General features: G+C 48.0%; 2 protein-coding genes across 3 annotated transcripts; one reads left to right on the forward strand and one right to left on the reverse strand.

Annotated features, from left to right (window-relative positions):
• Window positions 1-3,877: 3,877 nt before the first annotated feature.
• On the reverse strand, window positions 3,878-29,097 carry Adamts15 (ADAM metallopeptidase with thrombospondin type 1 motif 15). 2 transcript variants are annotated; one of them, XM_004862644.4, is made up of 8 exons: window positions 27,806-29,097; window positions 17,208-17,340; window positions 16,561-16,728; window positions 16,051-16,334; window positions 10,609-10,786; window positions 9,457-9,638; window positions 9,177-9,352; window positions 3,878-7,389 (listed from the first exon to the last, which is right to left on the reverse strand). In XM_004862644.4, exons 1-8 carry the CDS (start codon window positions 28,760-28,762, stop codon window positions 6,615-6,617), a joined length of 2,853 nt encoding a protein of 950 aa, XP_004862701.1. In that variant the 5' UTR covers window positions 28,763-29,097; the 3' UTR covers window positions 3,878-6,614. The 2 variants fall into 2 exon arrangements, with proteins under 2 accessions (XP_004862701.1, XP_021098466.1); XM_021242807.2 differs by lacking the exon at window positions 27,806-29,097 and adding an exon at window positions 27,278-27,453.
• Window positions 29,098-47,892: 18,795 nt separating this feature from the next.
• On the forward strand, window positions 47,893-68,697 carry Adamts8 (ADAM metallopeptidase with thrombospondin type 1 motif 8). The gene is made up of 9 exons (XM_004862643.3): window positions 47,893-48,982; window positions 56,672-56,911; window positions 58,000-58,135; window positions 58,701-58,868; window positions 59,838-60,139; window positions 62,195-62,378; window positions 64,814-64,986; window positions 65,098-65,273; window positions 67,208-68,697. Exons 1-9 carry the CDS (start codon window positions 47,984-47,986, stop codon window positions 67,614-67,616), a joined length of 2,787 nt encoding a protein of 928 aa, XP_004862700.2. The 5' UTR covers window positions 47,893-47,983; the 3' UTR covers window positions 67,617-68,697.
• The last annotated feature ends 1,922 nt before the right edge of the window (window positions 68,698-70,619 follow it).

Raw genomic sequence — 70,619 nt, forward strand, 5'->3', positions numbered from 1 at the left:
TGCATAGGGGGAACCTCAGTAGGGCCAGTGCATGTAGTATGGACTGCCAGTCTCCAAAAATGTGAGCTTAAATAAACCTCTTTTCTTCTTAAGTTACTCAGCCTCCAGTGTTTTCATACAGCAATGGAAAATATACTAAAACAGCTCCTGTCTGGGGCCCCTATCCACCTACACCTCTCTAACTTTGATCTCATCACCATTTCTTCTCTCACCTATCAGGTCTCCTCACCACCCCAAGGTTCTGCTCTGGTTCATGTCCCCTGTCTACATCTCTGTGAATTGTTCTTTATTCAACTCCCTCCTCGAGCTATCCTAAGTTGAGCCTGCCTATGTATTTTCTGCTGGAATCTTAGCTAGATAGTAGGAAAGGAGAGATTGGAGAAAGTGAATCCTCACCAATAAAGATGGGTCAGAAGATGGAAAAAGTAATGCCTAAAAAAAAGAAAGGCAACTGGCAAAACTCTGGGCATGATAAAACCACTTTGGAGAACAATTTGGAAAGAGCTGGTAATAAAATACACACCCTACAGCCCAGAAATACCACTCCTACCAACTGACATCAAATTCGTGCCCTGGAACAGCTGGACAAGAATTTTCACAACAGAATTGTATTGCAAAAAATACTGGAAACAACCTAAATGTCCGCCATTCATATCCACATAGTGAAATAAAATACCAGACCACAAAACAAATGAGCTAGAACCACCTATATCCATACAAATGACTCCTATAGCTACAATTCAAACTGAGAAAGTAGTTTTCAGAAGAGTGCATATAAGTGCTACCCTGTATAGACGGTTGAAAAACATGCAGTGCATGGGAAAAGACAGAAGAAATGGCTGGTCAGGACAAACACCAAATCAGAGATAACAATTGCACCCAGCAGAAGAGGGGCAGGCAGAGTGGGAGAGGTGTTCATGGGTGGCGGGGAGGAAGGGTTATTGGTGATGTCTTCTTTCTTATACTAAATGATTAGCACCCAGGTTTTATTTTATTATTCTTTGTCTCTTCTGTGAATCTTCATATTATTATATTATTTTTGGAATTATTTTAAGGAAAGGAAAAGGAAAAGGCATGTGTGGCAGTTTTCAGAAAAAACAGCCAGGGATTTAGCTCAGTGGTTTTGCTGTCTTCTGCGCAAGCTCAAGGACCTGAGTTCAATCCCTGGTACCAAAAAAAAAAAAAAGAAAAGAAAAGGAAAAAGGAAAAACAAAGAGCTGCAGGGTTGCAACTCCATTGCCAGGTTTGGCTCCCTACTCATTCTTTTCTGCCCTTTTGACACTCAAAGACGATCAAAGAATTCAAGGCTTCTGTGCTTCTCTGAACTTGAGGTTTATTTGGTGGCAGGGTGGATCCAGGTGCCAAATTCCAATTCTAAAAATGTCAGAAGCTCCACTGGGAAACTTGCCAAGAAATGAATTAAGAGACCGTTTTCCCATCAGGAGAGACTGCAGGAATCTCAGGCGCATTCAGGTGGTGCTAATGGATCCTTTAGGAAACCCAGAACATTGCCTCAAGAGCATGCTCCCAAGTCATTACAAGAAATCTTTCAGGGGAGAAAGAAAAGAACAGGTAATTCTCTCCTAGCCTCACCAAGAGACTGATGAGGACTCCCAACTTACAGCAGACGAGAGCTGAAAGGAAGCAAGCAGACCCGGCCCAAACAGGGCACCGGCAGAGGTCATGCCATGCCCCCAACCCCTTTCCCTGGCACACCTAAGTACTCTTTCTCAAAATCCTCCGCAACAGCAAACCCACATCAGAAGCATCAGCTTGCTCAGCCACAGCAGATGTGCCGAGACTGGAATCCCAGTCCCACGAGGTCATCTGAACAGCTCTTCAGAAGTTCAGGGCAGCAGCAACCCAAGCCCCTGGATACTGTCAGAGACTATGACCAAGTGGGGAAGGCAGGTGGGGAGGCGGGAAGAGAGGGGTTGTTTATAACAACTTAGGGTTGCAGACAAAATACCATCAGCTTCCAACCCTTCACCGTGAACGTATCTTCACCATTTTCCCAAACCCAACTTTTCATGAGAATATCCCCTTTTCTCTTTATCTCCCTCAATCTTGCCCTTTCTGCCATCCTTTGGAAACAAACAGTTTTGTCTCTCCTTTGGAATGCCTTCTGTCTCCTCCTTAATAATATTCTGGTCAGTTCTCAGAATGTGATTTACATTACTGACCAGAGGGCACAAGAAAAAAACAATGGCAGGGCTTCCCAGTTGAGCACCAGGACAGGGCTGGGCAGAGTCTCGGAGTGCTTGGGGTGGGAGGGGAAGGGTGAGAGCTGAGTGTCTGGCACGCTGCCTTCTCCTTCTACAGTCTTCTGCTTGGGAGCAGCGAACATTTCATTGCAATGCTCTCTCACAGCTGCTGTGGGCTAGGGGTGACACAGTGGTATCTGAGGAGCCTGAAGGGAGACTTTTTGGTCTTCTGGGATTTGTTGCTAGAATTGCAGGCTTCAGAGCTGACTCACCCAACAACAAGGCCTGGGTGCAAGCCAAGGAACAGAAAGACTTTTGGGTCACACACGCTGCCCTTGGCAGTGCCAGCTCAGCCTAGGCAGGCGGGGTCCAAGGGAGTCAAGAGCTTTCTACAATTATCAAGGCTTTTTCTCTACTGGGGCAAGAATGCATTCCCCTCACAAGGATGGATTACAAAGCAGACTGTTCCTTTCTCTCTTCAGTGGCCATGAAGGTTAGGAAACTGTTCCTGCCTTCTCCAGAAAGCTTAAAAACAATTGGCAATTCACAGAGATCTTACTTACTAACTGTAAGCTTAGGCATCAACCCAAGCCCCTCCATGTCCCTTCCAAGCCTCCAGGTAACTTGGAGGGCCACACAGGCTCTTCTGTTTCTTCCAGAACCTTCTACCAAGTGTTGAAGCTTTGTCCAAGTTCCCCGCTCTGGCCTCCTCACCTACATGCCTCAAGGGGTGGCTCTTCCAGCTCATGAGGAATCATTCTCCCCATGGCTTTGCTCTGCCAGAAAGTCAGAAAGAGAAACACATCTATCTCTGAACCTCAAACCAAAGCCAGAGAGTCAGCCAGAAAAGTTGAAACCAAACTGTGCTTAGAAACCAGGCTGCTAAATCTGGACCAGCCTTAAAGGAACATTATATCGAGCCAGGGATTCAGCTCAGTGGTGCCGCAGCCTGCCTCACAAGCACAAAGTCCTGAGTTCAATCCCTGGTACAAAAAAAAAAAAAGAAAAAGAAAAAGAAAGAAGGAACACTATATCTACCTTTCTCATTTTGTAAATAGGAAGTGAGGTTCCAAGACAGGACCTCAGATCTGAGTCAACATAAGTTTCCAGATGTTCTTTGAAAAGTGTCGTACCCCTCTTTGTGCCTTTATATTTGTTAAAATTCCCAAACCAACTAGGAAGAGGCAGAATGAAACTCTAGAAAATTGGGGTCTCCTCTTATGTTAGGCAGCTGGGACCCATGCATGATGGGCCCCTCCAGCCTCTTATATCTCATCCCCCTCACAAGTACAGCCCCAAAGACCCTCCTGAAGCTCTGCAGTCTGGGCTCACTGCCCTTGTGCTAAATGGCCTATCCCTTTTTAGCAGGGCTGCTTTTTCATCCTTTAGTCTCATGTTGTCTTATTTTACCCACAAACACTCAGATATGGACTCTCTTCTTACCACCAGTTGATTTCTTCTTTGTATTCAACAGTCCTCCTGACTCCACCTCTTTGCTTCTGACCTGAGATCTTCCCCCAGCTCACCTGGGAACTACATGGGACTAGGGCTGTGCATGTCATAGTCACTGCTGTCTTCATAGCTCCTAGCACCATGGCAGGCACAAGGCAGACATTCTGTAAACACAGGCCACGTATGCACAGGCGAGATGCAGTCACAGAGGTGGACACAAGTTTTAAATACTTCCAACTTTATTAAGAGCAAACTGCCCTCACCCCGCAGCCGGCTCCCATGTATACACAGTATACATGCCCAGCCAAGACCCAGGTCCTCCCATCCTTCTGCAGTGTATGGAATGCAAAAGAACCAAGTACAGCTTGGGCTCTATTAATGAGTGTCTAGTGTCCTCAGGAGCTGACTCCCAGGCTGGGGGCAATCCAGTCCCTCAAACTGTTCTTGGCTCCTCCAGCTTTCTCACCAGTATTGAGGGTGTTTGGGTGAGGATCCTTCGATCAGTGCACACAACAGGTAAAGGAGGTTAGGGAATCATGAGCCCAAGGCCTTACAGGGCCACACCCCTCTGAAGAAACTGCTGGAGCCCACAGAAGGCTCCTCTTCTCCATAAGCATGAGACGCCACCTTCACTTTTTATGTCATCACCAGAACCCTATGCCTTGAGTCTCATTTCCTCTCAGCTCTGGAGAGCTTTGCTGGACTGAGGAAATGTTCAAAGAGAAGACAAGTTTCCCAAATTGTCTTGCTCATACTTTTGCTTTTGGGGGGTTTTTGTTTGTTTGTTTTTTAAGAAAAGCAAAAAGGAGGAGGGACCACAATAGAAAAGACCATGGAGACCTAACTTGTGTCAAGAACAAAAGTTATCCCTCCTTGAAACGGTTTGTAAAGCAATGTCAGCAAATAACCCCTGCTAGGAAGCCAGCCACCCCAGGGATGGTGCCTCCCTCTCCGCCTTCCCCTGCCCACTCTGCACAGCCCCCACCCCACCCTCTCCAGGCCTGGGAGAAAATGCACCAATCAGAGCACAGGCTGTAGTCCCCTGGCAAGTCTCCCCTTCTGCCTGTGCATGGGGTCCTTTTGTCTTTGCAGCTTCACAGTATAAGGAGGGAGATTCCTCCTTGTTCTGTCCTGCAAGAGTGTCTGCAGCCCTATTCCAGGGAGCTGAAGGCCCTCCACCCCCTGCAGGAGCTCAGTCCATATTCTCCAGCCTAAGATTAGACCAGTGTCAAGAATACCATAGACCAGCAGTCTGGCTGGCTGGCTGCTTGTTTTGCGGATCTTGACTGTGAGGGAAACCACAGAAAAGAACTGAACCTCTCTCCCCCGGGAAGATTCGGGCTTTGATCTGATCTCAGTTAAGTTCTTCACTGAAGTCTGGGACTCTGCCTATACTGAAAAGCAGAATATCCTCTTTTCACACTGGGGCATCTGCACCTTCAAGAAATACCCTGCTTCACCAAAGGATCACTATCCCCGAATTATCTCCCCACTTGTAACTATAGGAAGGGCCTGGGTTTTTCCCCCAGCAGTTCTTGTTGGTAGCTGTGAAGGCCTCTGGGTCAGGTTATGACTCTTGTTGACTCCTGAACAGCTCCCAGGGAACCTGAAGAGAGAAACTCCCTCTTTGTCTTCATGTTTGGAGCCCTGGTGGATGGCCCTGCATCACACACTCGTCTCTGGGGCTCGGCAGATTAGTCTATGAAGATGACAGCTGGATGTGGTGGGAGCGCCAAGTCACCTCTGTCCCTAGGGACAGGCTGGGTTCCCAGAGAGCATAATCTGAGGTAGCAAACAGACAACCCAATTCTCAGCTGGAGATGTGCTGTGACATGCCCACAGCAGACAGCAGGAGCCGTCCAGAAGGAGGAAGCTTAACTTGCAAGGAGGGAGATGCTCAGCTCCCAGCCCTTCTGGGCACACCCTGCTCCCCTCTCTGTGGGTACAAGACTGTGGTCACTCAGGAGATTCTCTGAGGCAATGTAGAGCCTGTGGGTGGCGTCTGCCTTACTTATGTGTCCCTCTCAGGAGGAAAAAGCCATCAAAACTGGAGCTTCCTCCTCCCTGTCCCAGGATGACAGTCCCCAGTGCCTAGACCAGAGCTCAGGATCCACCCCCAGGCTCACAGCCAGCAAAACCCCCGAGGTCTCCCCTCACACTCCCTGCTTCAGCCACCCAATAAGCACCAGCATCTTTTAGCAACTGCTGGCTCCCTCTGGACAAAGAAGGCAAACTCCAGGGGACATTCTCCTCTTTCTGCAAAGGACACGGTGGTGGCAGCCCTCCTGTAGTCTAATGCCCTGGATGGCAGGGAGGAAATGAGGCCTGCTTTTCCAGGGTGGGCCCAGGGGGAAGATGAGAAACGCTGGGACTCCCTGTCCCCATCCACATCTTCCCCAGCAGAGGGACCCAGACTCCAGTTGTAGGCAAACTCACTGTGCTCAGCATCCTCACCACCACCACTAGTCTTCACTGATCAGCCCATGTCAGTCAGGAAAGAACCAAAGGGGTCTGAAAGCACCGTGAAAACCCTGCCTCATTTCAGAGATGGCTCAGAGTCCCTTGAGCCACCTGAGGGTGCCAAGCTGCTGGGCCATGGCTCTTCCAGCAGCATGCAGACCCTGATGGGGGCTTGGGTCCCTGAAGTTCTCCCTGGGAGAAGCCCATCCTCCAGGCCCCTTGGAAACTGGGCCTCAGCACCCCTGGCCAGCACCACACCTTTCAGCCTCTCCCCGAAACTGGGCCCAGAGGAGTAGGGCATGAGGTAGACTGTGCGTTAGTTAGCAGCCCCTGCCCAGTCCAGGGAGGGAGGAACCACTCATCCCAGTCCATGGTCCTTGTCCTGGATGTGAGTGGCATGGTGGCACAGGCCACTTGTCACCATCCTCTGCTATAGCTGGCCAGAGCACTGGTACAACAGTGGGGTGGGGAATAAAGGAGAAAAAAGGGCAGTCCCGCTCAACAGGGCCTCAAGATGCAGAAGTCCAGCTCCTGGGGCTTTCGGCGCAGGTTGCACTGGTCCCGGGCCAGCAGCCGGCTTCCATGTCCCACACACTTGAGTGAACGCCTCTTAAATCCCCGGCCACAGGTCTTGGAGCAGGGTGACCAGGTCCCAAGCTCCCAGGCTGGGCAGGGTTCCCCACAGGCTCGCATCTCCACTGGTCGATGGGCTACATCGCAGGCAGAGGCCCTGTGCTGCTCCAAGGAGCCCCGGCAGTCCACTGCCCGCTTCTGCAGGCCACTGCCACAGCTGGCAGAGCAAGGTCCCCAGCTGCCCACCACCCAGTGTGCAGGGAGCCTGTCATTTGGCTGCTCCACTTGATTGGAGAGGCTGAGGACCGTGTTGTCCAGCACAGAGGGGGTGAGGGGCTCCTTGGGTCGGGAGGACTTGTCCTCCCAAGGCTCCTTGGGCAGATAGAAAGAGTAACGGACCCGTGGCGGTGTCATCTTCCCCACCGAGAGGACCTCCACGGTCAGGGGCTCCAGGATGGGCCGGGAAGCCTGCAGGCTCTCCACCGCAGTGCCAGTGCCACTGTACCGCAGCAAGCTGCCCTTCACCACCAGGTCCCGCTCCACGGCCGACACCACGAAGTGCCCATTGAGCAGGTACTTGCCTTGGCTGTTCTTCACGGCCAGATAGTTATCATCTCCAATCAGCCCCTTGTAGCCACGCTGGCGGATGTCAATGCTAGAGGCGCCTACAGGGAGGGCAACCACGAAATTGTAGCCATGCCTGGGGTGGGAAAGGGGGATTGTACATTAGACAGATGCCTGGACCTAAGAACCTCACTCCTCTTTAAAGTGACAACTGATCCCCTCTTACAGGCCCCAGAGCAGGTCACAAATGTACCAACAGAGTGCAAAGAATGACTAGGCAGTGCAGGGCCCGATGGAAACACACAAAGTGAATGCTGGTACATGAGCTTGTTGTTAAATCACCTAAAACTGAATACACTGGCTATAGAGCCTTATGAACATTTTTCTTTCATAAATTTATCTTTTGGTAAATGCCAGTGAGAGAGTAAAAACACAAGTTTTGAAGCCAAAGAGATCCATGCCCCTTGCTTTGCCGTTGATCTTGAACAAATCTCAATTTTTCTGAGCCTGTTTCCTCACCTACAAAATGGACCTCATAGTTGCGCATACCTTGTCCAACTATAAGGAGGATTAAAGAAGCTTTAGCCTATAAAGCATGTACCAGAGTACCCAGCAAAGAGAAGACTCAGAAAGAATCACCCATGGTGGTGAGGGAGGAGAGGAAGTAAGTCTACAGTGCCCACATCCAAGCCTGGAGCTTGATGTATTGAGACCCACTAGTAGCCTTGAGGGCTAGAGATCCAGTCCTGGCTCAGGTACTGATTCCCTGGTGACTTTAAGCAAATCAGTTTCTCTGGGTTCTGGTGTCCTGTACAATGCATTCGTTAGGCTGGGTGACTTCTACAGCTCCTGCCAGCCTGTCCATTTAACCAGTCAAGCGAGTCTAACGCCCACATAGCCACCCTGCTACAAGTCCCCACAAAGGACAGCCTTGAACACCTCTGCCTGCACTGCCCAGGCTTCCAAAGAGGGAACCTCCTGCTCTCCGAGAGGGTCAGCAGAGGGCGTCACATCCAGAGGGGACAGTCTGACTCCAGGACAGTCATCTGGTCTTCCATCATCAGCTGCTGAACTCCCGTGTTTTCATACTCCCTGCTCCCAACTGAAACCTCTGGGGTTTCAGTGCCTGCCCCTTCCTGGGGGAATGTCACTGACCTCACAAAGCTCCAGCTAGGGAGGACGCATACTGGAGTTGGGATTAGAAGAGGCCCAGAGATCATCCTTGGGCTGATTCTGGGGCACATTTCCCGGGACATGCCAGCTCCTTCAGTCCCAGCCATTTGCTTGCTGCCTCTTAGCAGTTCATTGCCATTTTCTCCACAATCCAATCCCCAAGACCAGGACCTCAGTCACCAGGAGAAGGTGGCAATTGTCACACACTGCCTCCTTATCAGCACCAGGAACATGTACTGAGCATTTATTATGTATCTGGTTCTGTATTAGCCATTTTATTTGGATTCATTCTTTTACTCTTCACAAGAGCACATGTGAAGTACATTAATGTTATACTCACTTTACAAATGAAAATGTCTAAAAGTCGAGAGATTGAGTCGCTTGCCCAAGGTCATGGAGAAAATGGGGAACTGAGATATGAATACAGGTCAGTCCTACTCCAAAGTACCAGACAGGTCCTAACAACCGTGCCTTCTCCCTGACTGTCACCTCCTGATGAGATGTGTTCTAGGCCATTTAGCTTTGCTGCATGGATGGACAGATGGATGAATGAATGGATCAGTTGGATGGATGCATGGGTAGATGGGTGGATATCAGCCCTAGAAGAGTATGAATAGCCTCCACAAAAAGTGTATGCCAGGATCTGACATTCACTCCAATCTAACTCAAGCTTCCGATGCCTGGGGGGAATTCCACCCACCTGCCTCCCACCTTGCTCCCTGGCTGCACCCCCCAGGGTCCAGAACTCACATGGGCTTGGTGAACAGTCCCGTCACCCTCTTGCAGCTCTTATTGTCTCCCCCACACACCCCACACTTGTCGAACTTCTTCTTGGAGCCCAAGTTCCCATCGCAGCCAGCCTTGATGCATTTTCCTTGGACACAGACTGAGGTGGAGTCGGGAGAACACAGTGTACCATCCACCACCTGCAGCACCCCCAGGAAGGAGAGAAGGAAGAGGACAGCAGCTCAGCCAGATGCTCCCTGAATACCTGGGCCCTGCTCTGGTCCCTGACCCCCAGCTTTCTTACCTTGGGTGCCAGCACATAGAAGTAGCCAGTGCCATTGGCTCGGCAGATAAGCTTGCACTTGTCTCGAGGAGACACACCTGAGTACTTGGGCACCCACGCCACGGCAAGAGTGAGCCGGTTGGTGCTGTGGTTGTAGCCATTGAAAGCTTCACATTGCTCTTCCCTGAAGCTCTTGCCAGAGGCTAGGAAGGGAGGAAGGACAGGCAGGAAACTAAAGGGAAGTACAAAAGAGAGCCTCCCTCCCAGGGGTGCCCAGCACCCAAAATCTAAACATCTCTTCCCACCCTCGGAAGTGTGATGCCACAGCCTCCCCAACTCAGAAGGACTAAAGAGGCTGCAACCAAAAATGCAACGCACAGAGAATAATGCATCCCCTGAGCAATGTGCCACTTTCGCCCTCTGTCACAGATATGCTAAACATTTTTTGGATCATGAAATCCTTCAGCAGTCAACTGAAACTGTTTTTATCATAGTGCTATTGATGCATACAATAAATTACACAGATTTATAAAACATACCAATTATATTGATATGCATTGATCCATACATTTTGAAATAGACTTGTGATATATGTACTTCTGGTAATGCATTAAATAATGAGCTTCAATATTAACTCTGGTAACAACTGTAATTTTGAAATAGAGATAGTCATAGGTGGCATTCTGAGAATTCTTCAACAACTGAAATGTCAAATGAAAAGGTCCATGATTTCTGTTGGTGACAAAGTGACAAGTATTTCTACTAAGGTTATAGTTTGCTGCTTTAAGTGAAGGAAATACTAAATTTTAGATGGAAAGGCTAATTTATTAAAAAACTAAATTTCTAATTGAAGGAAATACTGTTTCAGATAGAAACACTAACAAAATAGAGGTGCAATTTTTTCCCCATCGAGTGCATGAACCCTGGATTCCTGCTTAGAAGATGGGTTTGTCAAAGACTTTCAGTGTCCCAGCCCTTGAGCCACCTGCCTCCTACCCTAAGTACCTGGAAGAAAGCACCCTTGCCAAAAAGTGAGTGGACAGAAGGCTCTGCACCTCTTTGCTCCCTGGCTCTGTCCTGGGGGCTGGGATCTTGACTGCAATTCCTCTGTGGGGGAAGTGGCCTTCAGGGTCACCTCCCCAAAGCCCAGGCCCTGTGGCCCTCCGGCCTCACCTGAGGTGGGGCAGGGCTCCAGATTGCAAGACCGGTACTTCACCCGCACTCCCTCGCAGTACTTGCCACCATTGGCAGGGGTGGGGCTGCTGCATTGCCTCCGGGCCAGCTGCACGCCCCCGCCGCAGGTTCGAGAGCAGGGACCATAGGGCTCCCACTTGGCCCAGGAGCCATCCACCTGCAAAGAAGAGCCTGTTACACTCCTGCAAGGCTCCAGACATCACTTCCAGCCCCTTTGTCAGCTGAAAAGATTGCTGGTACAGCCTCCGAGTTCCCATCCCGTCCCACTGGAATGCAATCTACTTTATGTCATAAGAAAAAAAATGATAAGCTGATGATGCATATGCACAGGGCCCACACAACACCACAAGCAATTAATTAGCAAACACCAACTGCTCCCAGTTATAAATGAAATCACTCAGAAGAGAGAAGTCTTCTGGACTTCAAAGGGAGGAAGGCCAGTTTTACAGCCACAAGAATGGGTCCAAGCTGGCGGCCAAACCTCCCTGGCTTCACTGCAAAAATGGAGCCAGTAATCCTCAGGTCTGAGTTTGGTAGAAGTTTTAAATGAAGCAACACATAGGAAAACTCCTAGCACAGGATCTGCTTCTGAAGGAGCTCAAAGCCTCCCCCCTTTTCTTTTTACAGTTTTTTTGTTTGTTTTTTGTTTTGGTACCAGGGATTGAACTTGGGTCCTTGGGCTTGCAAGGCAGGCGGCAGAACCATTGAGCTATTTACTGTTAACTATTTACCCCTATTTACTGTTAGTGCATCTATAGAAGTCTAACCTTCCACCAGCCCAGCCAGCACACTTGCCAGGAAACAAGGTTGCTGTAGATGCCTAAACAGTTCTATTTGCAAGTGTTCTGCAATTCAGACTTTTTTCCAAATTCAACCGACCTTCACCTTCATTGGGTGCTGCATCTGAGAAAGTTTCACTCTAAGCAGTGCTAATTTTATACTAAGACCACACACAGGTGAAACACTACAGAGCAATTCTAAAACTTTGTTTGGCTTTGGAGAAAATTATGCAGGGGGATGTCTGTTTGTTTGTTTTTTGGTTGGTTTGTTTGAGAGGGTAGGGAGGAGACAGAAAATGTATAGACTGCATTGTTTCTCTTTTTTTTTTTTTTTTTTTTTTTTTTTGAGACAGGGTCTCCTGACTGGTTCAGGCTGCCCTTAAACTCACTATGTAGCCCAGGCTGGCCTCAAACTCACAGTAATCCTCCTGCCTCAGCCTCCTGAGTGCTGGGATTACAGACATGCTTGCACTGTTTCTCTTACGATGATAACAAAATGGGTTTCATCCCCTGAACACACATCAGTTCGACAACAGAGAAAGCAACCCAGTTGTACAAGTCTGGGGCTCAAGCTGTCATAGATCATCCACACAGCAGCTCACCCACACAGACCTAGTCAGGAACCGGTTGTATGAAATATGAAAACTTCGGCGTATGTACATATTCAGCATGGCCATTCCATCTGTCTGCCAGCCAAACAGTTCTTGTTTCCTTATGTACCCATCACAAGCTGAAGCTGCTCTCTCAAAGACAGCAAGGACCAGCTGGAGAGTGAGTGAGTCTATGCTGAGCTATTATGATCTCCAGTTTTTCTTCTATACTTAACATGACAGCCTCTGTGGCTTCTGACATAATGCTGTTTGTTTTTCTTCCCACCCATCTGTACAAAAATATTCGCTGTGCTCTTGCCATGCACCATTCATTCGTTCACCAAATATTTACTGAGTTCCTTCTACATGTCTTGCACCATGTGCAGCAAGTTCTCATCCTCAACAGCCTAGTGGGGCAGACAAACAGTAAAAATAATCTAGTGCATTTGGTGCACTGGATGTGTTAAAAGCAGGTGGGGTGAGGACAACTGGGAGGACCTTGGTGAGGAGCATTCTACATTAGGAGGGGCCAGGGAGCCCACATTATACATTTAAAGTACAGATGTGAGCCAGGCAGACATTGGAGAAAGAGCATGCCAGAGGCAGCAATCCAAAGGTCCTAAGAAGGGATGCACCTGGAATCTACCAGCATCACAGGAGCAGAGCAAGTAAAAGGAGAGAAACAGGAGATAAAGACAGAAGTTGGCTGGCTCATTCATTCCAAGCCAGATCCAGCAGAGAAATACCATAGTCTAATTCAAATTTTAAAAAGATCCTTCTGGTTGCCATATTGGGGATTATCTGCAAGGAGTAAGATCAGAGGCAAGAAAGCCAGTAGGGAGCTATTGCTGTAATATGGGGGAGGGAATGGCGGGGGACAAGCAGGGGAAGCAGGAAGAAATGGGGTTCTGGGTCTATTTCCAAGACAGGTCGATGGGAATTGCTGAGATACAGGATGTGAGGTAAGTGAGAGAAAAAGGATTGGAGCAGGTGCAACTGGAAGGTGGAGTTGCCAGGGCAGCTTTCAGGAGCTCAGTTTTACACCTGCTATGTTTAAGATGCCTGCCAGGTGTCCAAACAGGGTTGACAAGATTCAGCCAACAAATACGCCTGTAGTTCAGGATAGAGGCACAGGCTGGAGACATAAATACAAGGCTTTTCAACATGTGGGTGGTATTTAAAGCTTCAGTCCAGATGAATCACCTGAAAGACTGAGTGGGGATTGTGAGGAGGGAAAGGACTGAGCCCTAGAGCACACTGACTGACCGTAGAAAATGAGAGTAGGAGAGAGAAAAAGTGAAGGAGCTTGCAGGGCAGCCAGTAAGGAAGGAGGAGAACTCGAAAGACAATGGGGACTGTCCTGAGTCACAAGGCTGTGTCCCCAGGGAACAGAGAGGTGGGCTGCAGCAGCTCTGGCCAGGGCAACAATGGTAACCCACCCTGGACCTGACCACCAAACAGCCTGAATAGGAGCTCTTTGAGGAATGCTGACAGTGAAATCCTGACTTGAATGAGCTCCAGAGAAAAAACAGAAGACAGAAATTGGAAAGAACGTATGTTTACACAACTCTTTCAAGGAACTCTGCTATAAAGGCAGTCGGAGAAACAGACTGCATATTTGGAGCGGCCATAGGATCCCACAAGAAGTTTTGTTTAAGATTAAAGAAATCATGATAAGTTTGTATCTTGATAGGACTTACTCAATTCCAGAGAGGAGAAAACTATTACTGCAGGAGAGAAAGGAGACTTCATAAATTAGTTCCATGGGAGTGAAATGTTATACGAGTGAGCCTGATCCCTCCCCACTCCAGCTTTCTGTCTGACCATGTGATCTCTCCCTTTTGAATTCACTGTCACCATGATACCACCTGCCACAAGGTGACACAGCCAGGGAGGTCTTCATCAGACCCTACATCATGATATTTGAACTTTCAGCTGCCAAAATTGTGAAGTAAATAAACCTCTTTTTGCTATAAGTACCCAACCTCCAGTATTTCATCATAGGAATGGAAAATGAACCAAGACACCAGTGACAATGAAAACGAGGATGAAGAGTTGATAATGGGAGAAAAGAGGTGAAGGCGTACACTCACAGGTTCAGGAGGCTGGGAGGCTCCCGGCCAGCATTATGGACCCACTGAGTGTCCAGGCTGTGAAACTGAGGCCAGAGAGCACAGCTGGATGTGTTTCACCAGTCAGGTTCACCCCTGCAGGGACACCGCAGGGGGTGACTGAGCTGGACTCAACCAAGGAGTGGCTAATCCAAGTGAATACGACAGAGACAGGATGAGTGGTCCAGAGTACACGTGACGAATGACTCTCAGCTCAATTAGGAGAAAGTGAGGGCATGCGAAGGAAAGATGGAAAGTCAACTGCATCAATGGACTGTAGGCCCAGAAGGCATTGAAGAATTGGAATCTGAAACCCCAAGGGAGTGAGCTGGGAAAATGGGATGCTCAGGGTCAGCATGAGTTCTGAATGTGAGATCCCTGGGCATCTGTGATGTTTAAGGCAGGCATGTGTGTCGACCTTGGCTGATAAGGGCAATAGCCCCCATGAAGGGCCAGGTTTTGGTTACATAGGGTGATGCAGGGACTACTGAGAAGTTGTGGAGGATATAATGGATTTTTCTGATAAGAGACAATTCCAGGAATTATGTGGAAAGATTGTGCTTTCCAGACCACATTTTCTATATCCAAAAGCATCTTGACTAGTTTCTTCATTCTCCGGACTCCTCTTACCAAGAGAAGTCTTGCCAAGATTCACCCTTACTCAGAAGTTTCTAGTCTCAATCCATCAGCCTGGCCATCCAATTGGCATGATCTGGTAGAAGGTGTCCTTTCTAATACAGATCTCAGCTTCCAACCCTCCAGGTCACTCAGCACCCCCTCCCCAGCCTGCCCCACCCCTACCTGCTATTATCCTACTCATCTCAAGACTCTCTTCAACTCCCACCTTCTCCTCAGAGTTGTTTTCGCTCCCACAATCATCATCATGAATTTCTTACCCCTGTTTATACTCTGTCATAACACACAACGTGTACCTCTGTGTGTCTCGTATGCCTGTGACATGTCCAGCTTCCTCAGTAACTGTGAGCTCTGAGGTGTGGCCTTTTATTTCTTTGTCTGACATCATGCAGTTGGCTCAGAACTTCCCCTGAACATGGTGAAATGTTGCCTAACAAATGCTTGAAGATTTAGTTAAAATATATATCCCCAGGTCACAGAAAAAGGTTTTAAATAACTCTGAACCACACCTATCTCACATGTTCGGTGAAAGGTTTTTTATACTATTGCTTCTGTGCAGATAAACCCTGTACCTCACCTAGCTGGGGACAGGGGTGTGGAAGGGATAACTGTGTCCAGGATCAAGAAGGAGGGACTTTTTATTCCCACCTGGAAAAGTACAAATCTTTTTACTACCCTACCACAAGACCTGAAGTACACATAGTTCATGTTATAGGCACAGAATATTTGGGTTTCTGTCACTCTAGTGTTTCTATTCATCTGGGGGGAAAACTTTTATTCAATTATATTTCAGTTAAAAACACAACAGCAACAACAATCACAACAATGGCTGAAGCTAAGTTCGAGATATGTCAAATTACTGAAGCTTGTCCAGGGCTTCGTTTCATTTCATTGCTGAGCCTATTCATCTTGTTCATCCCAGCTCCCTGGAGTGAAACAGACTCCAAAATAGTTGGTGAGGGAAGAAAGGGTGGATCCAGAGAGTGAGCTGCTCCTGAGGGTCAGTGTTCACCTCTGGGCCCAGGCCTCTCCTACATATGGAGCTCAGGGCTGGGTCCCCAATCCTGCTGGAGGCTTTCTCCACATATCTAAGGCCTCACCAAGTTCTCTGACCTACCACAGATTTTCCTCTCCACTTTGAGAGGCAAAGGCGGGACAGGACTGTTGCCAGGAACAGAAGCACAGTGGAGGGTTGTGACTTAAGTTATTGTTACTCTGCCGATCTTTGAAGGGCTGCTTCCCAGTGGAGACCGGGCACTGTTCTCCTCCTCCCCACAGTCCCCAGTGTGGGGCTCCAGCACTCACCCGGTACTTGTTGAGGTTGTGTCTCTCCACACAGGCCCCCTTGAGGCAGAACTTGCCTTCACTGCAGCTGGTGCCATCTGCCCAGGGGAAGTGGCGGGTCTGGCACACCATCTGCCCCTTGGCTTTGCCAGTGCACCACAGCTTGGTGCAGTACTGCATGTATGGACAGGGCTTGGAGCCCACACCGAAGGCCAGCTCACACTGCTGGCTCAGGGTGTAGCTGGTGCCCGGCAGGTCCTCAGGCAGGGAGAGAGGTTTGCTGGGCTGGTCAAGGAGGCAGTCCCCTGCAGAGAGCCGAAAATAGTTGTTAGGACATGCTGGAGAAGGAGAGGCTAAGTTGGCCTGGGACCCAAAAGGCAGGGAAAGGATGGACCAAGGAGCATCTGGAATGGACCCACATCGGGGCCCAACTCCATGAGATAATCCCACTTTGTGTACAGAAAGGTGGTCCAAAAAGGAGGTGAACACTCCCTCCAGTGACAGCCCCACTTTTCTGTCACCCTAGCTCACCATGTCCACTGTCCAGGAAGTCAGTGATGATGGCAGCACTGCAGGCTGACCAGGGGTTGGCACGGTCAATCTGGATGAGGGTTGGAGACATCATGTGGTTGGCTTGGAGCTTTCCAAAGACCTCCTCACATACTTTCACGTTGTCATGGGGCATATTGAACACATGGCCTGTGGGGTGACATCGGAGGACTCAGGGGGCAGAAGTTCAGGGCCGCCCAGAATAGGGAGCAATCAGGGGGAATCTGGAAAGCCTGTGAAACAGTTTTCAAGATGTTCATTTTCACCAGTAATGGACTGCTTTGCAGATGTCCTCAAGGTCATGTGCTTATGTTTTCTGTCCCTTTTGCCAGGCTGTGAGCTAAGTGAAGACAGAGTTACATCTTCTTGTATTTATCATATTCTCCTTATAGTGCCCACGTGACAGACACTTGGCAGAGGTATTCAGATCTCTGCCAACAAGGCTGGTCAACTAGCCTGGGGCAATCAGAAAATATAAAACAAAGCCACTGCCAATGCAAACTCTGGCCCTTAGAAAAGATCCTTAAGGCTTCAGAATATGAGTGAGCAAGTGTCTTTCTACTCCCAAAGCACCCAACTCAAACCCAGATCAATGGCAGAGGGCAGCTCTCTCCCCGCTCCAGCCTTACCCAGCTCATGAGCAGTGGTGAAGGCTGACGGAAGCCCATCATCCTCAATAACAGAGCAACTCCTCTTGGGATCGCACATGGTGCCCACATCCGCCATGCCCAGTGTGTCACATGTGGTCGCTCCACACAAGTCCTGCCAAGAGGGAGAGAAGCAGAGCCTGGATGAAGTTAGAGAACAGTGACAGAGGGACTTGAAGGGAATAAAGGGCATCCTATGGGACATTCCAACTCATCCCCACTCCAACCCCAACCAGCCCCAGAACTTCCAGTCAGGCCCTCCTTTTTAAGGGGTTTTGGGGCTCTTTGTGGGACCATCCCAGGCAAAGAGAGGAGGCCTCAGAAAGAAAGCTCTGTGACTCACTGAAAATGTGTCCAACCCCACCCAGGGAGGTCTTGAGGGAGGAAATTAAGAGGTACAAAATTAAACTGCAAGGGCCACTGCTTTATATAGAGACAATCTTCCAGACCAGAAAAGTGGTGCCTCCCACGGCTGGATGAAGTTTTGGTAATGGCTCACTGAGGCAGGTGGAATAGAAGGCATCCACATCCCCATCCAGAGTCAGCTTTGAACAGCCTTGATCTGAGCTAAGTGACTGACATTTGGATAACCATGAATTAAGTTTCAATTCTCAGCTGAAATATCACTGGCCAAGGACTTCAGCTTCCACAAGTTGGGAGGAAGCAAACTGAGGTGGTTACAAGCTATACAACAGTGCAAGTGTACACAGAAGCTCAAGGGGCCCACAGGCTCAAGGGCTGCTAGGAGGAAATGATAATTAGATCATCATCCAAGAGAAAAGTCTCCCCCTTTTTTAAGGTACTGGGGCTTGAACCCAGAGCCTTCTAATTGAGCTACATTCCAGCCCTTTTTTGAGGCAGTGTCTGGCTAAGTTGCTAAGATCTAGTTGCTCAGGCTGGCTCAAACTTTTGATCCTCCTGCTTAGCCTCCTAGCCTCCCCACTAGGATTACAGGTATGTACCCCCATGCAAGCCTAGGTCCCTGTTTTTATACTGAAGCTTAACTTGCTAGAGTAGCACACTTTGATAGGAAGTATTCCCAGAGGATGCTGAAGGGCACAAGGAGGCTCCCAAAGTGGGCAGCTCAAAGAATTTACCAAGCACTAAAGGCCAGTGATGCAATCTAAGCATGTTAAGAAGCCAGGAGTTGGCCCGGGGATGTAGCTCAGTGGTAGAATCCTTGCCTGACAGGTACAAGGCCCTCAATTCGATCCCTAGCACCTGTACTACACACACACACAAACACACACACACACACACACACAAATCCAGGAGTTGGAAGTAGGATAAGACACTTATGCACATTCTCTTCTCCTTGAGAAAAACATGTGTAGAGTCAGTGGCACCAACACTCTCTGCATTACATCACTGCCTTTGATGCACAAGGCATTCTACAGTGTACAAGAAACAATCACATCCTCACCTCATTCAATCCTCCCAACAGTATTAGGAGGTGGGGACATTATTATACATATTTGTCAAAAGTGGAAACTGAGACTCATGATCTTAGCTAATATTATGGCTTGTATCTAGAAGTATCTCCAAAGCCCCATTTGGTCATAGGTAGGGATTTTCAGAGGTGGCTGGATCTAGAGTGTGTGATGCTGGGATTAACGGTGTATGATTACTAGATTAGTCCACAGAGGGGTTTGACATAGTTCTAGGTGTGGATAATGGGAAGGCCCACCTTGGGTGTGGGTGGCACCACCCAAAGTGCAGGTAGCCTGGAAGGCATAAAAGGGAGAGGGAGGCTGCTGCTGCTGCTGGTGCTTCTTCACTACTTTGCTGCTTTGCTGTCTTCTGCCTCCCATGAACAGTTTCTCCTCAGCCATGCCCTCTGCCATGCTACCCTCCCTTGGAGCCAGCCAACTATGAACTGGAACCTCTATAAACTGTGAGCTACAATAAACCTTTCCTCCTTTAACTTTGGTGTTGGGTATTTTGTCTCAGCAACAAGAAGAGTAACTAGGACAGCTAATCATGGATATGATTTAGTAAACACTGTGCATGCATTTTACATGCATGACCCAATCTAACCCTCATAACATTCCACTGAAATAATGACTAATTACCACCTTCCACAAAGAAATTGAAGCCCAGAGAGGTTCAAGTCACAGAGCACAAAGATGCACTGAGGGTCTGTATAATTGGTGCTCTTTCCTCCAAATCACAGCTAATTGCTCAGCAACTCTTGAGCAACTCAAGAGATAGAGCTATGTCAGTCTTCTGTAGCATGTAAGCACACATGCATAGCTGTTCTCAATTTTCTTTCCCTTTAGGGCTAAGTGTCTATGTGAGTGTGTGTGACTAAGTGTGTCTGTATACACATGCATATGCTGACCTCAGGGAGGCGGGCAGCAGCAAGTTAGTGGGGTCAGGGGGCATGGGAGGAAACGTGGTCATAGTTCAGAAAATCAGCAAAAGTTAATCCAAAGCACTCACAAGTTTACCACCTGAGCAGTCAAACTTGGCTTCCCAGAGTCAAGTGATAGTCACACCTCCTAATGAGTTAACAGTTCTTCTGGCCAGAGAACTATGAGGGTGACCAGCCTGAACCCAGAGTGTGCTAGAGTCAGCAACAAGTACCACACATGCCCTACCTTTGTGCAGCTGCCTACATCTGTACTGTGCACTTCATCCACTTCCAGCAACCCCACAGGGGACCTCAAATGCCTTCCCTTTTCAAAGACTTACTCTCCTAGGAAGTTTTTCTTCCCCAGAGCTCTGAAACCTCCAAGAGAACTACTGTCAAAACTTGGGAGGGGCCGGGGATTTAGCTCAGTGGTTCCGCCGCCTGCCTGCCTCGCAAGCGCAAGGACCTGAGTTCAATCCCTGGTACCAAAAAAAAAAAAAAAAAAAAAAAACTTAGGAAAGGAAGTTTACTGGATCAACATTTAGGGAATGTTAAACTGCTGAGATCATGGACCAGCTGGTTAATGGAGGGAAAAAGGAACTTGAGGAAGGAAAGAATGATGTCTCGTGCCATGGCACAGTGAAGGAGGCAGGCAGTGGACAATGGGGCCACATGTCCCTGGTCCCTAGGGCATAAGATTCCCACCAGCAAAAGTGATCATCTCTGGAAATGATAGCTGTGTGCTTGCAGCTTACAGTCTGCAGCAGTGCCTCCAGCACAAGCCAGTCTCATGGCTCCCAGCACCGTGCACACTCACTGCTGACCTCACGAGGTAGAAGTGTACAGGAATAAGAACTAAGAAGCCCAGATTCTGGTCCTGGCCCAGTCACTGAGTGAAAGTGTGTCTTTGGCTAAGTCCTTCTCTCCTCAGGGCCTCAGTTTCCTGCTCCTGGGAAAGGCCAATTCTCAACTAGAATTTGTAATGTCCCATGTCTTACTCCTCTTCCTCAATCCCAGTGTACTCAGCCCCTTCTGGCCCTGAAAGATACAAAAGGAACACACAAAATGACACACTTTTAGAACACAGGGAACCTTAACAAGCATCTCTTCCACTGACCCAGGCCATACAGTGAATAGCACCAGCTTACAGAAAAAGGATGGCCACCCTGCCCGCTGCTAGTTGCAGAGTGACAGCCCCCACCCAGCTCCCCTGAAATGGCCAGAATAGGGCAGAAGTTCACACTGGGATCTCAGCCTTTCCTTAGGCGCCTTTGCAGCTGGGAGGTTCTGAAAGCCAAAGTGTCTTTCCTCTCAGGGAGGGAGGTTTCTTGTTGAGCAAGGACATGCAGCTGTAGGCCCTTCCTGGCCAGGAGCAACCTGTTCTTTCCATGAAGAATCTGACTTCACTGGATCAAACAAGGAAAGTGCTGGTGGGTGCAGGTTCCTGGAGGGAAGATGCTGCTCTTGGGATCAGAAGCTCTGCCTGTTCCTCTTCTCCAAATCAGGTATGTAAATGAAGAATTGTTGGCCTTAGTGCTTTGAACGCCCACTAGCACTTGTACAGGGGCCCAGTTTTGCTTCATTTGTGGCATTAAATGTCTCCACCCTTCTGGAATGGACTCAGAGACACTCCAATTGCCTTAACCTCTTCAGCTCAGGACTTGATCAAAAATGAGAGGGGAGAGAAGGGGAGGCAAGGGGAGGGGGAGGGGAAGGCAGGGAAGGGAAGAAGAGGGAAGGGAAGGGAAGGGAAACTCTTCCAATTCCTTCTGCCTGGAGAGTGTAGGCATCTCCCTGCCCAACACGTTGCAGTGGCCCCATTTACCAATGTTGTTCCCTACATGCCCTCGCCAGGACTCCCTACCAGCTCCTTTCCCTACAGACTTCCTCTGTTTCCCATGCACATACTGAGATATCAAATGTTTTCCAGCACTATGGAGAAAGAAGGGTCCGTAAAAACCAAGCACATTAATTTTTTTTTTCCAGTACCGAGGCTCAAACTCAGGACTTTGCACTTTCGAGGCAGGTGCTGTGCCACTGAGCCAAATTCCCGGCCCCAAGTTTTTTAATGTGGTAGAAACTACATGCATTCCATGTAACTGACTTCTGGCTTCCATTGAAGTCCTAGGCATAAGAGACAATGCTCATCTTCATGGCCACAACACAGCAAGCCAGAATTATACTCACAGAACTTCAGAACCGTCCACTCTTTTGCAGGGAAGAAACTGAGGCTCCATGCATTGAGATTACATCCCAAGACCACTTGGCTATCAAATGAAAACAAGGTCCCAAATCCACACTTTTGACACCTCGGCCAGCCCAGCAATGTTCTTTCTTCCAAATCCACCTAGCTAGTTAAGCTACTGAAATTACTAGTGAAAATCACCCTGCACAAGTATTAATAGTATTAACAGTAGTAGGGAAGGTCAAGTCCCCTTAACTTGTGTTCCATCTGACTCTCTGCCCTATTTCCTTCTGTAGCCTAAAACTCATTTCTGTTTGTAATCCCCAAAGATGGGAGGGCTTTGCTTTGCTCCAAGAAATAACAGCTAACTCTTAGTGCCTGGGCAGTGTAATAAGGTTGCCTGATAGAGGAGGAGATCATACAGACCAGAAGGTTATTTGTTTCTATTAGCAGACTTGGTTTCACTGACATACAAATCCCTCCAGATGTACAAAACAGTATTGTTGCAAGAGACTAAAGTAACCCAAATAACCTCAATGAGAGGTAGAGAACACCTCAATGAGGAAGAACAGGAAGCCAAAACCTTCTCCAGAAATTATTACTTCAAGAGAGGTACCCCCCCCATACAGTGACAATGGCTAACATTTATTGAGCTCCTACTATGTACCAGACACTGTTTTAACTTTACCTCTATTTGCTCATCCTATATTTAATCTTCACAATAGCCTCAAGAGAAGATGCCATTATAGGCCCCATTTTATCAAAGAGACCCAGAGAAGGTACGTAATTAACTCAGGGTCACTCAATGAACCCTAAGTTGAAAAGAGGAGATAGAGATAGAAAAAGGGTTGAAATCTAGGCAGTGTAGCCTGTAACTGAGCCCTGGTAGGAACCAGGGCTCCCTACTGCTTCTGGGGCACATTCACCCCAGGAATAAAGGGGCTAAGACATCTCAAGAAGGACAGACAGCCTGCCCTATAATACTCCTCCCCAGAGCTCAAACCAATGTTAAGGGACAGAATGAGGAGAATGCTAGGGAGAAGGAAGCCAGGATTAAGTGCTACTGAGAGCAGTGTCTGGGCCTCGCCTCACCTTGCCTTGCCAGTTGAGCAAGCTCCTGGCTCCTTGCCCCACACCTGTACTGACACACTGACCCGTCCCTGCTGTGCACCCCATCTGCTGACTCCAGGTGGATTAAGCGTGCTCCTCTCTAGGGTCCTGCCTCTCTCCAACCAAAACTTGATGCCAAAGACCCAAGAAGAAATGCCAGAAGAACCAAAGACTCTTTCTCCCAAATGCTGCAACTTGACAGCTGGAAGTCTGGCTTAATAATGCCAGGAAGGGAGAGAAACTACCTCAGTGCCCCAGGGGCAGGCAGTTGCCTCACCTTCCTTCTACACACACCTACTGAGCCAGAGATGCAGGGGCCTGGGGTAGGGGTTACAGAGACACAGAGAGGTCACTGCCAAAGAGGAGTTTACAGGTCAGGGGGAGTAGCAAGTACTGAGTTTCCATTCAAACACAGGAACGTTTAATCAGACAAGTGTGACATACACTTCCAAGGACAATGGGACAGAGTGCTTTAAATCAGGACTACACCAAGTTTACATTCTGACAAGGCATCCAGAGGTAATTGATCAAGAAGAAGCACATCCTGAGCAGCCCCTACGGTAGTGATCAGAATGAGCTGCCATTGCCAAGTGCCTGTTTTGGAAGACTCAGCAACTCGTCCTTGAAGGAGGCTCACAAGTTAGGTGTTGAGTCATCATCATTAGCCTCATTCCAGGGAGAGGAAAGCGAACCCCAAACAGCTGACTCATTCAATATCCATTGCTAAAAAGTGCAAGTGCCGTATTCAGACTCAGCTCTGTCAACTCCACACCTGATTTCTTTCCACTGCCCCATGTGACCATGAGTGAGTCACGGTGTCAAGATAAGGTGGGAAAACTGCTGCGGCATCGGGGGAGTGACAGCCACAGAGAAGTGGAAAGGTGGGTGGAGAGAAAGGTCTTCCTCATCTTCTTAATTAAGCCACTGGCTAAAAATGAAGAAAGAAGCTAAGTGTGGCAACACACACCCATAGACCCAGCTACTCAGGAAGGTGAGGCAGAAGAGCCACTTGAGCCCAGGGGCTAAGCACTTGCCTGGACAACAAAACCTCATCTTGAAAAAAAGGAAAAGAAAGAAAGAACGAAAGAGAGAAAGAGAAAACAAAGAAAAAGAAGGAAAGAAAGAAAGGGAGGGAAGGGGGAAAAAGAAAGATTGATTTTCTCTGACCTTCATCCCCCATCTTCCACCATTAATATCTGGTATACTGGAAGGATAACTAAAGTTCTCATCCTATGAGAGACAAAACAACAGGCTCTTTCTTCTTCTCTTTCTCTGGGTTCCCCTCCCCCTCCCAGGAGTACATTTCCATGTAGTGACCAAGAATGACAAACTATTAAACACCAAATCGTCATTTGGCCCCTCTCTCCTATCTTCCAAGGACTGACCAAAAGAGATCATGATGCAGCACATAGAAGGCTGAGGCAGGAGAATCACCACAAGTTCAAGACCAGCCTCGGCTGCATAGTGAGCTCAAGGTCAGCCTAAATTAAAAGGAAGATCTTGTCTCAAAAACAAGATGATAATGAAATCATGATTATTTTATCATGTTGAGAAATAGATGTAAAATACATATAATCACTTTATTTTCATTTTTTAACCTGAATCCTAAATGTGCTGCCCTATTGTAAGTGCTTTATGATAGAAGGCACTAGCCTCAGATTCACATGAGGTTCCAGATGTTGTTCCACCATGAACAGTAGAACATTACCTCAACAAGGCCTCAAAGTTTGGGGTTGAGAGGCGGGGAAAGATTAGAGGATGAATGAAGAAAGTAAGAGAGAAGAAGCAATAAACTTCCTGCCCAATAATCCCAAAAGAGGAAAAACGAAAGAAGAGGACAAAGGAAAGTAGAATGGCATAAAGTGACACTAAACCACAGAAAAAAATGAAAGGATAAGCAGCCAGAAAACCCTAAACTGCAAGTCATAAAAAATGAAAATGAAGTCATCTCAAAAGAGGAAATGTCACTAAAAGCAAAACAGGTTGGGGAGGAAATAAAGGTATCCTGCAATGTGAAAACAACCTTCCTTCCCCATTCCAGCAGTTCCCTGGCCCCTGGGCCTTTCCTGCAGCCTGGTCCCATCAAGGGCTTCTTCAGCTCACGCTCACTGGGAGGTGAACATCCCCTTTGGGTGCTCCCAGGGAAGGCTACATGCCTCATCCTGGCACTTAGCACATCATAACATAACTGGCTATTGCCTTGTGGAACCCTTGTCACACAGTTAATTCCTGGGGATTACAGACTATATCTTACTAATAGTGTAACACTAGCCAAGAACAGTACCTAGAAAGAACACACTCAATAAGTGTGAAGAGAATGTGCCAATAAATGGATGAAAGCTATCCTACCGCAAAGGCTCCAAACAGCAGAGGTACTGGACCTGAAGACAAAGAAGTCTCAGAAAATGAGGCCCTACTGAGTCTCAGCCATCAATATTTGGCGCCTGCTGTCCCATGCAACAAGAACTCAGAGAAACTTTTCTCTGCATAGAAATAAAAGAGAAAGATTCTGGCTCTAATTCTCAGCAGATCCTTGTTCCAATCCTGGGCTGACCTCACCCTGCTGTTATGAGCCTGGAGGCTGATTGCTTTGCAGAATCAGATGTGCACTCTTGCTGCATGAACTTACTCTGAATCTTTACATAAACTCCTCAGATTGTTAAAATGGTTGTTGTATTATCCATGTATCCTCTGTTCTGGACGATTAGGACTCTTGGAGACTACATCTGCCTTAGTCTAGAAAGAGCAGCTGTTGGCTCGTGTTCTCATCCAATACTCTACCTTCCCTCTGAGAGTTCAGGAATGAAAAGTTGCTAAGACTCTGAGAATGCAGCAGGCCCCTAAATCGGCACTGCTGAGGGAGTGGGGGAGAGATGTTTACCCAAGGCATAGCACACATACCTGGATGAGAAACCTGCCAACACAGCCTCCCTGTTCTCTGACTTTGCCCTTTAGATGTCTATGGAAAAACAGCTTCTAACATCTTGTGCATCTCTGCTTCTGACCCAAGTGGTCATGCATCTTGTACCCATTATGCCTGGACAACGCAGGCCCCCAAACAGAAGCTATCATGCTGTTTGACTGCTTCTTCTTCAAAAGGGAGGCTCCTTCTGATGGCATGGCCCATATTCCCAGAGGTACTCCTCCTCCTAGAGTTGCTTCCAAAAGTCAGCCTTAACCATTAAGCAGCAGAGACTGAGGTCTGATACTTTAGAGCCAGCGAGCAGTCTCCACAGTGGCATCCTGGGTAGCAGATGGGGCAACAGCTACTTTTTCCATTCAGACATCCTGTTCTTGGCCTTTGCTTTCTTTCCCCCAGCAATCCAACTGCGGGGCTGGTCTATGTGCTGAGGTGAAAGCCACCTCCTTTGCAGTTCCCCCATGATTCAGGCAGTGCTTGAAGGAGCTGGGCAGAGGCACCTCGACAGACCTCAGTTGGAAGAATGAGTGAGTGCAAGGAAACAAGACTCAGGCCAAAGACCTCCCTAGAGAAACCAGGTGGTGGGAGGAGAAGAAGACTGGGAAAGGAGGAAGTTCAACTCCAGGAAGGGACTAGCTGTGCCAAATGGGTTACTGTGCAAGACTCCGGCTCCAGCCCATGGGTGCCAGACCAGCTTTGAGCAGCCATTTGGAAAGAGTGGAGACTGAGAGCCCCAGAGGTGACTCTGTGCCCTTGCCAAGATGCTGTGATTATTATGATAATGACAAAACAAGAGCAAAGCACTCCTCCAAGTCACAGCCCCCAAAATGAGAGGAAGCCGGTCACTTGGATGGCCCTTTTCCTCCCAGTCTCCTGTATCTAAGAAATTCCAAGAATCCAAACACTTCACAGCATCCAGCTACATCAACACCTACAACCTAAATATTTACAGATTCTTAGCTTCTTTGAGATAGAATATCAGGTAAAGATTCCAAAAGACCTCCCTGCTTTTCTGGTTGGCATCCATCTGTCTAATTCTAATGCTCAGAATCTCTCCAACCCTAAAACCAGTGTCTTCAAACACTCTTGACTACTCTTCCATCACTTCCACCGAAGCAAGGGCAGAAGCTGGAACCCTGCATTCAAGTGATTTCAGTAGGGGGTTACAGGACCTTTAGTGAGTTCAGATCATGAGTGACCTTGCCTGCTCTTCTCTGTACCATACAGCTGGGCTAATGGATCACCCTCTGGTAACAAGGATAGGGGAAAATTGGAAGAGATTTTCCCAGCTCAGCTCCAAGTGAAACAGTCCCAGTTCCAAACAGGTGCCCTAACTTAACGCTCTGCTTACTATGGTCTAGGAGCCCCTAGACAGGGCCAGAGGAGAAGGGTAAGGAGACCCGGAATTGAAGAAGAGATGTTCCCAGTAGGCACTTGAGTCTGGTCTTTCATGCAACCAACAAAATATCTCAGTGATTACTTACATCCCACTCCAGGTTTTCCAAGGGCCCAGGTCAGAGAGAGGATAACATGTCACCCATTGGAAACGTAGCAGATGTTGACCTCAGGTCACCTTCCAATTCCACAGCCAGCGACAGGAAGCCTCTGAGGAGGTGTCAAAGAGGATTTAGCCGCCGCACCTAAGAGGGGCAGCCGGTCCTGCCCTCTCCAACACCATCCTCATATCGCCTCCTATCGGCCTTGCAGAAAACTGCGGCTCCTCCGGGGCTACAACTTCCGGGGTTCCGGCCCCTGCACGCCTGACTTAGGCGCTGATTGGCCACGGCAGGCCAACACCTTCGGAAGTGGAGCCGTCCAGATACACGTGAGCCCAAACTCGGCTAAGCCTAAAAGAAGGCTTTTCCTGGAAGTTGCAAAGTTGTAGTTGGAAAAGATCAATGTAATTTAAACACTGGGGCATTGCTTGGAACAAAGAGGATCTCCAGAGCTAAGAGCAGTGACTCTAAGAGAATAGGGCTGACTGGATCCAGAGAGGTGACAGATCAACTCACCTGCCTGGTGAAGAGGATGGCGGTGTCCCAGTACTCAGGGTGCTTGTCACTCACTTTGTTCAGCTTCTTCTGCCAGGCGCAGAAGTTGCGCAGCGTCAGAGCCGCGTTGCCGGTGACCTTGGGCCCGGTGTCACGGTCTCCGAGAAGCAGCACCTTGACCACAACGATGTTGATGGGATTAAGGATGCTGGGGTGGCGGTAGAGGCGCGCCGCGGTGGCCAGCAGAGTCAGCAGATAATGCTCCAAGTCCGCGCCATGAAACTTAACCATCGATTCGTCCGCCACCACCAGTGTCTCCACGTACCGTGGGATGGACACGAAGCGCTTGGCGCGACCAGAACTGCGCCGCCTGTGACTGTCCCCCAAGTCCGTCCGCCGCGGCTTGTACGGGTCTAGGGCCCTCAGGATGGCCGGGTTCCAGCCCGAAGCCACCCCGCAGCGGGAGGCGGGGTCTCCGGAGGCCCCGCCGCGGGCTCCCCGGCGCTGGAGGAGGTGCGCGCCCTGGCTGTTGCTCGGCGCGGCCGGCGCGCTGGCGTTGGGCAGCGGGCTAATGACATACTCCGCGCCTCGGTAGCCGAAGGCTCCGCGGAGACCCCCGCACAGGCTCAAAGTGGCGAACGAGTCTGGCTCGGCGTTCACGTCCCCAGAGTAGAAGCAGCGTCGCAGGTCTAAAGAGCTGGCGGCGAGCTCCTGAAGGGGATCCCCCAGATACTCAGTGGCGAAGGCGGGAGCCAGGAACTGAGCATCCGGCATCAGATGTAGGTAAAAGTCCTCCTGAAATGCTGCGATCTGAAAAATGAGTCCCTGATCCCCGGAATCCTCTGGACCTCGCCGGTAGTAGTGGCGGCCGTTGATGTCTGGATCCAGTCGGATGGGGACGACGACCTCCCGCTCTGGGTCCGAGCCGCCAGCGGGTCGCCCAGCCAGAGCCAGGGTTAAGATGCCCAGGAGAAGCATGGCGCGGGGAAGCGCACAGCCGCGCTCTGCCAAGGGGCTCGGCCCGGCGCCCCGGCCGCATGCACCGGTCTCCTTGCAGCCCAGGCTCCGGAACCACAGACGCTCGGGGGCAGCCGGCAGCTCCCAAAAAGTACAGCCAACCAAGGCAGAGAGACACTTCCCAGAGTAGCGAGCCTGCACCCGCAGCCCGCGCCTCCTACCTGTGCCTTTCCAAGCAGAGCGCGCCTGGGAGTTTAAGTTTAACTGCTGTCAAGTGCAAGGACGAAAATTTGCAGCGGAGAGCTGGCGGGAGGCGCCCGGGCAGCTTCTCGCTGCCGCAGCCACTCGCAGCGCAGAAACCCAGGATCTGGGCGAGCCTATTAAAGGCCCCCTCCTCTTTGGACTGCCCAGTCAGCGCCCCTCCCTTCTCTCCCCTTCCAGCCTTCCAGAGCTCGCAGCCCCGAGCCTCGGAAGGCCACCGGAGAACTCGGTCCCGCCTCCAAGCAGAGAGCCTCTTGGCTGGGAGGGAGTGGCGTTGAGCTGAGGCTGGAGGCTTGGGCTGGCCAGGGGAACCGGCGCAGGAAAGCTCTCCTTGCGCGTTTTGCCGTAGGTTATGCCCCAGTGGCTGTGCAAGTCAATTACTTGTGCCCCTGTTGTCGCCTGAGTTCTTACTGAATTTTAGCCTTCAGCTGGAGGCAGCCGGAGTAGAGTTAAGAATGAAAATACGACTGACCCCTTCCTCATCCCTCCAGTTGCTGCCTGTCCCTGCTGTTTCTTAATCACAGAGTCCGCTTAAAAGACCCAGAACTAAGCACACACACACACACACACACACACACACACACACACACACACACACACACCAGGTGAATGTCCTATTGCCAGAAGAGTGACTTCCAAGCAACCTGGGAATCCTTTCTGGGGGATTCCAAGCTCGCCATCAGCCCTGGGATGAGCAGTGTATTGGATGGACTGGTGTGTACTGTCACCTTTTCAGGAGTTTCGCCAGCCAAATGTTTAACATAGCCATTATTTAAAAAGTAAACTATATAAATTTTATTAAATAAAAATGTTTTAAAACAAAGTTAATAAATGCTCAAAGCCCATCACTTCCTAATTATTTGACTATTGTCCATGGTCGTGAGCCATCAAAACCATCAACTTCAACCCAACAATGTAGAGCTCCCAAAAAGAGAACAGAGGGGTTTGGAAATATGACAGGGGCAATACATGACCTCCCCCACATGAAGGGACATCTGAAGGGCTGCTTCAAATAAGTCCTGGTAGAAGTATAGACAGCCCCTGATTAAAGACCTACCTATATAACAGCTGTTCAGACTTAGACCCACATTTGGACTTACAATGCAGAAAGGGAAGGGGTAGTACGACCTTGTGGTTGCTTCTACAGTATGTAGAGTACCGCGATTTTTGTTGATTGTACTGTACAGTACTTTTGTTTTGTTACACATTACACTGCTGCATGTAAGGACTATGCAAATAAAGCCAACTCATCAAGGTGGAGTTTCCTTTGACCCTTTATTTGTTCTGAATGTTGTGTGTACTATATACAATTCCTTGTTCAGCAAACAATTCATTTAATGACCTAGTGAGGGAACTGGCCCTCGAGTGGTTAAACGGAGAGTGCTTGCATGGCAAATGCTACCAGTCAGGGCTTGAGGAGGGAAGATGAGTCTGATAAACATTTACCAGCATCCAGCCCCTGGGGGGATGTAGAGAGCATGAAAGAGATGATCTTCCTGCCTCTGAGGGACAGGGCGCCCAACAGTAGAAAAGTCAGACTTCTCTATCTCATTTGATCTTTGACCAAAGGTTGGACTGGGCACTGGAGTTGGAGGCCGAGTATGGAGCAATGCAATCACACTGCAATTTGGAGAGCACCTGAGGGCCCTGCTTACGGCTGTAGACCTCAAGATTCTCCTTCCCTCTCTGCAGAATCCACTTCTTCCTGACATGGAGGAAAGACAAGGAGATGGCAGGGCTTTCCTGTTTCTCCTGATACCTAGAAAGCCTTTCCAGAAAAAAAACGGGGGGGCTCTGAATTGAGTTTACAAGAGGGAAAAACAGGAGAGGGGAGTATGTGGTGATTTTAGCATAAGTGGGTCAGAGTGGAAGAATGTGAGTTTTAGAGAAGTGCTGCTCCAGTGGACAACTCTGTTGGGAAGGAAAGAGGAGGCACATACTGCTGCAGCAGGGCAGAGTGCCTATTCCCCAGGATCTTCTACCTGTAAAGGAGCCACTTTTGGGGGAGCTTCAGACAGGAAGACAGTACAGAGGCCCATAATTCTCCTGAAGCCTCTCCTTAATTGAGATACAAGGCACTGAAATCCATTATGTAAATAAGAGTTGGGTGCTTGTACTCTGTAAATGAAGGGGACTGTATGCACGTGGGAAGAATGTGTGAAACAGTTGGCTCTATTTCACAAAGGCTCCATGTAAGTGTTCAAAGAGGATCTGTAACTAAAGAGCAACTCACACAACCAAGAGCAACTGTAAGTCACTTATTTGGGGCAAACAGTTGTTTCCTATGCCCCTAATTCTAATGGTGAGTTACAAGGTTTCCAACCACATTTTACTTTCACTTGATGGATGGGTTTGGGCAAGGCCTGCAGCGTGTTGATCAAGGTGGCAAACCCAGAGAGAAAACCCCTCCCCTCCCGCATACTTCTATTCCCCTTCCACAATCACAGCCTAGCTTATTTCATCCCTGAACTTGGAAACTGCCCATGTGGCCTTGCTCATAACCACTAGCATGTACTGCGTAATTACTGTGTGTGAAGCACTGTACCAAGAGTTGTATGTGCATTATATTATTTAATGCTTGTTTCTTTCCCTTGGAACCCAAAGTTCCATCCCATCACTATTACCAGGGTGTCCTAACCAGGAATTGAGGGTTGAAGGGTATGTTGATGCACAAAGACTACTTGAATAGAAGTTGGGAAAACTCGGAATCCACACTCCAGTCCCATCATTCTGGTTCTCGACCCTGAATTTCCTCATCTATCAAAAGAGAAAAGATCATCCTGGGACAAAGAACTATATCAGAAATCAGAAATCTCTGGTCCCACTAACATCTAAGGCTACTTCCAGATCAAAAATTGTATGACTGATGAAAGCCTGTGGAAGGTAACATAGTTAAAGGGTTAGGAGCATCTTCCACCAGGTGCTAGTTGTGTGTCTTAGAAAATTTGCTGTACATTCCTAAGCCTCAGTTTCTCCTTTGTTAAAATAAGGATAATATTCCTGCTTCCTATAGTTATTGTGAAGATCAAGTGACTTAATGCTCCAAAAGAGCTCAGTAGTATTTGGATCATAAAGAAAAATGTTTCTTAAGTGTTATCTAACAGTACTGTTAATATTATTAGCCGGTATTATTCTGACTACTTCTGCTATTGTCAAGTTTTACTAGGGCTTCCAAGACAATTGCCATCATCACATTCTGACTTCTGTGGTATTCCTAAGAGGGAAGGGGGAAAGCTAATGGGAATATCCACTTCCAACTCTGGGGACTTCCATGTGGTTTCAGCAGCCCTGCTTCCCACCACCTTCTCACTTCTCCCTGTCCTCTATGATGTTAAGATCGTTGGGCAATGAAAGATATCTTATCCCTCTGAGAGACATCATGGGCCTAGGTCATCCTCTCAGTCTTGCCTGTTATTCCTGGCAGGCTCAGCCCAAGTGAGCACTTTATAGACTAAGTCCCAAGTCATGACCCAGTGGCATCCTTTATTTAGTCCCTCGTACTTATCTCTATTTAAAACTATTTTGTTTGCTTGAATCTTTACTTTTGTATTGACTGACTCCCTCCATCCCTGATAGAATGAGAGTGAGACCTATTTGTCCTGTTCACTGTTCTATTCCACAGTGTGGGGAACACAGAAATCCCTGTACATATTGAATGGATTAATCAAACCAATTCTATTCTCAGCTTGGATGCTCACAGCCTGTAAAGCTTTGGAAAAGATATTGCAACTCCAAAATGACCCTAAGGCTATCTCATGGAGTTGAGTGCCTAATGCTCTCTTCCCATAACTATTTATTTCTCTTAGCCCAGCACCTCATCACATAGCCCAGCACCCTCACTGCTGTGTCTAAGGCAACCCAGCCAGCTGCTTTCCTCATCTCATGAACCCACTTCTCTTTGATCTTTATCTGAAGACCTGACTGGCTAAATTGGTTCAGCTATTTCATGCTGAACACAGCTCTGTGCAAGCCATTTCTCCTGCCCTCTCCACTTCCTCCATACATACCTGTCTTCAGATGACAGAAGACATTTGAACAAATTCACATAGTTCTGGTTTCTCCTTCTCTCTTAGTTCCTTTTGGCCTTTACATACTCCACCTCTAGCATAAGTATATTCAATTTGAGCTTGCCCTTCAATAATTAAATGTTGAATCCCTTTCCTCAGTCTGGGCCTTAGCAACACTGGACAGGGAACTCATCAAAGGCGGGGTGCCCTTTCCCTTTCTGTCAGTCTCCATGCCAGTCCCCAGTGCAGGTAGTGACTGCTTAGCTAAACCAAGTAGGTTCAGGAGGTTCCAAGTAGAAGGTCAACCCACAGAGGTGATGCCCAAGGCCAGAGAGAGACAGCCACAGGGTTAGGCATGACACTGAGATTTCGCTTCTTTTGGATCCTGCTGCTGATTCAGCATGATCCAGGTCAAGGTTGACTTCAGCCACCCTGTACCAGAGCATCCTGGAGAATCTCCCCAAAATAAGACAAAAGAATGGAGGAAATCTGTGGGTGTTAGGGAGGCAAGCGCTATGGTCCAAGCTAGATTTTAATGGGAAGCAAAGTAATTGAAAGAAGTCTGGAGCAATTATAAATCATTGGCTCACTATGTTGGGATTTAAATCAGGCTTCATGCAGCAACATGAAAACAGATTTATGAACTTATGTCTTTATCACTTTTTCAAATATCTTAAAAGTCTCAAATGTGATTCACGTGCTCTTCATGGAACTTGTGCCACAGCACTGGGCAAAGCAGACAACACCCAGACAGGCGCAGACTTTGGAGAGCCCTCGGGAGGCCTAGGGAATGTTATCCTATGGAGCCTCCTTCATCCACTGGCTTCCACAACTGCTGGAGCCCTTGGCGGATCTTCTTCCAGATGTACAGACAGCTGAAGCAGCTGGAGATTCATCTAAGGCCCCATGAATTATAGTTCTGGGCCTGTATCCATTCTTCATTGCTCAGAGGAAATATTTAACTCTATTTTTCCCCCTCAGCCACCCACTCTGTTTTTTTCTCTAGGGCTGAGTATTTCAGTATAAAGGCCGCCTGGTCCTTAACTCCTCTCTGGTTCTCTTGAACACTAGGAGGTCAGAACAAAAGGTCCTGATTTGGCTTGGGAAAACTCAACAAATAATTCCAGGCTATGTCCTTCTTCCACCCTAAATCCCCTTTACACAGTCTTAAATACAGCCACCACCCTGGTCTCTCAGACTCCCCAACTCAGTCATTTATTTTATAGCTTTATACATATACACACCCCAATGTAAATTACTTTGGAACTCCTGGCTGTTCAGGATATAGCTACACCTTTGGCCTTCAGGCTGGTGTAGGATGAATGTCTACAATGGACAGGAAATGAATGCTAAATCCTCCACTCCTATCCAGAGATTTAGAAAAAAATTAGTGTGTTCTGCCCAATAAGCTTCTGTCACCCCCTACTCATCCCAGTATGTTCCTTCCCTCATCACCTCAGCAGCCAGAATAGCACCTTCAAGACTGAGCTTGACTGGAGCTCCATGCCAGTCAGTAAGGAAGGGTGTCTCTCATTGCTGAGACAAAATACCTCACATCTGAAGTTAGAGGGGAAAGGTATATTTGGCTTACAGTTCATGGAGGTTTCAGTCTACAATCAGCTGGCTCCAAGGCAGGGTGCCAAAGGGGCAACAGTTCATGGCAGTGGAAGACAGCAAAAGCAACAAGAGACCTTAACAGCTTTTTTCTACCCCTTTTATCTTATTTAGACTACTTAGGGTGGGTAGCACTCATGCCCTTAATCCTAGTCCCCTTGGGCCTAGCCCCATCATGAATCAATCACACACTCCAGATTCAGCATGAGACTTTGGGGGGACATCCAAAAACAAGCCCTAACAAAGAACCTCCTCCAGATGCTTTCTTCACACTAGATGAGGCTAGAAGGTACAACTGGTCACTTTCCCAAGTGTGTTTTCCTCCATCAACTCATCCTCATTCCTCATGAAAATACCTGACAATACAGACAATTATATGATTTGGAAATGAATTTGTTGCCACAGAATGGGCTGATATAATTCAGGCTCCTGTGTACAACAAGGAAAAAATTGCCAAGTATACACCCAGTCATAGGTAGCAAGCAGCTACATTTATTGTAGATCACAGAAAGTTGTGCTCAGGACAAGTCTGTGCCACCAAAAGATAAGGCACAGACAGTAAAAGATGCTGAGGTGACAGGAAAGCACTGCAACAGGTCAAAGCACACAAAAGTAGCAACAGCAACAGAGCAACAAAAAGCCTGGATAACAAGGCTTTGGGAATTTAAAGGATATGCACCTCTGCTCAAGTCCCGCCCCCTGAATCTCTAGGTGTGATTAACAGAAATGATTGACAGGGTGCTGAGTCATCTTAGGAGATCTCAACATGCATGCTTGTCCCAGATTCACTCTGATCCTAATATTTATGACAGGTAATGCTTATTTATGAACCTGTAATGAGATAGGAGTAGAGTAAAAGTGACTAGAAGGTCAGCCTGGGAGATCCAACACACATATGCTCTCAGCTAGAGCATCAGAGATCTCCTAGGTTTTTGTTGTTTTATTTTTTACCCCTCTTATGGACTACAGAGGCAGGAATAACCACAGGGTACTGTTTAGAATTAAATGGTGGTAAAGAGATGACCCCTTTCAGCTCCATTGTTTCTAACTAAATTCATATATGTTATCTCACCTCATCCTCACAAAAACACTTGAGGAAGAGTGGAGGGACAGGAATCATTAACATCTCCACTTTAGGTAAGAAGACCAAAAGCCTCCAAGAGTTTGAGTGACTGCATAAGGATCACCTAGTTAGGAATTAGAACAAAACACTCCTGTTACATTAAGTTCCACACCTCAAGAACTCCTCAGTCCTCAGCTGCCTCTCCTCTGGCATTACCATCCTGCTCCACCTTCATTTTCCCAGCCTTGCTCACACCACAGGTGCACCCCACCCATCCTACTATGTATTCCCAGCACACAATTTTCCCCACCTTCCTGCCACACATATACTCCTTTCCACATTCCTGGAACATACCCTCACAAGTTAGTAAAACCCCAGTGAGTTGTCTTTAAGCTGGGTCAACAACCAACAAGATGGCCCTAAAGTGACTTGGTTACAGTCTTTGTAGCTACCATGAGAAGCCACGCAGAGCTTTCATAACAAAGGAGTATTTATTAATTTGTAATAAGAGGGCGTTTTTTCACCAGGTAAGGTGATATACCCCTTTAATCCCAGCTACTGATGAGGCTAAGGCTGGAGGTGTACAAGTTCAAGGCTAGCCCTGGATTACATAGCTCAACGAATGGGGATGTAACTCAGTGGTAGAGCACTTGCCTAGCATATACAAGAACCTGGGGTCAATCGCCAGTACTACCAAAAATGGTGGGGGTTTTTTAGTTCTTTTATTGGTACATTTTAGGTATACAATTTGTTTACATTTATCATCAGGTGTTTGTACCTGTACATGATATATCTTGGTTTTTTAAAATGAGCTGTTTTTTCTATTCATTTTCACTTCCCTCCCCATGCAGGAAGCACTAAAGAGATCCAATTTACCAGAGACCAGTGTGGACTTGGACTCCAATGCAATGGTCCTCAGCCCCTTGAAGCCCTTGGAAAATGTCGTGAACATTGGTGGGGACCTCATCCCTGAAGAAACACCAGGCACAGGCACACACAAGAGTTTGCCCATAACTTCCAGGGATCTCTAGCCTCTCCAAAGCCCATTCTTCAACTTCTAGAACTTTGGCAAACCCTGCTCTTGTCCAAAGAAGAGAAAAAGTCTCCTCTCCCACAGGGGATAGTTGTTAAGAGACTTGAAACTCAGAAAGAGCTATGCCAGGCCCAAGTCTAATGCACCAGCCTTTATATGATGAGAGGTCAGGAGCAGCAGTCAACTTACAGTCCAAACTGCAGCCCAGCAAGCCAAGGCCCAGCCTCAGCTCCATCTGGTGTTGAATTCTTTGGGGGTGCCAGGTAAATGATCCAATCTCTTGAAATTGTGAATTTCTTATTCATGAAAGAGGAAGAATGTTCTTAGTATCATTAATAGCAAAACACTGAGCCCACGGAGTGAAGAGTATTATTTGGGGCTCTTGTGATTAGAAAGTATGATACGGCTCTAGCTTCAAGAGTTTGCAATTTATTTGATTTGTTCTGTCCAGAAGAAACTGAGGTGAGTCACAGATTCTTGCTCTCTGCATTTAGATTCTGCCAGCAACTTCCTTCTTCAGACTAAAATTAGCAGGTTAGCAATCCCAGTACTCAGGAGGCTAAGGCAGAAGGTTGCCACAAGTTCCAGGCCGGCCTGGACTACATAGTGAGACTCTGCCTGTGCAACCCAGAGGCAGCAGGTGCAGGTGCTTCCTGCCTGTACCCTGCTGCTCTGTTCTTTTCTCCCTCCTGCACACCTGGCCCTCCTCATCACCGCTATGCTTTCTGTTGTGCACCCCCCCTCATCTTCTCACACATCCTCACTCCCTTTTCTCAAAATTTATTGCCAGCATCTCATTTGCACCAAGGTGAAAGTAACTGATAACAGCTCTAAAATGTTTTCCATTTGTGCATATTTACACCTTCAAAGGATGACAGTCTTTTTCAAAATGAAGTTCTGATCATAGAATTTTAGATGGCAACCAGTTTTGAAGAGGGGCAGAGAGTGGCAAAAATACCCTCTTAGGAAGGGTCACCACTAACAGTTGCACAACTTTTGCACAGAACAGCCCTAGGGGGAGTAGTTCTTATCAACAAGAACTCCCAGAAACAAAGCTTACTCCACAATACTGATACCATCTGCTAACCTGACTCTTGTCTCTCAGGCTTCTCCCTGAGCCTAAGAGCACCATGGTGGAAGGGCTTCTACTTAACTACTCCCTTCAAACCTTTTGCTGACTTCTAGTTTAGAAAGGTTTCATGGAAAGCTTACCTCTCTGACCCTTTCTTTTACTAACCTACCCGATGTGCCTCACCTCGCTGCAGGCTTCATGCTTTCCATTTTACTCTGGAAGTGAGAAATTAAACACACTGGTGTCTAACTAAAGAACACAGAACTATCATTTGGGTGAGGCCAGTCATGCTGCCCAGGCCCTGGCTCACCTCCCACCTGAGAAGAGCCTAGGTCCCAGCACACCCTGCTGCCCTCCCACCTTGGGTTCCCTGTCTTCTGCAAAAATGCCAGGTGTCACTGCCTTCTATGAGGCCTTTGCACCTATGCCTCCCTCACTTCCTCCTCCCTGCCCCTCTGTGCAGCCTTCCTTGTCCCTATAGATCCAGCAGTGGGGCTTAGCCAAACTGCCAGGAGCAGCTCAGCAACTCATCCAATACTTCCAAGTGTGGTTGGTGAGACTCCAAAAGTCAAGTCACTCCAAGTACTGATTCGTCCCACCCTCCTCTTTTGCTCCCTGAACTAGCCAGGAATCACCTTTTTCATATCAAGACATCCTACCCTGACATTTGGAATCAGCCAACAGACCAACTGGGAGAAACGCATTGATCATAAAATCCAACTGAGTGATAGTCACTGCTTGTGCAAGGGCCCAGGTATGGGGTGAAGAGGGATAGCAAGAATAGTCATTAGGTAGGCTTATCTCTTCACCTGTGCTCTTGGAAGTGTGAAAAAGAAAAAATGGAGAAGAATAAGAAAAGCCAAAAAATGGGTAGACTTTTTAAAGGAAATTAATAGAAGCTGTAATTGCACTTATACTATCCCAATGTCAGTACCTGATTCCCAGATCTGCATTTCTAGTCCCCATAGCTACCTGAGCTTCATTACACTTAGCTATCTCCTGCTAGACATACTAAAGGGTCCTGAATAAGCCTGAAACCAAACTCCTTAGTCCTCCAGTGCAAACACCCAAAACAACACACACACACACACACACACACACACTCACACACAAACTCACCTTCTCCCTCCTGTTTTACTCTCTTCCCCTCATTTCTCAACAAGTCAGTTTCATCTCTCTTCCTTGACCCCGCCTCTGTCACCAGGTCCAGATAGTGCTAACCCAAAGAGGCTCTGATCTGTTCCTCCCCTTCCCCATCACTGCTTCTCCAGCCCAGGCTGTCACCTCCTGTGATCATGTCCCTACAAGTCTCTCTTAGCCAACCTCTCCCTTCATGTAATCTTTATCCCACATAATTTCAAGGGTTTTCTTTCTAAAAGACTAATGTGGCCGTGTCATTTTCCCACCTGAAAATCTTTAATAGGTCTGCACTGCCCTCTGGAAGGACGTTCACAGCACCCAAAGCAATGGGCACACTCCTTTGCCTGCTGGCCCCAGCTGATTCTTTCAGCCTCCTTGCCTACCTCTCCTCAGCAGTTCCTCACTCTGCAGACCTCACTAGAACTCCTTTCTTTTCTCAGCCATAGCAGGTCCTTTAGTGTCTTTATGTGTGTTTGCATCTCCACTTTTCTGAAAGCTGTGTCTCCCTCCAATACCTGGTGAATTTCCTACTCATTCATTAAAATCCAATAAAAATACACCCCAATAGAATCTTTCCCCATCCACTCCCTGCCCATCTTAACACAGCTGTCACATCTTTCCCTGGGTTCTCATACTTATTAATTTTATCAACAAATGTTTACTGATTCTTATTCTGTACACCAGGCTTTTAAAATATTTTATCTTTATTAGTATGTGTTTACATTATATAATGATTACATTTCTCACGGGGGAATTGGTACATAGGCATAACACATCTTAATTTTTTTTATCCCCTCCCCTCTCCCTCCATCTCTTGCAAAAGATATTTTTGCAAAAGATCTATCTATTTGATCTATTTTTGAATGTTGCTCTATTCTTGCACTTGCAACATGGTATGATAGTTATTTGGCTATTTCATTTTCTATTTCACAAAACTAGAAGTTGTCTTGATGAAATAGATAATCAGAGAACTAGGTGCTATTGGGATGAAATAGATAATCAGAACTTGGGAACTGGTTTTTGTATTTCTTTGGTCCTGGTTTCTGGCACATAGTAGATTTATGGGATGACCACAAGTGAAGAGGCAGGGGATGGGGAGCTGAAAAAGGAAAGGAGGAAGAAAAAATTTCAGAAAGAGAAGAAAAATGATCAAACTTCAGAGAAGAGAGAGAACTGTGGTGAAAGCCAATAAGATAGGGAAAAGAAAAGAAAAATGAGAGGAGAAATAGGTGTGCCACCCTTTCTATTGCCACCAAAATGTGTGTGTGTGGGTTTGGGTATGAGGTTTACACACATACACATGAGGCAGATATCAAACATCATTTAAACATCATTTGAAGCCTTCAACATTATTAGTGAAGCTTGACACTAATTAAAATGCATTCAGAGCAAGCACACCGGGTCTTGTCTGTCTCTTCTTCCTCCTTTCCTCTCCTTCACATGGCTGGTCTAAACCCTAATATCCCAAATCCTCAGGCTTGCTTTCTTTCTCCATCACCTTTTGAGATAGCTTCATACACAAGGTGAAATGCTCCTTCACAAGTCATTAAATATGACTAAATTCAATCTTTGTTTTGTTTTGAAATCTTTTGGGAGATTCAACCCAGAGGTGCTCCACCACTGAGCTATATCCCTAGCCCTCCTTTTATTGGGTCTTGTTAAGTTGCCCAAACTGGTCTCAAATTCACAATCCTTCTGCCTCAGTTTCCTGACTGGAACTCATAGGTACATACTACCATGCCTGGCTGAATTTTTTTAATTCTTCCATAATGGAAGTTTTTTTTACTGAAAAAGAACAAATACTAAAAGGAAGAGGTCAGAATGAAGATGTCATGATCTGTTTGTTTAGGGAGGATGCTGAAACATATCAGCACTCCAGGGAGCTCTGGGTGCTCAGTCATCTCACGCTTAGGTCTCACTCTGTAGTAGACAGTGGAGTTAGATGTGACATGGAAATATCCCTGAACTGAGGACTCAAGCTCTGGCTCCAAACCTCCTGCCAACCACTCTGCTCCACTGACACCGCTGGAGGTCTGCATTCCCCATCTGTAAAGTAAGGAATCAGAGGGAGAGCTCTCTTAGGTCACAACTCCCTCTAATATCTATGTCCTCCTTCAAAATTTTCTAATGACAACAAGCAGAATGAGACTCCAGAGTGAGCTTCTAGGAAGAATGTTCTGAAAAATAAAAGAAGTAAACCCTATAATCTAAGGAAGTGAGATGAGTGGAGAAATGGGCAGTTTTCCCTAACCATTGATATATCAAAAAGCCAAACCCAAAAAAAGGCAAAACAAAAATTCACTTTTTATGGTAGTAATGGTGGTGGTGGTGGTGCTGGCGATGGTGATGATGATGGTAGTGCTGTTGGTGGTGGTGACGGTGCTGGTAGAAATAGTGGATGGTAGTAATAGTGATGATAGAAAGCCATTTTCACATATACTTACATGTACCAAGAATTCTTCTTAGCGCTCCACATTCAAATTCATTATAAACACGGTTATACAAACTGTGTGGTTTTTATATCAAGTCCCATGATGACCTTGAATAAGCACCTTATCTTCTCTGAGAAAATGCTTTCCATCCTGAAGATCCTGACTCCTTATTTTCTTTATGTTTCTTTTCTTTCCCTCTTTTTTTAAGTTCAATTTTTATCTGTACATGTTTATAGCACATAATCATTCCTTCTAAAATAAGAATAAATAAATGCAGTTTTGCAAATTGGAGAGACAGATGTGCACACACACTACATATCATATAACACATATACATATATATCAACTTAACCATTTCTAGATTTAGTAAATCAGAAATAGTTAAGTAATTATCAGGCCATTTATTTAAGGAGATTCCAGACTGTCTTCTTCTATCAGCTATTAAAGGTAAATGTAACAAGACTTCCATCTGGTGGTTAGAATCAAGAATGGAGCTTTGGAAGAAATATACTGCTTGCATTAATGATTAATCAAGTGCTCAGAAATCAAGCCATCCTCATGATTGAGGTACCTCAGGCACTACAACCAGCTCAAGTTGGCCAGCTTTCCTAAACTGCCTAAAAATTTGAGTTGACGGATGTTGATCTTATGAAGATCAGAAATCATGACTGTCACACTCAATATCTACAACTAAAAGGAGAAGTTTATTTTGACTCATATATCAGTACATAGTCAGCTGGCACTAAGGCAGGATGGCATGGCAGAAGGGCAAGGTAGAGGAGAGCTGCTCACTGCATAGCAGATGGAAGCAGATGAGTAGAGGAGCTGGGAAGGAAGATAAGCTTTTCCAGGCCACACTCACAGTAATGAGAAAAGTAGCTAAGACAGACTTGGTAATAGGAGTGGGGTTGTTGCTGTGACACTACCTGACTGTATAGTTCAGAAGCCTTGGGAAAGCTTTGGAGATGCTGACTGGAGAAGCAGTCTTAGAATGCTGTGAGCCAAGCTTGATGGGGATTCTGGTTGGAGTTCAGAACACCAGAGTGTTGATTGAAGAGAGCAGGTGGAAAAGACAGAGCTCAGGAAGTTTCAGTTGGGAACAAGGACTCCACTGGCAGTTTAACTTGAAACCATGTGTATCATGCTCTGACAGAAAACTTGTCTACTGATACTTTGTAAGAGACTGACATAAAGAGCAGCAGACTAATACTTTGTAAGAGACTGACATAAAGGGCAGAAGACTAAACAGGCCAGGGAAATTTCAAGGCGGCCTAACATTCAAGCTGTAGCATGGATACTGTTGGGGGCTTTTAGCCATCTCTACAGTGAGAATCAAGAGAAAATGACAGAGCTGAGTGATTTTTAAAGTTTTGAGTTTTTCCAGAAAAGAAACACCTACAAATTTGGAGCAGAGGAGAGCCTGGTTGCCACGAATATTAGCATTAAAAAGGAACCAACTAACTTATAACAGAATGATAGGAAGAGGGCCTTGAGGGCATGTGAGGAATCAGAAAGACCTCATCCTTCAAAAGCTGTAAGGTACAGAAGTAAAAGACTTTGCCTTGAGAAGACCACCCAGGGTACCATACTCCAGAATCACCTGCCTAGTGAATTTGTTTCCCAGGATTTGGTACACAGTTTTCAGCCATCTCTGTACTTGGGGAGGGCCACTGTGGTCATGATACAAGAGGGCTCAAGCTGGCAGCAAATCTTGGCATCATCCACATGGTGCTAGTTTTACAGGCATGCATAATGAATTGGTTGTGGGGTCAGGAAGGCTTCATCCCAATTTCAAAAGAAGGCCTAGGAGGCCAGGCAGTGTGCACCTGAGAAGGCAGTGAGTAAAGCTGTAAGGGTGAAATCAAAAGTGCAGTGGGGATCCCAAGAGGTTGGAGAAGCCAGGAACATGGAACATCTGAGGAAAACCACAAGGAGTGATAAAACCTAACCAACACAGAACCCATGTGGGCTACAACCAGCAGTGATGGGATATGGGTGGGTGGTCACCCAAGTCCTTTGGCATTCACATCTCACCACCACTTGCCCTGGGTGCTGTATATGGAGCTACAGGATTTACTATTTGCCCTGCTGGGTTTCAGTTTTCTTTGTTCCCATAGGTTTCAATCCTCTTTTTCTCCCTTTTAGAATGGAAATGTTTATCCTGTGTCATTGTATGTTGGCAGTATTTAACTTCTTTTTTATTTTACAGAGGCTTAAGGGGGCTAAGGGTTTAGCTTTGAGTCTCAAAGGAGACTTTGAACTTGCACTTTTCAGCAACGCTGAAACTGTTAGAGAAACTGCTGGCAACTCTTAGAGATGGACTAAATGCATTTTGAAAAAGAGATGTGTCTTTTGGGGGTCTGGGGAGGAATGTTATGGCTTATATCTAAATATCCTCCCCAGCCTCATGCACTTAGAGGTGGAGCTGTTAAAACATGATTGGATTATGAAGGCATTAAGCTGACTTGCTTAGGAGCTGGGACCTGGTCAGGAGAGGTAGGTTGCTTGGGAGTGTGACCAGGAAGGGTTTATCTCCTTTCGCCATGACTCTCTCTATTTCCTGTTCACCATGTCACAAGCAGCTCTTCTCCACCATGCCCCTCTACCATCCCATCCTGTCTTGGACCCAACCAATGAAAGACTTGATCTGCTGAAAACCAGATAAAGAAAGGACTATAGGAAGGAAAAAGCACAAGTTACATTATTGGCAACAGCACAGTACCTCCTGTGATATCCTCCATTGATTGATTGTAAGAAATCTGATGAACACTCAGCTTTTTATTTGTACAATTTTGACAGACTGACTTCTTAAGCTTACATGAAATGATGTATTTCTAATGTTTTTAAAAAGTTGCTCTAGAAAGAGTAAGAGGGGAGAGAAATGATAAGTTCCAGTAGTGCCACCTTCTGGTCCTATGTGATGTAGCAAGCCTGACCTAATGTCTGCTCACTGTGGCTGTTGTTGGTTCATGTAACACCCCAAGGTACAAGGAACAGTTACTGACCAGTAATAGTAATAATCTCTGATTGTAACCATGGATACATTCGTGGGCAACTTTTTACATGTGTCTTGCCCATATACTCCTCCATGAGACTAACTTCAGAAAGTAGGGACAATCTCTCATGGACACCCAAAGCTTGAACGCCCAATTCTTGAAAGTCATTGAAAATAAAAATGGCAAGAACAAAAGAGTTACTTGTATCTTTGTTTCTCCATGTATTAAACTCAATTAAAATTTTGTTTACAAGCAAGTCAATGTCAATATCACAGAAACATTTATACTAGATCTGCTTTTCAGTGATATGGCTAACAAGATTGGGAACATCTCCTTCAATTGGCATCTATGCTGACCAAGCTGAGCAGATGAAGGCAGAAAAATGAAGCAGAGTAGCTATCACTTTGTAAGGAATTAAAGAATATGAATGAGCCAGGTATGGTTAAACACTGCCAACATACAATGACACAGGATAAACATTTCCATTCCAAAAGGGAGAAAAAGAAGATTGAAACCTATGGGACCAAAGAAAACTGAAACCCAGCAGGGCAAATAGTAAATCCTGTAGCTCCATATACAGCACCCAGGGCAAGTGGTGGTGAGATGCGAATGCCAAAGGACTTGGGTGACCACCCACCCAACCTCCATCCCTGCTGGCTGTAGCCCTCACGGGTTCTGTGTTGGTTAGGTTTTATTCACTTTAGTCCTTTAACTATTTAAAGAATAATTAAATAATGAATAACTGCTAGATTCAGAATTAAACCAAAACAAAGATATTTTACTTTCCACACAATTTCCCCTTTATAATTTTTCTTCTATATTTACTTCGAGTTACCCACAAGAATCACAGATACTCGCTGGGTGTGGTGGTGCATGGCTGTAATCCCAGCACTGAGGAGGCTTAGACAGGAGGATCACCACAAATTTGAGGACAGCCTGGACTACACAATAAGACCCTGACGCAAAAAAAAAAAAAAAATCCCATAAACTAATTCTAAAGAATCCCACACTCCAAATTTGATGAATTCAAATTAGTTCAAAAATGTACAAACTTTTGTTGTGATCAGAGCCAAATAGTAAATATTTTAGCTTACTTGTGCCTGCCCTTAAGTAGCTCAAAATCAGCCAACATGGCAATGAATAGCTGTGGTCACTTTCCCTCACACGTTCTGTACAGGCAGTGAAATCTGAATTTCATACTGTTTTCAAGTGGCATGAAATATTAATTGTCTTTCTAATTTTTAAATTTGCCACTTAAGATACAAAAGCCATTTTTAGATTGTGGATTGTATAAAAAGAGGCAGGGCTCAGGATTTAGTTCTGGACCATACTTTGCCAACCCTTGCTGTAATACTTTGGGAAAGAGAGTGGCAATGTAGGAAATCTGGAATAAGCAGGGTGCTCCTCCAATGTTTTCACCAGTGGGCTTGTAAGTGTTTGTTTTGCTGTGTTGGCTCCATCTGCCCTTCTTTGGGCTTCCTCTACAAGCACTCTCTCTCCATCCCTGCAGCAAGGGCCTGGAGTTCAGTATAGCTAAGGGAAGCCTGACACCTTGTGGTTGCACTGCAAATGCCAGGCATCCCTTGGAAGTCACCAGCAAGGCAGAGTCACTGGGCAAGGATGACCCCAGGAGGGAGAGAGCAGCCAGCAGGCTAGTGAGGCAGTGAGCCAGCCCACAGCAGTTTGCTGTTGTTGTCATTGTTGTGGCTGTTGGTGAAATAAAGCAAGATAAAGTCCAGAGTTCACTAACTTCTCTCTCTAAAGGGAACTTCCAAAAGGTTCTCCTTGGGTGTCATTTCTATTAAAAAAAAAAAAAAAAGGCAATTTTCAGACCCTTCCCATCTGTATGATGACAGTCCAGTTTTTCCTGTCTGCTTAACTCTCCCTCTTGTATCATTCATACACATACACCCACGAGGAAAGAAACAGACACAGCAGGTACCACAACCCCACTCTTGTCAGTTGCTCACAAGGGAGAAAGAAGGTAAAAAGAGAGGAAGCAAGTGCTATTGAAAATCAGTTTCATTCTGGGAAAGGGCAAATACAGGGCTTCAAGACAGCAAAGACACATGGCTGAAATGTCACACCGTCCTGGAGAAAATGGGATTCCTCATTGTCTGTGCAGGTCAGTCTGTCCCAAGGTTATTATACTGTTGTGCTCCCATGAAGGTTTTGGCTCATTTGGGGGTAAACAAAGAGGAGGCTATTCTTTCCATTCCTCTGCTTGTAAGAGCCCCACCCCTGAAAAAAAAAAAAGTCCTAGACTCAAGCTATTCCTATACCGTAGGGAAGAAGATTCCATGGCTGGCTGGGCTGAGATATTCATCCTTTTGTCAAATTCACAGCCATCCTTTTGTGTTGACCAGAAAGCAAAGAGAGGAGACACTTGGGGGAATTTGGAAGGGTCTGTCCCTGAGTTCTGTAGTCACAGAAGTACTTCTATGTCTGCAAGAGCCTCCTCTTTGAAGATAAGAAGTCCTGAGTGTCTCCCATGTCATGCTGAAGCTCCACCACTACCCAAGGGGGGAAGGTGATAGAAAGAAGCAAGCATGGCCTCAACTGTCCATACCCCAGCATAAGCAAAGAGCTGGGTGGCTGGGGGTGGGTGAGCTGGCAAAAGATCTAAAGGCCTTGGTCCTGGGGATTCCAAGGGATCTTCCAGCCTCAGAGAAAGGCCATGGGGATGGAGCGGCTAGGTCTAGACTCCTTACCTAGAGGACAGGATTCGAAATCCAACCAAGGCCTAAGCCATTGAGGCTACAGTGGGATGCAATTGCTGAGCTTTGCTGTCTTGAGACCATGTCATCCTCCTTTGCCTGCATCCCCACCACCACTCTCTTCTCCAGGGGGAGTGGCAGTGTGGGGCACAACAAATCAGCCCCATACACACTTGGACCCGGAGCAGCGGTGCAGTGCAGTGAAGGGGGGCCTGCCACCCTTCCTGAAGTCCTCGGGGCTGTCCTGCCATACAGTAACTGGCAGTATTGTATGGCAGAAGACAAGCATCTTCAGAACTGGAAACCTGCTTTCCTGCTGGGGAACTGCTAGCTTTCTGGGTTGATACCGCCTGCTGCTGCCTCACTGCCAGTAGGTTCCTGCTGTGCCCCACCAGCCAGGGAGCACAGCAGGTCTTTGGTCCCTTAACAGAGTGGCGCTTATTAGGCTGTGCGGTGATTTTTTTCTGGACCCCATAGTTTTAGTATGACCTTTTCCATCTCTCACTTGTGTTTTACAGTGAAAAGCTCTGGGACCGTCTCTGGAGACCTCTTTCTCCTGACACTGTCAGACCTCCAGGGTGACTCCGCAGAGATCAGAATGCTGTCCCTCCAAGGGCCACTTCAGCATCATAGGAGTTAATGTGGGTCCTCGCCTAAAGGGGAAGGAGAAAAAAGTTGGAGCTGACACAATGGGAGAGGGGGTGGCCACGGGTCTCGCTGACTCCTGATTGGTTTTACATTTCCTCCAATTTCTCTCTCTCTCTCTCCCTCCCTCCCTCCCTTTCTACCTCCCTCCCTCCCTCTGTTTCTCTGTCTGTCTCTCTCTCCCTCTCCCTCTTTTCAGTTTCTCCTTTTGCCCCCAGGGGAGGGAAAACGGGAATAGTGAGAGATCAAAAATAAACCTCTTATGTCAAAGCCGGGAAGGAGGTATAAATACGAAGGGCTCAGCAGCCCACTCTGCGCTGCCCAGGCCGGGGAAGAGGCAGGAGGCGCTGTGCGGGGCCGGCACGCGGGGCTGGGGCGAGGGACGGGCGCACGCGGATCCGGGCGCCAGCTGTTAGCTCTCCGCTCGGGAGGAGCGCGCCGAGGGGCCGCCCGGGGACGCCGCCTGCGCCGCTGGCCGGGGCGGCCTCGCGTCCGATTGATCTTGTTCCTGGAGAGAGCGGCCGCGCGGCCAGCACCTGCCCCGCTCCTTCTCTTCCCGCGCCGCCCCACAGCCCCCATGCTCCCAGCCGCAGGCGCCGCCCGGTGGCCGCCGCTCCTGCAGCTGCTGCGGCTGCTGCTGCTAGCCCCGCTCTCCCGCAGCGCCCCGACCGTGCCGGGCACCGGGGGGGCCTCCTCGGAGTTGGTGGTGCCCACGCGGTTGCCGAGCAGAGCGGACGAGCTCGCGATTCACCTGTCCGCCTTCGGTCAGGGCTTCGAGCTGCGCCTGGCGCCCGACACCAGCTTCCTGGCGCCCGAGTTCAAGATCGAGCGCCTCGGGGGCTCCGGCGAGGAGGCCGGGGACGAACGCGGGCTGCGCGACTGCTTCTTCTCCGGCACGGTGAACCGGGAGCCCGAGTCGCTGGCGGCCGTCAGCCTGTGCCGCGGGCTGAGCGGCTCCTTCCTGGTGGCCGGGGAGGAGTTCACCATCCAGCCGCAGGGCGCGGGCGACTCCCTGGACCAGCCGCACCTCCTGCGGCTCTGGGGCCCCGCGGCCGGCGAGGGGCAGGAGAGAGGCAGCGAGGACCCAGAGGAGGGCGACCGAGAGGACAGCGGAGAGGCAGGCGGCACCCGCAAACTGCCACCACCCTCGGGGCCCACGAACGGGACCAAGGCTAAGCGGTCCGTGTCTGAGGCTCGCTTCGTGGAGACGCTGGTGGTGGCCGATGCGTCCATGGCTGCCCTCTACAGCGCCGACCTGCAGGTAGGGCTCCGGAGCCTTCCCGGGGCTCCCAGTTCTTCCCCTCCCAGTGGGTGGGGGGTGCTTCACTCTCCCAAGCCGACTCCAAACAAGATTCTTTCCTTCTTGAGAAACGGCAGTGACTTTTCTTAACATGTGCCGTCCTGGCTTCCTATCCTCCCATGCCCGGTCTCTCCTCTCTCACTTCTCCATGACTCCTGCAGCTCCTGGCAACCGAACTGAAAGTGGGTTTGAACACACCCTCTCCCGGGCACCTGCCTCTCCCAACAGGATGGAAACTGCACATTTAGGGAGAGTGCCCCTACCCCACCCCATTTCCTAGGGGTTCTGCTGGCGGGATCTCAGAGGCTCCCAAGGAAAGGCAGCTGGGTTGGAAAGAGGTGGCTGGTTCCCTTTGGGCACAGAACTGGGGTTGTCATAAGTAAAAGACATTGTCTGGAGAGAGCTGAACCTGGAAAGGGGCTGCCCAGCTTCTGTGCTCCCAGCTGGTTCTGATCAAGGGGCATGGACTACGTTGCCAACCTGGCGCTCAGCCTTGGCAGAACTTGGCAGTGCCAGCATCCAGCACAATGAGGGAGGGGAACAGAATTTCTGCCTGGGGGCTCAGCCCTGGCAACAGAAGTTTCTGTGAAAAAGGGAGGGAGCAGGGAGTAGAACAAACTTGCAGTTAAGTTCTCTGGAGGAGCCAAAGCCAGCCTGGGTCCACCTAGCTGCCCTCAGCTCAGACTCGGCTCCCAAACGAGCTGGTACAGGAAAAACTGGGTCTAGGGCATGGTTGTTGCAGCCAGGCCATTGCTAACCATATGCAAAGAGGGTGCTGATTCAACAAGAGTTGCCTTTGTCACCCTAAGCCCCAGTACCTCCCTCCAAAGACCAGGCAAATGTCTTTCCAGGAGAAGAGGGACACAGGAGAAGGCTGTTGCTGTATTTTCTTCCCCTAGGGGGCGTAGAACTAGAGATACCCCAACTAGAGAACTGACCTGCCCAGAGTTCACAGTTCCCTGCAGCGGATCCTGGCACACCACAGCAGCCCAGTTAACACTTTTGCAGTGATGGCATGCTTGGCTAGCAACTCATTCTAGACTCTGCCTGCACCAAACCCACTGGCATCACCTGTGCAGAAGAATCGAGACGAGGCAGCAGTTAGCCTTCTGTTTCTAGAAGAATCTTACCCCCCACGCCACCCCCTGCTCTCACTGGGTAGTGCAGAGGGAGAAAGATCTGGCGAGAAACCGATGGATAGGGCTGGCAGCACTGCTGGCTGCTGGCGAGAAGTCTGAGCGGCTGCTCTTCTGGCTCCTACAGGGGCCAGTTAAACCCCAGGGACACTCCCCTGAACACTTTTGTGGCATTGACTTCTCCCAGAGCACTGCATGTCACTGAGCCTTCACAGCTGTCTGCCCTGTGAGCCTTGGGTCGACGCTGGTTTATTTGGTCTTCTGTCCACCTTGAGAGCAGGGAGAGACATCAGCCACCTCTTCTGATTCTTGCCCCCAAGCAAGAGGGTGGCGGGGAGGAGTGAGGCAAGGGCTTCACCCATCTCACCAGGACCACCACGCCTGGCTCCAGGGGGCTCCACCTGAAAGGAGCTCAGATACATTCATCACAGACACAGCTGAGGTGCTGTCCCACCAGGCAGACCAGTTTTGGAAATTTGCCTGAGAACAAAGGAAAGTCATCATGGCAAAGTAGCAGAAACAAAAGCCAGTTTGTGAGTCTCCTGAGCCAAAATGCCCCCCACCCTGTAATCCTACTTATAGTTTCACTCTCTCCGCTCATCAACTAGACCCTGGAGATACTGAGTATTTCCCTCAAGGACATACTGTCATCTGCAGATATCACAGCTGTCCAGAGGCAGCCTTTGATCGCAGGAGGCTCAGCTGGGTTCCACACCAGGTTTTGCTCACTTTCACTTGAAATCTAGGCTGCTGCTCCAGAGAAGTGGGCTTGCTGTGTCAGAGCCATCTGCCCTCCTCACGGGACCTCCATCTGCAGGATGTGGTTCATGCTTACCCCATCCTCTCTCCCTGTACCTACTCAGGCCTCTCAACCATTGACAGACCCACACAGGGACCTCCCCACCCAGCCAGCCACCTTGGATCAGGAGAGGGCATCAGAACAGGTGTGAGGCACCTGTGAAGGCTGATTCTTCCCCCTGGGAAGTCTACTTCTAGGTCTTACACAAAAAGAAATCTTCACTCAGCTGGACCAGGCTGCCCCTCCACCTTGGTCTCATATCTCAGTCCACCCATACTGGTGCTCCCACCTGCTGGGATGGGATGGGATGGGGCTGAGGCACACTTGTCTCTATGACTGCCTATTGGCCCCTCTGACCAACCACTGAGATTCTCAGTTTAACCCCTAGGGCTTCTTAAAACAGGTCCATGAGCTCAGTAGAGAGAAGAGTGAAAATTAAGTATAGCTCCCCAAAACCTAGCCTGCTTCAACCCACTTCCTCCACATGGAGCCACCTCCTTATATTCAATATAAACTTCACCTACACAGCTGCAAGACACTCTGGGATGTCTTAGAGTAATTGGGGCTGGAGGTGTGATGATGGTCAAAAGAGCATCTACTCCCTCTAAGAAGTAGCAAGACACCTGGACCGGGTAATTGTTTCTATTCTAAGTGCCCACGCAGTTGCTTTAGGATGAGCCCGTCTTCCAGAAAGCTTGGCCACTCTCTGAGTATGTTCGCTTTATGGAATGCTTTTACAAACATGACCTCAGTGGCAGTACCTGTGAAGAGAAGAAGAGGAAAGTCCACCTCATGTGACTTGCCCAAAGTCACACTACTAAGTGACAGGCTAGATCTGCAACCCAGGTCTCCTGAACCTGACTCCAGCTGTCTATGCCATTATACCATGCTGCCTCTTTAGGAAGGTCTGTGACTCTCTTTACCCTCTGACACTTGCTGATGTTGTTGAATGGGTCCTTAAATCCAGCAGTCCAAGACATCCAGCCAAAGGGTTAGCCTTGTTCCTGAGAAGCTGACTTCACCTTCAAAGTAACAAGAAAAAAATAGCTATGCTCGAGATTGATTTTAGCTGCCACTGCTAAGTGACAATGAAATCTTCCAGAACTCTATACAATTGAGTTCACTTAATCCCTTGACAAAAGGGGGCCTCCTGCCTCCCACCTTCTTACCTGACTTCAGAGTTAAGGGGCTCAGACACAGGGAGCTTTCTGAAAGAAAGGGGGACCACCTTGGAAGAGTCCATGGACTGTCAACATCTGGCTACTGCTGCTTGTCCCCTGGAGAAACCTGGAGCAGGACAGAGTGAGTGGCGAGTTCAGCAATGCCCTAAGCTCAGTCTGGGAAGTCTCAGCAATAATTGGAGCTTCTGAATTTTCTTCTTAGCAGAGATGAGTTAAGTGTGGTGCTCATCTTCCCTAGGCAGCCCAGAGCACCCCATGTTGTCAGGCTTTAGGGGGTGATTTCAGAGAAAGGTTGTCTCACCCATCTTACCTGCCCCTTACCTCTGTCCTCTAGGGCAAATGTCTCCCACAAGGCCTCATCCTGAAGTGATCCAATAGCCTCAATTGGCCAGCATGGATACCGTTCATGCCTGTTGTGATGTGCTCAATAGTACTGTCTGTAAGTGTGCAGAGTGTCCCAGTTTGGATGATAATACAAACAGACACAGGTCCTGCCTGCTCCAAAGCCATCCCACTCTTCAAGGGGGAAAGACAAGTGTTACATGTGCATGAATTATGTTCTTCCCACTGGCAAAAGAATGAGTCTTGGGCCAGGGATTTAGCTCAGTGGTTCGCCGCCTGCCTCAAAGGCACAAGGTCCCGAGTTCAATCCCTGGTACCAAAAAAAAAAAAAGAATGAGTCTTTTCCACCCTTTGGGTCTGCTGCAGTCAGAATGACTAAAGAAAGAGAGTTTCCCAGAAGAAATGTCTTAGTAGCAAAAGGTGGGTGTGCACAAACAATGACAGAGGCAGCCTCACTTCCTTTCATTCTTTGGATTTGTTTTGGCTACACCAGCTTTCCTTGTAGCAGCAAAGATGGGTGGTAGTGTGGTGGGCAGGACACTACACTTGGTGGAAAACAGAAATAACTGAGTGTCCTTGAGCAAGTTATCTATTTCTCTGTACCTTTTTCCTCACCAAGAAAATAGAAGCAGTTATCCCCAAGTCTGACATTGTCTTAAGGATGCAACCATACATGGAAAGCACTGATCTGGGGCCCAGTACATAGTAGGTGCTCAACAAATCATAGCCATTGCTAGCCTTGCTGGAAAGCATTCATCAGAGCAGGGATGATGGGATAGCCACATGCCCTTGGAGTACAAGCCACCATGTTTTAGCTTTGCTGCCCCACAAGGCAGAGAGCCCTTCTTCAGCTTTCCCCAGCTCCTAGTATTTAAGGCTGACTCCTTTCAGTTCTGTATAAGAGTGTGCTGTTTGGCAAGATGAAGGATATTCATGCAAATCTATTTCTTCCTCTTGCTCCTTTCCTCTTCCTTTGCAACTCCACTGTCTCTCCCCAGCACTACCTCAGGCCCTACAGAAATACCAGGAAGGTAGAGCAATGGTACCAGGTGAGTTTTCACATTGCCACTCTTCTCCCAGCTTCCCCGGGCAGGCCATAGAGGGAAACCTTAGGGCCTGTAGTGTGACAAGCAAATGAGCAAGGATCAGAAAGTCAAACTCCAGCCAGAAGAAGGAGAGGAGCTTCCAGAAATGCATTCGGCATCTCAGCCTGGTGAAGTGCCTCACCACCTGAGGTGGTCCCTCAGACTCCCACAAAGCTTGACTTTGGCTGCCACCAGAGCTCTGGGTGAGAAATCTCCTTGTTCGTATCTCAAAGAGGGCCATGCCCCAGCCAGCAGCCAGGGCCTTCCAGGGACACCAGCAGAGGAGGAGATGCCTTCCAAAACATCTTCTTTCCTTAACAAGAGTTAAGGGCATGAGATCCCCATTCATTCAAGAGCAGTGATCTTTGGCCATTCTTGGCCAGGCAGATCATGGGCTTTTTCCAACCTGATATGGTTTTTGGAGGTTGCCTCTCATGTTGGGGCCCCCAGTTCATGTGGGGCAGGATCTCATTCACATTCTTGAGCACACAGCCTACACTTACGTGGTGAGCAGGAAGGTATAAATAGATGCCAGGTGGTGGAGCAAACCATCTGACCTTTTCCTTGACTGGCTCCCAGGCCTACTCCCCACACAACTGTAAGCCATGGATGAGTGGAGAGTGAGACACTCACAGATTCAGCTAACATACCTGGCCCAGGCATAGTGGTCCTTCCTCCTGGAGAACTCTGGGATGCCCTGCAAAACAAGTCTCCTGCCCTTCTTTCTCGCATGAGCCAATTTGGAGTGGGAGATGGTGGGGAAGGCAGCACTTCTTATGAGAGAAGAGGAGAGGAGAGGAGAAGAGATCAGCAGGACCAGGACTGGGGACTCTAAAAAGCAATGTTGAACCACAGAATCCTTGAAGCCCTCTCACAATGCAAGTTATCTTCTGTGATAATCAGTGACTAGGAGGACTTTCAGATGTCTTCAAGCCCAACTCATAGTCTTGAAAGAAAATGGCTCAGCCCAACAGCTGCACAGTATCTGGAGGTGATCATACAAGTTCCCTAAACCGCAGAGGAGGCTTGCTGGAAACCTTAGTGTGGGGAAACTTCTGTTATCTTACCCTGACCTTCATGCAGTGATTTACATCATTCCCTTTCAGTCTCCACTGGGGGTGTGACCATTGCATCATCTCTTATGGAGGAAGCCCAGTCTGATCTGGTCAGCTTGGGCAAATGGACCATTCTAAACCACAAGTCTTCAGTTCCTTGTGCTGAGCTGCACTGAACCACCATTTAGCAGTGGACATCTTTTGACTTTAAAATATCTTTGAAAGACCTCATCTTTCCTGGTTTTCAGATTGTAGATTTGGGACTTGACAGGAAGAAATCTTGTAAGGGCAGTTACATGTTGCCTCAGAAGACATTTCAGGAGATGGTCCATGTCCACCACACCCTGTTCCTGCCTGGAGCATCCAGGAGACTTTCTGGTCCACAGAAGCAAAGAAGACCTGGCCAGGAAATTAGCTTGGACAAGCTACCATTCCTCAGCCCTCACTCTCAGTTGCATAATGATGTGATTGCTTTCTTTCCCTTAGGAATCCAACTCCAGCAGCAAATGCCAAGTTTCAGCTCTGCTGATAAGATGTTTACATCAGCCTAAACATAACTGGAGTGCTTGACATGTTAAGTAACCTTTGCTTAGTAACCTGCCAATCCCTGTTTGTAGGACTAACAAAATACCTGGCTTGTTGCCTTTGAGGTGAACAGACAGGTCCCATTCACAAAAAATGGGATTTGTCTGGAACTTCCCACACGTGGCCTTTCCAGATGGAATGTCCCTCCCCCTCCTTTCCTCCTTCCACTCCCACCTTCCAGGCCATGGGAGAACAGAGGCTGACAGGAAGTGGTCACCCAGGGAGCAGAGAGGCAGAGCAAGTAGCAGCAACTCAGTCGGCCACACTGTGGGCACCAGGCATGCCCACCTCTGTCCTGTTGTCCCTGTCACTCTAAAATAGTCCAAGAGGGACACTTCAAGAGGTTCCCAAGCAGGAGAGTGAGCTTGCGTCTGGCCTCCTCTCAAAGCCTTGGCAGCCAGCAGGGGAGTGGTTGGCAGCCCAAGGATAGGACAGAGGCCAAGCACTGATGTAGACTCCTTCCACTGGCCTGGGGAAACTGAAAGCAGGTGGGATCTCACCAACACATGGGTCTCATTAGGCACTCTGGATTTTCTCAAGCCCCAGGCAGAAAGGAAGAAACCCTTTGGGGCAGAACCCAGCAAACCAAGCCTTGGGAAATGTAATGAGAAAAGTGTGGATGTCAGAAACAGACACACCTGGGCTGATATCCTGGCTTTGAAAGCAGTGCAACCTTCAACAAGTTATTGAACTCTTATAACCCTCCACTGCCTGGTTCGTGAAACAGGGAATTACAGTGCCTACTTGGTGGTGTTATCGTGAGAACTGAATGAGTTGATGGGTGTTGAGCATGGCCAGTGCTGGCAATGAGTAGCTACTGCTGGGAGTGATTATTAGAGAAAAGTTTTTAGGGGTAACAATTTCCATCCTGAAGACTAGAAGTTTCCCCAACAGGTATCAGGAAAATACCTAGCTGGGTTCTGAGAGGAAAACTCTAAACTTAACCACTCTGGTCATTGCTTCTGGGCTGAGGCTGGGACAGGCAGGGGTGGTTGGCAGAGAGGCAGCAGAATAAGCCGTGTAGCCCAAAAGAATGTTCTACCTGTGGCTCCAGTACAGAAGCTATCAGCCCTGTACAGCTATTGGTGCACTTGAAATGTGGCCACTGTGACTCATTTTATTAAATTTTAATTAACTGGGATTTAGGTAGCTACATGTGGCTGGTCTGGATGTTAAACGCACAAGCCTTGGAGCCAGGCAGTTCTGGGTTCAAATGCTGACTGTACACCCATCAGCTTTGTGATCTTGGACTAATTACTGACTTGCATTTCTTCTGTGGAAAGTGAAGGGAAATAACGTTGAGGCCTCAAGCATTTTATGAGTCCTGAAAGGTGCTATAAATCCAATGGTGAACCCAGACCTGGCACAAGCAAAGTAAATGCCCTGCAACAAGAGACCATGGCAGCGAGCAGTGCAGGGCTGTAAGGCCGGACACTTCCTGTCCTCACTCTCCCCGCTTCCCAACAGAACCACATCCTGACCCTGATGTCCGTAGCAGCCCGCATCTACAAGCACCCCAGCATCCAGAATGCCATCAACCTCGTCGTGGTGAAAGTGCTCATAGTGGAAGATGAAAAGTGGGGCCCAGAGGTATCGGACAATGGCGGGCTCACACTGCGCAACTTCTGCAGCTGGCAGCGGCCCTTCAACAAGCCCAGTGACCGCCACCCAGAGCACTATGACACAGCCATCCTGCTCACAAGACAGGTATGTGGGCCAGCTCTGGAAGCCAGGAAGGAGGGGGACAAAAGACAGATGGGGGTGGGGGTCAACCAGACGTGGGAACTGTCTCCCTGCTGGCCTCAGTGGATGCCAGAAGCCTCCTGCTTAGAATGACGAGGAGGAGGTCATGAGGACAAGTGGGAGGTATTTGCAAGGGAAGGAGAAGAATCTTGTGAGGGCAGTTTTCCAAAAGTTTGTGACCAGCTGTCTGCTGAGGTCATAACAAGAAGAAGCAGACTCAGACTTCCCAGGGACAGATCTAGGCCTGGAAGTGGGACAAGGATTCTGTCTAGAGTGGTTGCTAAACTTATAGGCAGGTAACTGAGGACTCTTCAGGAACCTACTATGGCAAGAGGACTGCCCTCCTACCTGGTGTGATTTAAAGGGGCAGCTTCCTGAAGCCAAGGGCATGGGGTAGTGTGTGCCAACCCTGTCCACCCTGCTGTCCTCACTACAGTCCCACAGGTGAGTATGGCATTATCCTCATTTTACAGCTGAGGAAACTGAGGCACAGAGAGAACACACATCGGCAGCACCTATAGTCAAGCCCAAGCAGGCTTGCTATAGGATCCATCTCAGAACCACTGTGCTATTCCAGATCCCAAAACAAGCCTTTAAAGTCCCAGCCAGCCCTCAGACACTGCCAGCTCAGAACAAGGAACAGGCTCCCTTCCGTGAGCCTATGGGAAGACAGGGGGACATTTTTCTGTTTCTACCACTCAGAAATCCCTCTTAACAGCTGTATGTGTGTGCGCCCAAATGCATGCACTCATGCATATTGTTTAACAGTGATAAATTTCACAAGTCACTCTTCAAGTGAGAAAGACAAGAGATAATGGTGACTATAACCACAATAAGGCAGGACCATTGGCTGAAATATCCAGATAGAGAGCCCTACTCCTGCTTCCCACTCTTTAAAAAACCTCAGTAAATGCAAGCGACACTCAGGCTAGTGAGCAGATGTCTCACGGGATACTCAGTGGGGCAATGCTATGTGCCCCTGGCATCTACCTCTAGTCCGAAGGCTGCTGCTGCTCACACACACTCGCTGATGACCTCTCTCTGCCACACAGGACTTCTGTGGGAATGACGGGCACTGCAACACCTTAGGCATGGCGGACATTGGCACAATCTGTGACCCCAGCATGAGCTGCTCCGTGATCAAAGATGAGGGCTTGCAGGCAGCCTACACCGTGGCCCATGAGCTAGGTAAGACTGGCTGTGTCAAGGCCTGCTTTATCATACCCGAGAGAACTAACACTTCCAAGTCCAAAGTTGCTCAGACCCTAAGAAGGAGGCAACTCTCACACTTAGCCATTATCTCCTCCTAATTTTGACACAGTGATTACACACAAATAGATACAGTTCTTGACATTGTTGCCTCCATTCAGTAGTGTCCTGGGCCACCATCAGAAGTGGCCTGGAGGTGCCCAAACATGAAGCAGATGCTAAAGGAGGGCTAGGATACTGTATGCAAGCTGAGCAGTAAGGTTTTGGGGATGCCACATTAGATAGTAAGTAGTAGAGAAGAGTGTGAATTTTGGACAGGCAGAGGCAGAAAATAAAGGGATCCCAGTGCTCCTTGGTCATCTGAAAAAGCTTCCTAGAAGAACAAAGCCCAGGGTGGGGCCTGAAACAAAAATCTGTACCATGAGGACCTGGTACATGGTAGCACTACCAAGGTCATTGCCACTTCTGGCCACATGGGGAGTGGGACTGGGTAGCCAGAGGGTGGAGGAGCGGACCAGTCTCTTTGACACCCCCCCTCCCCCAGGGCACGTTCTCAGCATGCCCCATGATGACTCCAAGCCCTGCGTGCGGCTCTTTGGGCCCATGGAAAAGCACCACATGATGGCGCCACTCTTTATCCACTTGAACAAGACGCTGCCCTGGTCTCCCTGCAGTGCCATGTACCTCACCGAGCTCCTGGACGATGGCCATGGTAGGCCCCACTTGGCTTCCTCTCTGATCCCCCATCCAGCAGGCCCCTTGACAGCTGTTGGCACCTGTGCTGATCTGGGAACTCCCTGCAGCTGTGCTTTCTCATGAGGCTCCTAGGGCGGGAGAGACTTCAGAAACGTGTCTTTCTCAGAATGCATCCTAAGCATCTCCCCAGAGTGCTCTTCCTTGCCCCATCCCCCTGTAGCCTGCACTCTGGGTTAATTTAGATTTCATCATCAAAGCAGGTGGAACTAGCCTGAGAAGCTTGTCAAACTCACCTGAGAAGCTTGAGCAGAGCTTAAAGGAATGGAAGAATGTTTGTAGTAAAGAGGACAGAAGAGGATGTTCTAAACTGGGTGATTGATCTTATGATATAGCTCAGAAATGACAAAGAAAACAACAACAACAGCAGTAGCAGCAGTAGCAGCAGCAAAGAAACAGTAATCAGTCATGTGAGAGCAAGCACTGAGGGCTTGGGGTGCCTGGTTAGGACAGAAAACTGTTGGTTAAAGCAGCAAAACAACATATTCTAGATTCTTCTCGTTAAAGGAGACAGGGACACAGGTAGTGCAAAAACAGTAGATTGTCCAAACATTAGTACTGCTATATACTATTTGGGCTTTCCTTGCCAGCCATGGTTTCTAGGAGCACATTTACATCCCCCATTATATTGTGGTGTGGATTAACATACAAATAGTTGGCATTCAGTAGGCATACACCATCAGGGGGAATCCATCCTTAGATGTTCTGGACAGCAAAAGAAAGTCAGTCCCAAAAACCTCTTTGCTTCTGTTCATCCAAACAAGCTAGGCTCTGTGTAGATGATCGAGTGTTGGCATGTTTAGATTGAGTCAACGAAACTATGATGCCTAGACCTCTTTTTAAATTTGAGCCTAATGTATGGGGGCACAGAGAGCTGAGAGGGAGGCCCTAACCCTTGTTCTTACTCCTCTGCTTCCTCTATTCTCAGGGGACTGTCTCCTAGATGCCCCTACCTCAGCCCTGCCCTTCCCCACAGACCTCCCAGGCTGCAGGGCCCTCTATGACCTGGACCAACAGTGCAAGCAGATCTTTGGACCAGGTTACCGCCACTGCCCCAACACCTCTGAGCAGGACACCTGTGCCCAGCTCTGGTGCCAAATAGACGGTGATGAGGGCGTCTGCCACACGAGGAATGGTAGCCTGCACTGGGCTGACGGCACCCGCTGTGGACCTGGGAGCTTGTGCTTGGATGGTAGCTGTCTGCCAAAAGAGGAAGTGGAGAGATCCAAGGTGAGGAAGGGGGAGACAGGGAGGCGAGGAGAGGGAAGAAGGAGCACAGAGGAGAGCAAGGGCTGTTTTCAGCAGAGGAACCACACTTGACAGTCAGGAACTAAGAGATCAAATCTCAACAAACCAAAGCATATTTATCCACATGGGTGAGGAGCCCTCACAAGCTGTACTCATAGTCAGGAGTCTCAACTGTCCTCCGTTGGTTCTGCTTTGGAGCTGAATTGAGGCCTTGTGCCAGTTGGTGGGAGGAATGAAGACCAGAAGGTAGACACTCACTAAACAGGAGACTTTATGAATTCTTATTATAACTGGACATGACAAGATGTGGGGTAGGAACATTTCATCAAGGGTTGAGTGAAAAGCATTCATACCCTCCCCACGTTTGAGGTGAATTCCTAATTAAAAAGTAATTGTGTAATTCCTAATTGGAAAGTAATTGTATTAAAGTAATTGTGGGAATCCCAAACTCCAAGGGGCGGGGGGGAGAATCAGAGTCGTCTCTGACCAGGCAGAGAAAACTTGGCCCTGTACAGAGGAAATTTGCAGGGAAAACCAAGGCAATGCCAGAGAGAATTTTTAAATGATTCGCTCCTTTGCCCTGCTCTTAATTCATCCAAACTGTGAGAGTGATCGCGTTTCTCTTACTACGAGTCACGGAGCCATCACCATGAAATAGCAACTGCTGAGTCTCACAGCCTGGTTTCCCGCCTAGCACTGAATAGCAGGGTGGCCCAAGCATGCTCCAAGGGGCTTGTCTTTGCTGCTGAACCTCGAGAGTCCCCCTGGGCTGACTAGGCCACACACACTCATCCTAATAGGTTCATGGGTGAGCGCTGAGCCCCAGCCTGGGCTCCTTTTCATTCTCTTCCCTGGTACTAAGGGGAGAGGAAGGGTCTGTCCACCCACTCCAGTGAGAACCAAGCTAGACGTGGCCAAACACTGACATGAAACGCTCATAGGATTATGTTCATCATCTATTTTTAAGGAGAAAAGGCAGAGCCTAAAATTACAGACAGAGAGAAAGAGAGAGAGAGAATCATTTCTTTGTAAAATGAAGCACAAAAGGGAGGTCAGAGGAAGGGGGAAAAATAAGAACCAAGAGAGATTATGTAAAGGTGCAAATTTCCAATGATGAATGTCATTATATTGTATACCTAAAATGTACCAATAAAATTAATTTTAAAAATGAAAGCACATATCTTTATGATCATACATTCATAACAAAAGGATTGGTAGTGATTTTTCCAAAGTATTGCTTTTCTTTTTACAGTCTTTGTATTTTTCATTTTTTATATAACCATTACTTTTATAATTTTTTAAAATTAATTATTTTAGCCCATATTAGTAATACAGAATAGTGATATTCATTTGGGGAAATTAGTACATGTACATAACATACCTGGATCATTTTCAATCCTTTAAACTCGCCCCCCATTTTTATTTCAAACCTTCTTTAGACCTATCAAGGGCATAGCTTTATTCTCATAAGCCACTTATAAACTTGGAAATTATTCTGTTTCTTTCCTGGGCATTATCCTAGCACTGGAACCAGCAGCCAGTAGCACATGGCACATTAGTGACTGTGCCTTTAGAAGGTCTCTAACCTCAGCACAGTGACATTCAAGACTGGGTAAGGCTTTACTGTAGGATCTGTGCTCTGCTGGATATTTAGTAGCATTTGTGGTCTCATCCCACCCCATCCCCTGCTGGAACAACCTCGGCATCTTTAGATGTTGTCCCTGCAGGACAGAATCCACCTCAGTGGAGAACCACTACATTAGAGCCAACCTTGTTCCCATGAGACTCTTGTTCTTCCTGAGGACCTAAGGGCAAGGTACTGCTTTAGACATGGGGCAAGCAGCAGGGAAGGCACCCACACAGTCTCTGCTCACAAAGCTGCAGACTACACAGACACTAAATACTAGTTGGAGTGGTTTGCAGCACGCCATGCAGCCAGATGAGAATACCCAGATAAGGAAGTCAGGCCTCTGGGCTGCACACACAACTGATGTCCCCTCTCTTGTGCTCCTGACTCCATGGTGTTGTGTGTTGCAGGCAGTGGTGGATGGAGGCTGGACCCAGTGGGGAACCTGGGGAGAATGTTCCCGGACCTGTGGAGGTGGAATACAGTTTTCATACCGTGATTGCAAAGATCCCCAGCCTCAGAATGGAGGAAAGTACTGCCTGGGTCAGAGAGCCAAGTACCAGTCATGCAACACGGAGGAGTGCCCCCCTGATGGTAATCGCCACTTAAGGCCACACCTGCCATAGCAGCTGCTGTTTTTGTTGCAACAGAGCCCCAGAGGAGGAGAAGGGTGGGTCTCCCAGGATGCAGAGTTGTTTGTGACCCAGACAGTAATGGGCTTTGCAAAGTACCAAGCTTTGGTGAACTCACAGGGACCCCCAACAGCTCCACTGTGTTAGGAGAGGCTGGCAAAGTCAGGAGAGCCATTGCCCTGGTCTTCTGAGGCATGGATATAGAGTGTGTCACTCCCAACCAAACCTGTGGGGGAGGCCTTTGCAGATGGAGTAGTGTCTAGGATAATAATCTGAACCCTCATCTGTGTGCAGAATGGAAGAGTTTTCCAAAGCAAGTAGCAGAGCCAAACCTCCAAGGTCTCTCCAGCCAACACTCAGCCCAGAGAGGAGGGAGGATTTCTGAACCTGATTCCTGTGCACATTCCTTCTGAGAAGAGTTGCCTGTCTTCCCTTGGGGCCATGGCAACCACCTTATAGAACCTTCCTAGAAAGCAACACTGCTTCAACCTTCCCCTGGCATACTCCTATCCTATAGCATGCGCTAGAAAGCACACATATTAACTTAGAGGCAGTATAGGGCAGCAGCAAACTTATAAAAAGGAATCGTTAGAACTTTTTTCCCCACTGTCCCATCCAACTCCCCTTTGGGCAACTTCAAGAAGTACTGGCAGGCATGAAAAGACAAGTGAAGCTTTAGGAGAGATTCATGCGAGTGCCAAGACACCCTGGCATTGGGTTGATGTCTAATAGGGAAATCTGTAAGCACTGCAGTTTTGTAAGACAGGAAGGATCAGCAGTGGCATGAGGCTCTAGAAACGGCTCTGGAATTAGGAGTGTTGGCCTGGCATACGGACTAAGATGCTTCAGGGACAGGAAGGAGAGAGTTATAAGGAGATGGTTACCTTGGTAAGCATGGATGATAAGTGACATGATCTTAGGTGCAACATCAGCCATTTCAATCAAGTATTTTTAGTACTTCTTGTGTCTAGAACCACAATTGATGTTACAAATTATATTTTTAAATGCACAAAGCTCTGTCCCCAGGGAGCTTGCAGCCTGATTCGAGACCAAAACCCCTTCACACAGCAAGAGAGGCTTGCTCGTAGATTAATCTATGAGGCACAGACGCTAGGCTTGTGAAGAGCTCAGAGAAAGGGAAGCTTGGCCAAAACAGAAGCTTCATGAAGTGTTTGGATCAAGGAGAACTGAGATGGTGTCAAGGTGTGTGGGGGACATGCCAAGATGAGAAAAAAGTGTGAGAAGCACCATCTTTTACTAAGGTGCAACCAAGTAGACTTTACCAGTGCATCAAGGCCAGGCTACAAAGGTCCTCAAAGGCTGAAACAGATCTGGAGATTGTCTGTGATGGCGGTCCCATCAGGTCACTAGGAAGCTTCTCCAAACACAGCCCAGATCCCCTCAGCCATACTGACTCAGAATCTCAAGGGTGGAGCACTGCATCTGTATTTGGAAGTCTCCACAGGCTGTCCACATGCACAGCTGGGTTGGAGAGCCATGATGAGAAGAACAGGTTTAAGTCCAGGATTGCATAAGGAAACACCACATTTCCAATACTGTGGCCTGGAAGCAGGCTGCAGCAGGAGGGGAGAGAGGGCAGATACATGCAGGAGGCTGGGCACTGTGCCCCATGGGAAGCCATGAGGCCTGGGCTTGGGATGGCAAGCGTGGCATGCAGGCATTTAAACCACAGATTGTCTTGAATATAGCGGAGGACTTCATGACATATTGGAAATGGTGAACAGAGAGGCTCAAATATTCAGGAAACACTGGGATGCCAGACTCAGACTGGAATATGGTAGTGTCACCAAATGAAACCAGTTAATGGAAGGACCAGATGGTGCTTGTCATTGCTGAGTTGGAGGTAATGAGTGTACACGCCAATACAGCTACCACACACACAGCCAGAATTACAGAAAGTGGGGTATATGGGCAAGATCAGAGCTAGAAAATGCAAGCTGAAAAGTCTTTAGCCACATGTCCCCTGTCACCAAGGAAATCAAGATAGAAAAAGATCAGCAGAGTCATGAAAATATAGTTTCCAGCATCATTCTGTGCCTGCCACACTAACTGAATGGTTTCCTATTCCCACCTAAGTTTATTTATTCATCTGTGAAGCAGAATGAATGTCTTTCCCAAATGGAAAGGATATTTATCACAGAAAGCCCTGCACGAGGCTGGCTGGCTCCTTTCTTGGCCCCTTTGAGTAAAAGTCACACATGCATCCAGGTCAGGGTGTGTCCAGAAACACTGAGTTCAGATGACATTGGGCCCATGTCCTTAGATGAAGTCCAAAGCCTAGAAGAAAAGGAGGCCTTGAGTCTGATCATTTCTTCACCTGGATCCTCTCAGCTTCAGCAAGTGTGTTACCTCCATGCCATTTCTTACTCTTTCTAGGGAAAAGCTTCAGAGAGCAGCAGTGTGAGAAATATAATGCCTACAATTACACTGGCCTAGATGGGAATTTACTTCAGTGGGTCCCCAAATACTCAGGAGTGTCCCCCCGGGACCGCTGCAAGTTGTTCTGCCGAGCCCGGGGAAGGAGGGAGTTCAAAGTGTTTGAAGCCAAGGTGAGCATCCTTCTGAGACTTGGATCAGAGATGGGGAGGAAGGCAGCCTGTTGCCACCCCACCTGCAGCTGCTTCTGTGCTCCACACATTCTCTTACCTTTCCTGTCCCAGGTAATCGATGGTACCTTGTGCGGGCCTGAGACTCTGGCCATCTGTGTCCGGGGCCAGTGTGTCAAGGCTGGCTGTGACCACGTGGTGGACTCACCAAAGAAGCTGGACCGATGTGGAGTATGTGGGGGAACAGGCAGCACGTGCAGGAAGATCTCTGGTTTCTTCACACCCACAAGGTGAGGATTTCCAGTCCTGAGCACTCCTGAAAAAGAGCATAAGGGGCTTTGGACTGTGATGGACCCAAATTTGATCTGCTGGATACGTTATTTAAATATTCTGCGCTTCCATTTCTCGAGAGTCCTGTCTATCTTAGAGTCACTGTAAGGGTTTCAGAGATGGGATGTGTGGAGCACTTGGCACAGGGCCTGGCCGCAGGAAGGACAGCAGCCAGGCCGGCTGTTGTTTTATCAGCAAGCAGGCCACGTGCATGGGGATGTGTCAGCTCTGAGTCAATGGGCAGGAGAGCTACACTGAGCAGCCCAGGCCTTTGCCAGAAAACAGCTCCTTCAGGCCTGTTATGGGAAGGACAGCTCTCCTCAAGTCTGGAGAGCCCTGGCCTGGCTGCAGATGGGTGTTGGGGTATGAGGGAGTGGCCTCAGCAGCTTGTGAAACTGAGAGCACTTCGCTCACATTCTACTGCCTGCATTCATGTAGCACCTCGTGTTTTCCAGTGTTTTCACTTCCACGGTCTCATTTGATTTCTAAAATAAGTGTATGAGGTGAACACAGCCAACAGTATTATGCCCTGAGTTACAGAGGACAAAACTAATGCACAAAAGATTGTAACTCTTCTAAGAGCACACCAATACTTGACTGCAAAAAGAGAACCTAGGTTTCTTAAGTCCTGGGTGATTGTTTATTGTTCTGTTTTGTTTCTACCATTCCATGAACTTCCTGGAGAATACAGGCAAGGTTAGCCCTTTTGTATGGGCCACACTCTGTCAAACTGGCACGTGGTACATATATCTGTGTTTCCGGCAGCTACATGAGCACCCTGGCCTCTTCCCAACTACTTACATCAAAGTTCATCCAAGTTTGTGAAGAATATATATATGTTTGTGTGTGTGGATATATATGTATATATATGTATGTATAATGTTGTGTGTTATATATGTATATATTATATATAAGTGTTATATAGGTATATATGTGTATCTCATATCTCACCAGTCTCGAAGAACAGAACCAGCCTATAGCAGACAACTTAGAAGTCTTTTTAAATTTAAGTTTAAGCATATGGAAAGAAAAAGAATGAGCAATTCAGATCCTAGGTCATGTAATTACCTTCTCTTAGACAGTAGGCATATGGGCCTTGAATACTGTCATAGCCCTAGACCAAGCAACTACCCCCACTGGCAAACAGGGAGAATAGCAAAGAACTGGACTGACTGTCCTCCTCAACACTGCTCACCTTCTCCCCAGCCTACAGTATTAAGCTCTGTCCATCCTACATAAAGCCCTATGCCTACAAAGGACCTGAAAAACCTTTCCCCCAATAGCAGTGGACCACTGGAGAACCGGGGTGCTCATGGGGTCTGGGCACACACAGAAGCTGGTTCCAAAGAAGCAGGCTTTATCTCCTTAGCTCACACCCTGAGTCTACACTAACCAAACACTGATGCTGACTGGCTCAGAGGTGGGATGAGACTTCTGACCTATTTGAGTCCTGGACTGGGTGAGCCATCAGATTTTTCCATGTGGATTTGAGCCCCAGGTATGGAGGAAGGCAAGTGTAGTTTTATAAGAGTGTAAAGAAGTCAGTGTATTTGGATCTCATTTGAGCCATGAGATGCTAGGTCTGGCTGTACCAGTGCAGCTTTTCCAACCTTCTAGGTTTTCCTCTCTATAACTGTTGTCAAGATTCACTCATCTCAACTCCTCAACCCAAACATTTGCAGTAGAGTTGCCAGACGAAGCAAAAACCCTTGAAAATCCCAGTGTACAAGACACTCCTGTCTACCCCAGAAGCTGATTTATTTAGACCGTAGGGCAATTACTTCATTGTTTGCTAGTTGTTTTTCCCTGCCCATCCCAAGCACACTTCAGTCTCCTTCAGGACCCAGGCTGGGTAGCCACCCATCCTAACAGTGTCTTTCTGTCGCTGTCATAGATACGGCTACAATGACATTATCACCATCCCAGCTGGTGCCACAAACATTGATGTGAAACAACGGAGCCACCCAGGGATTCAGAACGATGGCACCTACCTGGCTCTGAAGACTGCCAATGGGCAGTACCTGCTCAATGGCAACCTGGCCATCTCTGCCACAGAGCAGGACATCCTAGTGAATGGCACCATCCTAAAGTACAGTGGCTCCATGTCCTCCCTGGAGCGGATACAGAGCTTCCGGCCCCTGTCAGAGGCTCTGACAGTACAGCTCTTGACTATTCCTAGTGAGCTTCCCTCCCCCAAAGTCAAATATACCTTCTTTGTTCCAAATGACATGGACTTCAGCATACAGAGCAGCAAAGAGAGAACAACCCCTAATGTCATCCAGCCACTGTTCCTCACGCAGTGAGTGCTGGGGGAATGGGCTGAGTGCTCCAGCACTCAGCTGACAACAGTGGACAGTGGAAAGCAGAGACCCCTTAGGCCAGGCTTCTGTCACCTGTAACAAGGCTCTGCAACCTGAGCATCCCAAGCCCCGTGGAAGGCAGCTGTGTCCTCTGTGATCTCACGGAGGGAAGGGTCTTGTGCTCATGGACTTGAGGTACTGGGGTATAGACATGGTCCCCTTTTGGTAACCCATATATCAAAGTAGCATGACCTGCCCAGGCCTCCTATTGCCACAGCCCCTTGGGTGCTGCCTAATTCATAAGAGGAGGAGAAGTGGGGATGGGACAGCAGATTGAAATTTGACTGCCTAACAGACTGGCCCTTGCTCGGGTTCAAGTAGAAGGTGTAGGCTGGGCGAGGGATTTAGCTCAATGGTGCCCCTGCCTGCCTCACAAGCATAAGGTCCTGAGTTCGATCCCCGGTACCAAAAAAAAAAAGAAGAAGAAGAAGGAGAAGAAGTTGTAGGCTAAAAGGTAAAAATGCACTTATTGACCCAAATGGGAGACTCAGAGCCAGCCTGTTTGCAAAGGATTCACAAGGCTCAATGAAAGAAATTATTTTCTATTTGGTTTCCCTGATAAATGATCTACCTCAGAGGGAAAAAAATTAGTTCAAGAGAGGAGTGGGGCAGGGAGTCAATGGTGAATGTCAAAGCAAGCCCCACAGCTGCACCCCAAGGGGTCTTTGGCAATGGCCACAACTCTCTTCAGTGTTAAAATCCATCACTTAAAGGGCTGCAGTATCCGTCACAGGGTTATGGAGAGCCACCTGCTGGGGTGGACCCATTTCAAGTATTTATGCAAATGTGTCTCTGAACTAAAGTGTGATCTTGTGCCAATGAAGTGGTCTGGTCTGGTTCATTGTTTCTTTGAAAAGGACAGGGGACCTAGAGCCCAAAGATGAAGGCTAAAGCTAGGTCGGCTCACCTTGTGCACACACAGGGTGGCTGATGTCCTCCTGCATGGGTCTCTTCAGACCTTCAGTAAGAAAGTGACTATTGGGCTGAGGATTTAGCTCAGTGGTTCCGCTGCCTGCCTTGCAAGCGCAAGGTCCTGAGTTTGATCCCCAGTACAAAAAAAAGAAAGTAACTACTTTGGTTCCAATGAGCCCAGTAAGCCCAGCTCACCTTAGCAACTAGTCATGGCATGATCTAGTCCAGTGGTTCTCAAGATGCAGTGGACATCAGGGCCACTCAGAGGGTTCAGACAGATCGCTGTGCCCCACCCCCAGTGAATCAGAGGATAGCCTGAAAGTCTGTTTCTAAAAAGCTCCCAGCTGATGTGCTGTGATCAGTTTGAGGACCACACTTTCTCCCTATTCTAGAGAAAATTTCAAATCAGAGGTCATGGTGGCTATATGGTGCCTCTTGTTATTCTTGAGAAGAAGAATTCCCCATCCACTCTGGAAGCTGCCCCATCTTCTTACAGGTTGACTTGTCTTGTTTTACTTAAACCAAAGACACAAAATCCTCTTAGGATCTCAGAAGTTCTAATGCTATATCTAGGTAACATCATCCAGTGACTGCCATGTCTGCTCTCCACCTTAACCACACCAAATTTCATCCCCATCTCACAACTCTTTTGGCCCAAGCAACTTCCAACTTTCCCCATAAGCCCTTTTGCTCAGAATGGTACCCCAGCTGGGCATCTGAAATCCATCTGGAAGCCTCAAAATCCCCACCCTTGCCCCATAAATCCTTATCTCTTCTGGCTCAGTCTTCCCTATAGGGACATAGTCCTTGGTCATGAATGAGTGAGGAGAAATGGACATCAAAAAATGACCTTCTAGGAAAAGAAAGAAAAGACCTAAATTTGCATCTTCCTTTTTTCACCACCATTGACCTCTTTGTCCTCCCTTTCTGGTTCCTCTTAAGATATGTGGCCATGGACAAAGAAGATGCTAGGTGGAGCCCCAGTGTAAATGAGGACTCAGATTCCTGTGGCACAAAGCAAGACCAATGAGATTTCTGCCCCTGCTGTTCCCTTTAGCTGGTCTCTGTCTGGTGGCAGCTGACATAGAGTTGACCTCTTTTCCCTGTCTCCCTAGTCTTTTTACTGAGTAGGAGGCCAGGATAACATAAATAAGCACACATACACACACAGGCTTGTTGTTGATGACTAGTAAAAGGTATTTCCTCACTGTGCATCAGTTTGAGGGAAACTGATGAATATTTCTATGAGTGTTCGTCTCATTCCATTTCTCATCCCCCCCAAATGTGTCCCCCATCAACTGCCCGTGTCAGGCCATCTGTGCCATCCCTACTGCTTGCATCATTACCAGGCACAGCTTTTGCCCTGGAGTTCAGCTGGCAGCAGACTTGCTGATGTGCAAAGCAGAATGGAATCCAGCTTGGCTCTCCCATGCTGTGTGGGTTCAGCAAGGCTCACAGAATACATACTTGTTTGTGTCTGGAAATTCAACAGCTGCAGCTCTGGGAGTCAGAAAACAGGGCTGCATCAGGAGGCCACACCACTGTTTGCCCCAGCCAACCACAACTACCCTTTTAGACTAGAGGACGAAAGACTGTATCTCCTCTGCTGAGAGTTTATGTTTTCCAGCTATTGCTCCTGATAGAGACTGTTATCGGTGCTTTCTCATTGGAGTCCATAAAGCCTAGACTCAGCAGATAACCTGATCATTAATCTGGATCCTCCAAGCTGCTGCCAGAAATATTTTAAAGGTGCTACATTAGCATCAAGGTTCATTTCCAACTTTTCATCCTTAAGACAAGAGAATCTGTCTGAGGCTTGTTTTCCGCCCCTTACATTCCCCTATAGCTGACCAGAGGATTTTACAAATTGGAGGAGGGAAATCACCAAGTGAAGAGAAGCACATCTCCGCCCATCAACCCCCACCCCTAGCTCTACCATTGCTGAGCCTGTCAGCAACCCTGGGGCCCTGAGCACACACTGTCCAGGGTGCTAGGCCAGAAAGCAGAGGGAGTAGAGGCAGTGCTCCTCTTCTA

Source organism: Heterocephalus glaber, unplaced genomic scaffold (assembly GCF_053883595.1).
Source record: "Heterocephalus glaber isolate CG9 unplaced genomic scaffold, H.glaber_assembly_v1.0 deba00001446, whole genome shotgun sequence".
In the NCBI taxonomy this organism is placed as follows: Eukaryota; Metazoa; Chordata; class Mammalia; order Rodentia; family Bathyergidae; genus Heterocephalus; species Heterocephalus glaber.

What these genes read in the sequence shown, in the direction of transcription:
- Adamts15 (XM_004862644.4), bottom strand. Translation starts at nt 28,762, where the DNA reads ATGCTTCTCCTGGGCATCTTAACCCTGGCTCTGGCTGGGCGACCCGCT. An exon ending in ACAACCTCAACAAGTACCGG is followed by an intron (nt 10,787 to 16,050) that starts GTGAGTGCTGGA and finishes TCTTCTTTGCAG; the next exon opens with GTGGATGGCTCCTGGGCCAA. An exon ending in TCTATGTGCTGGCACCCAAG is followed by an intron (nt 9,353 to 9,456) that starts GTAAGAAAGCTG and finishes GGGGTGCTGCAG; the next exon opens with GTGGTGGATGGTACACTGTG.
- Adamts8 (XM_004862643.3), top strand. Translation starts at nt 47,984, where the DNA reads ATGTCAAAGCCGGGAAGGAGGTATAAATACGAAGGGCTCAGCAGCCCA. An exon ending in TCTACAGCGCCGACCTGCAG is followed by an intron (nt 48,983 to 56,671) that starts GTAGGGCTCCGG and finishes GCTTCCCAACAG; the next exon opens with AACCACATCCTGACCCTGAT. An exon ending in CACCGTGGCCCATGAGCTAG is followed by an intron (nt 58,136 to 58,700) that starts GTAAGACTGGCT and finishes CCCCTCCCCCAG; the next exon opens with GGCACGTTCTCAGCATGCCC.